Genomic DNA, 60,948 nt, shown 5'->3' with positions numbered 1-60,948 from the left:
GCTACCTCATTAGCAGATTTAGATGTAAAATGTAAATTAATATTTTAATTAAGCTAATAATACTTAAATACTGGGCAATCTGCCATGTATGCCTTGCTTTGATAAGAGCTACATCAGGCTTTCTACTGCTTACTGAACTATGTAACTGTTATGAGCACTTCACTAATATAAAACTCCTATCAACCATCTCCTTCACCTTTTGTGAAGACTAGAAAGCTGTGACATGAAGTGGATGCGTCTTACTACTGTTCTATCTTATGTTTAGCAGCAATAAGCACCTCATTTGCACAGCAAGAAAATCTACACTTTCTGTAGCTGGAGCGTTTTCTGGCTCCTCAAGCTTTGGAGACCAGCTAACAAAAGGTCTGCTGATCTGATCAGTCATGCTATGGAGATAATTTAATACAGTGATGTATGCATAGAGTATATGAATACAAAACAAATATACCTACCAAGTTTTCCCACTAAAAACTTCTATGAGTGCTCTTCAACAAGCATCTGAGATCAAACAATGTTTTTGAAAGTTTCAAGTGACTTTATTCAAATAAACTATCCTGTTGTCCACAAAAGTTAATTTCCAGTTATTTCTGAGGTATATGTGTCTTAAACTATAAGTAACATCAGACATTTTCTGAATTACCCTCACATTACAAATCTATGTACAGGCTTGCAATCCTTTTATGTTCTACATGTTGTTGGTAAATAGATTTTAATGGGACTTCGATAAGAAAATTCCTCCAAACCAACAGCACTCCACAGTTACTTACGGTCTCGTTTCACAGCTTTTTCTTTTTAATACAGCAGAAAATAAGGCAGGAGATTGGAAAGGTGCAAGGGGCAAAATCTGCAATAGTTCTACAACTGCAAAACAGCCCCAGCACAGGAAGGACATGGAGCTCTTGGAGCAGGTTGAGAGGAGAGCCACTAAGATGATCCGAGGGCTGGAGCACTTCTATGAGGAAAAGTTGAGGGAACTGGGCTTGTTTAGTTTGGAGAAGAGAAGACTCCAGGGAGACCTAACTGTGGCCTTCCAGTACATGAAGGGAGTGTATAAACAGGAGGAGGAATGGCTATTTACGAGGGTGGATGGTGATAGGACAAGAGGAATGGTTTTAAACTGAGACAGGGGAGGTTTAGTTTAGATATTAAGAGGAAGTTTTTTGCACAGAGGGTGGTAAAGCACTAAAACAGGTTGCCCAAGGAGGTTGTGGATGCCCCATCCCTGAAGGCATTCAAGGCCAGGCTGGACGTGGCTCTGGGCAGCCTGGTCTGGTGGTTGACCCTGCACATAGCAGTGGGGTTGAAACTGGATGATCACTGTGGTCCTTTTCAACCCAGGCCATTCTGTGATTCTGTGATTCATATAATCCACATGCCCTGAGACTGCTTTTTCTTCCACCCTCCAACAGCTGAGCTGCAAACCCACACCACCCTGGCAAAGTGGATCTCACCCCCCCCTAACACCCAGGGTACACTGGACTTGCCTGGCTCCCACATGCTGCAGAGCCAGCACCAGTCTCTCCCCACTGCCAAAGGCTCATCCCAGTGACCTGTGGGTTCAGCTGTGTTAGCAGCCACTGCTGATGTGATTGCATAACATAGAACTTGGGCTCTCAGTTTAAGTAGCATATGACATTCAAACTATGTATTAATATTAATGTTATAAAGTCCTCCTATGAGATAGGATGGAATTCTCAGTGGGCTGGTGTGTTCTGTTCATCCCTAGTACTACGTGCATTATTGCCTATATAATTATGAAATAATATGTGATCAACGTAATTACACTGCATTGCATTGCAACATATATGCAAGAAAATTACCGAGTTTGTCTACATGTCCTTGAATTCGACACATAATTTAACTAGGTCCTTCCCTATAGTGACTAGGTAACCTGCATAACTTTGAGCTAAAATCTTAGTGTTCCTCTGTATGCACAAATTCTGTTTGGACATACATACACTACTTAGTATCTGAGAACAGCACCACAGGTTATGAAGCAACAGCTTTCTGAGGCATTATGCTTGGAAGATATTTTCTGATGCACCATCTGTCATTGCCATCACAGCATACAACAACCCAATATAGTGGATTGCAGCTGTATATTGCAGAACAGTCATTCTCAACCTTAAGAAGTTAATGTCAACTCATAATTTTATTAAATTATTAGGAGTTTCGGGAATCAGAAAAATCGTTCTAAAAATAAAATCTATGCATGCTAATGGGAAAAAAAAATCCACATAAAGACTATTAGCTGCCAGCTTTATAGCTACAATTATTATAGCTAATTATATATCTGCAACAAGGGAGTACTTCATCTCCTACAATCATGTGGGAGTCCTCAAAATGCCCTCAGGTGAGGGAAAGCAGCAAGGAACAGATTAACTTTGTAAACCCTGAAAGTTGAGAAACTTTCAGCCAGTAGAAATAGTGATATTCACACTCCTTTCAGTAGTTGCAGTTCTTCCTTCACATTGTGCCTATCACCTGGCACCATGTCAGGAATGTTAGGGTCAGGTACAGATTTTTGTTTATTGGCAGTACTCTAAAATGAGTAGAAGATACTGATCTCCTGGAAATACAGCAGACGTGAAGGCAGTAAAAGGAGAAAGATTCAATAAGACTTAACTCTCATTTATCTCAGCTTGTAAATATAATACCAAGTACTCCTGCCCATTGGCTCCCAGAACACAAGATACCAGAAATACTGAGATACTGCAACACAGAATTACGGAAGCAGAGAGTAATTTCTCTCAGAAAATAGAACACACCAACTTGAACTGGTACTAAAGTTGCTTCCCAGGTGTGTACAGCCCATGGGTACTTGGCTGTTTTCCTACTGATAGGCTTCACTCACAGTCAATAAGTCCTAGGAGAAATGGGATAGCTGGAAAACTTAGTAGTGGTAAGGAGGACAAGTGAGCTCACTGAGGATACTGCAGTGTTCCTACAACGTGGCAGAATGTGGGACACTCAAGGCTTATCATTACCAACTTTTTAATGCTAAATTCTTACTGTGCAATAACTAAGTCATGGAAGCTAACACGGAGGGATGGATTCATGTGCTGTGTGGAAAAACACAGTGCCAAACCAAGAACAAATAATGACATAAAGCTGCAGCTTTACTTAGGTCAAAGTTAAAGGAAACGTATTCCACCATTTATGTTTTGAAAACTTCTCTTAAGCTCTGAAGTTGTAAAGTCAAGTAACCAGTATGCACTGAAAGGACTGACTAGAAGATAATAATGGAAACCTTTTGCACATACTCGTGATAATCCTGCTTTTTCCAGCATTTTTGAAATGCTATTTTAAATCTAAACTTCATGGTTAAATATAATTGATTTGGAGCTGTTCTGTAACTGACCAATCTTACACGTTGGCCTAATTACTAACCTGATTCTATAGATGTTTGAGTTCAATGTCAGATGAAACACTGTAAAAATGCAGGCTAGATTAAAAAAAAAGAAAAAGAAAAAAAGAAAATTGCAGTATAAGCTATTTCTTCATGAATGCCTGCACAGTGAACAACAGTTTGACAGCAATCATAGCCCTCCATTTGCCAATTACTGTCACCTATTTCTCCTAGCATAACTATTGGAGCAGTATTTTCCCCTTGAGATTGGTTTCCTTATCTTAAGGATTTGCAAGGCTGCATAATCATTCACACATTCTCTAGTAACAGTTACGTTTTTGTTGTTTAAACAGAACAAAAAGTCTACTTGTGCTTTTTTAAAGCATTGCAGCTGGGAAGCCCTACTGTATCATGGGCCACATCAAAAGAGGGGTGGCCATCAAGACAAGGGAAGCGATTGTCCCCCTCTCCTCTGCTCTTCTAAGGCCCCATTTGGAGTACAGAGTCCAGCTTTGGGCCCCCATCACAGGAAGGACAGAGAGTTGTTAGAACGAGTCCAGAGGAGGGCCACAAAGATGATCAGAGAGCTGGAGCACCTCGCCTACTGACAAAGGTAGAGGAAGCTGGGCATGCTCAGCCTGGAAAAGACTCCAGGTAGACCATACTGCAGCCTTTCAGTATGTAAATGGAGTTTATAAGCAAGAGGAGAACAGACTTCTTAGGTGTGAAAACAGTGGTAGGACGAGGTTTAAAGAACGAGAGACTGAGGTTAGATGTTAAGGGGAAATTCTTTATTCCAAGGGTGGTGAGGCAGTGGAACAGGCCACACAGGGGAAACTGTGGATATTCCATCCCTGGTCCAAGGCCATGTTGGATGGGATCCTGGGCAGCAAGGTCTAGAGGGTGGCAAGCCTGCCCATAGCAGGGAGTTGAAAATGAATGGACTTTAATGTCCTTTCCAACCGCCTGCTGAATTCAAAATTGCTCATTGAGGTGTTACATAGAGTTGTTCTGCATTAATTTAAGAAAGAACCAGGCTGTGTGGGCCATAACTTCCACCAGCTCTGAAGGTTTTGTCCTCTCCCCAGCTCTGCTGAAGGATGAGGCAGATAAAAGCACAGATAGATTTAGAAACAGATGCACAACAACAGACTGACTCCTGACATCTCCTTCATGCACTCCTTGCCACCTAATCCCGGACATAAGCCTTCACGCTCAGCCTTTCTGCACTGCCCAGACGGTAGCTACCCAAAGGCTTCCTAAAGCTTCCCTCTTGTCCTAGCCTCCTCAGGCGCTACAGGCAACGGAGCTGCAGCTGCTCTGAGCACCAGCAGCCAGCCAGAGCTCTCCTCACGGGGCAGCAGGTCAGCACTAGGGCCGCACAGCCCAGCAGACGTTGAGGAGCCCGCTTCACGGGGCGAGCCGTTCCCGGGCAATCGAGTACCGATGGCGAGGCCGCAGGGAGGAGAAGGGGTGCCGGCAGGGCACAGCTCCGCCCCGCTCCGCTCCCCCCGCGAGGCCGCCAATGGGCGAATCGCAGGACGCGAGGCGGGCGCCGCAGAGGAGCTCGGGGTTCGACCGGCCGCGCCTGGAGCGCGCGGGGTTTGAGGCGCCGCTCGGGCGGCCGCAGCAGCCCGCTCCGCCCATGGCCTCCGCGCTGGTAAGGGAACGGGGACCGGGGGCGGTGGAGGGCGCGGGTCTCTGCCACGGCTCTGACGGAGCTCTGCTTTCTCTCAGGAGGACCCGGTCTTGATCCGTCCCCTCAGAGGCCACGGGGCGGCGGTGACGGGTGTCTCCTTCAGCGCGAGCGCCGCGGAGCTCGGTGAGTATGCGGGGCGGGGGCGGCTCCCCCCTCCCGCCGGACTGAGCCGCGCCGGCTGCGGTTCCGGGAGCGGGTCCGGGGGCGGGGCGGCCTCCCGCGCCGGCCGGGCGGGCGGTGAGTCTCTGCCCCTTCCTTAAGCGACAACTTTTTGAGCAAACCACAGGACGGGGGAGGGGTTTGTCCCGCCATGAGAGGGGAGAAGGAGGAGGGGGAGGAGGAAGTAAGCAAGCGAGCGAGCAAGTAAGCGAGAGCGGTGCCGGGGCTGTGTGGGCGGGGGTTGCGCCGTGCCTTTCTGCTGCCCCCTCGTCTCCCCGGCCCGACCTGCCGCACTCCCGGTGTCTGTCCGAGCCCCGCACGGGGGCGTGAGGGAAGCCGGCGGCGGCTCCTCGAGCTCTGCTCCGCGAGGGGCTGCTGCGAGGGGCTGCCATGAGGATCCGGCTGGCGAGAAGGTGGACGTGGGTCCGCAGAAGCTGCGCGTTGCTGGGCTTCTTGATGGTCGCCTACTTCGCGTTGGAGCTGTCGGTTTCTTCTTTCGGTGCCTCCCTCGCCGGGGAGAGCATCTCCAAAGGGAAATGGGAGCGGCGTTTTACGGACGGAGCAGATGAGGCGGTGGATTTGGCTCGTCCGGTTTATGACAAGTCCCCGCCCGATTCTTACGCCCCGGGAGAGTGGGGCAAAGCCACTCGCCTGCAGTTGAGCCCCGAGGAGAAGAAACAGGAAGCAGAGCTTATCGATAAGTATGCAATTAATATTTATGTGAGTGATAAAATCTCTCTCCATCGGCACATTGAAGACAATCGACTGAGTGGCTGTAAAACGAAATCTTACGACTACAGAAAGCTGCCCACAACGTCTGTTGTAATCGCCTTCTACAATGAAGCCTGGTCCACGTTGCTGCGGACAGTACACAGTGTTCTTGAGACTTCTCCTTCAGTGCTTCTGAAAGAAATTATATTGGTGGATGACTTGAGTGATAAAGTGTATTTGAAAACTGACCTGGAGAAGTACATAAGCAGTTTGAAAAGAGTTCGTTTAATACGCACCAACAAACGGGAAGGATTGGTTCGCGCGCGCTTAATTGGAGCTACCTTTGCTACTGGTGATGTCCTGACGTTTCTTGACTGTCACTGCGAATGCGTCTCCGGTTGGTTAGAACCATTGCTAGAGAGGATTGCTGAGAATGAGACTGTTGTCATCTGTCCTGTTATCGACACCATCGACTGGAACACATTTGAGTATTACATGCAGTCAGCGGAGCCCATGATCGGGGGCTTCGACTGGCGACTGACATTCCAGTGGCACTCAGTGCCGAAACACGAACGGCTGAGGCGCAAATCTGAAATAGACCCAATCAGATCCCCAACTATGGCTGGGGGCTTGTTTGCTGTCAGCAAGAAGTATTTTGAGTACCTGGGTACCTATGATACGGGAATGGATGTCTGGGGAGGAGAGAACTTAGAGTTATCATTTAGAGTGTGGCAATGTGGAGGCATGCTGGAAATTCATCCGTGCTCCCATGTAGGCCATGTGTTTCCAAAGCGTGCTCCGTATGCTAGACCGAATTTCCTTCAGAACACGGCACGTGCTGCTGAGGTGTGGATGGATGAGTATAAAGAACACTTTTACAACAGAAATCCTCCAGCGAGGAAAGAAAACTATGGAGATATTTCTGAGAGAAAGCTACTAAGAGAGCGTTTGAAGTGCAAGAGTTTTGACTGGTATTTGAAAAACATCTTTTCTGAGTTGCATGTACCAGAAGATCGTCCTGGTTGGCACGGTGCTGTCCGCAGTGTAGGCATATCGTCAGAGTGTCTAGACTATGTTTTACCAGAGCATAATCCTACTGGGGCTCACCTTTCTCTCTTTGGATGTCATGGTCAGGGTGGAAATCAATTTTTTGAATACACATCAAATAAGGAGTTTAGATTTAACTCTGTAACGGAGTTATGTGCTGAAGTCCCTGAGCAAGAGGATTTCATAGGCATGAGGAGCTGCCCAAAAGATGGATCTCCTGTCCCGGAAATTATTATATGGCATTTCAAAGAAGATGGGACTATTTATCATCCTCATTCTGGGAAGTGCCTTACTGCTTTTCGTACTGCTGAGGGCCGTGCTGATGTGGAAATGAGAACTTGTAATGCTGCAGATAAAAATCAGATGTGGAAATTTGAGAAATGATTGCTAGCGGTAGTAAGAATCACATTGAGCAGAGTCTCCAAGGTTTTTACGTATGCGAGCAGATAGCAACGTTTGATTACATACCTTGGAATGTCTTCAGATGTGTCTGTCCTGTAGCGGTGTAGGAACTATCTGCTGTGGTGAACTATTATGGAAAGCAAAAGCAAATGCTGGGAGTTAGTTTTCTTAAACGGTGATTTACATTTCTAATGCCTTCTATTTTTGTAAAATTTTGACCAATTATTTTCTTATTTTGGTCTCTCTTGTTTATGGGAAAACAAATCCTCTTGAGTGGACTAAGGAGGGATTTTTCTCATTGTTTACTCTTAAGAAAATGAGTGCATTAAACTTGCACGGTAATGTTACGTGCAAGTAAAAGGTTTGTACTTACTGAAGTAAAATTGAGGTTCTTGTATTTGCAGATTCATCATAACAGACATATCTATCGCCCTAAGTTATACTACTGTAGCATGTGATTGAATTGATGTTGATGTGGAAAGCTGCACCTGAAGTCTTGGAATATTCTGCAGTTTTCTAGGGAATTTACATGCTATTAAGGGTTTTAGGGTGACCTCTACCTATAATACTGCATTGAAGAGAAGGAAGGACTTTTTAGTGTGTGGATTTGGGTACAGTTTTGCAGTCTTGCTCCTGTTCTGTAAAACTTAACCTGGTCAGGGTGAGTCTCATGTTTAGAAAAGAACATAGTAGCAGTGAAACCAAGGATGTGCTAGAGGTGCTGCAAATGGGAAGAAATAAGTGGTTAGAATTATGATTCTGCTCGAATGCTCAGAATTGCACTAGCTACTGCTGTTTCTTTGCTATGTATTTCATATTTACATCACTGTGTACGTTTTTCATTGAGTTTGGCTTCGTAGAGGCTCAAAGTTTGTGTGACTGTGCCATGTATCCATTTGTATTTTAATGAATCTTACACGTTTAAGACCGGCAGCAAAGTAGAGGGAAGAAGTACAAAGGAAAAATTGGGCTGACTTATTTTGTGTTACATATTTGGCACCAGCTGTCATGCTCTGCGCACTCAGGAGAGTTTGGAAATAATGCAGCATACACAGCTTCTTTCTCTTCACTGAAGTGTTCTGGGAGGCCTAGTCTGGAGTTGCTGGGGTGAAGAGGGCTGGAAAGGCAAAGGAGAGATCAGATGAAAAGAAGATGTCCTGTGAATCATATAACAAATCTTATTAATGTTTTCTGTGTCTTTGAGTAACACTTTGAGTAACATTGGTTCTAGAATCACGTCACTGATTAGCTTTCAGTGTGATTATAGATTGTAGATGTGACAGATATGTTTTTTTTGAATTTGAAAAAGAAATCTTGATTCTGTGTTTTTTAGCTATATACAATTAAGTTGAACTCTTATCTTAATGTTTTGGGCATTCTAACTTTGTTTGTTTCCTTACACTGAAGTGGTGCCACAGTATAGTGATCCTTCACTCTGGGCTGGTGGGAACTTGAAGTTTGAGCATTAAGAATCTGGATAAAGACACTTGAGGTACGCAGTAGATGCATGTTTGGTAAAGGCGTTGCTAAGTAGAATGGTTAAAGGGGAGCAAGTGAGACCTGAAGTAGGTGAATATATTGAAGATAATAAAGCAAGAGTTAGTAAAGATATATGGTTGAATCTAAGTGATCTTAAAGAATTGAAGGGTTTTGGTGCAAACAGGCTGAGATTGAAGGGGAGCAGAGGAAGAAAATTCAGAGTGGGGGATACATTTGAATCATGCTCAAAATGCTTGCCACTGTGTGGCATGGGTTGTTTTAAGCCTTTAACTTATTTCTGGGAGGTTAGTTCCAACTTATTTTTTTTCCTCTTTTTAGTTTGTTTTGTTTTTCTTCCCCCCCCCCCCCCCCCCCCCCCCAACACAATTTTGGGGTAAAAGGGAACTTCTTTACTATATAAGGGAGACATTCCTGAAAAATTCCATTCCACTGCAGTAAGGAATTATTTTGCAGACCTACGAGTTATGAATCATGTATCAAATTGTAAAAGGCAACCAGTCATTCCGTACTGGAGGAGCAAATCACACAAAGTAGGTGCTTTTGTGAGAAGCTTGCGGTAGGCTGTTAATATTCAGTAGGTACAACAGTAAAAAGGCCTGGGCTCTCCTACATGACTGAAGCATCAGTGGTATATGCAATGCGTGTTTCCTTAGATGAAAGGAAAGAGTGCGAATATCGACTATGCAAATTTTATGCAATTAACTTTTTTTTAGGACTTGACAAAAACTATATTTTGTATAAAGAACTACCTTCATGTTAAATCTGACATTCAAAGTGTTCCTTATCTATTTAAGCAATAAATCAAAGTGAATCTGCCTCTTAAAGTTTAAAAACTTGTTCTGTGTGTACTTGAACCTTTCTTCCTTCTCCCCACCACCTCCCATTCCGTTTTTGTGGTTATTTAAAACATAAATAGAACTTCGAGGACTGGGGGAAATAAAACCAAAAAAGGCAAAAGTAAACAACGTGGCCTAAGTAAACAATCTGGATTTCAGACATAAAGTATATGTTTTCACCCAAATGGAGGAAAAAGTTGAAATGGGGGAAGTGGGCAAGGAAAGAAGGAAAGAGAAAAGGCTTTCCATTCCCAGTTCAGCTAGTCTTGAACTGGGTTGTTGCAATTGTACAGGAATTCTCTAATCTGGCTATTTTCCAGTGTCTGCAGATTCCTGGAAAATCTGAAACTGTGGAAGATTTTCTGTTCTGTTGAACTTCAAAAATATAAGGAGCACTTGTGTATATTTTAAACTACTGACTTTTAAAGTGACTTAAGAAGCTGAATGTGAACTTAACACTGAATAAATGTGAGATTACTCTGAGGTTTCTCTTGAAAAATAAAATCCAGAATGATAATTAAATGTTGGCTAGTGTGTTGTTTTCTTTTTACATGTATTGATTTTCTCTGCCGCTTGTATAAATGCGTACGCTGTACATTGAAAATGCCATGATCTTTGTGGGAGCTATTAAAATTTCCTCATGTGGAGTCCACTATTAGAATCCCAGATGAGTTACTTTGTCAGAGGTTTAATTGCTAACTCTATCTTGAAGTAGGGAGTTTTTGGAATCACTGTTAACTGTGTTTGTACTGTGACACTACACCTTATCGCAGTGTGATTTGCAACGTTGCTGTAAGGTGTGAGATTTTCCTGTTTGTATTGTTGTTCTTCAAATATTCACACAAATATCTTTGTTCTCTATTTAACGTGTAATCCTTGCACTGGGTGATATTGTGCTGAGCCTGTTTCAGTATGCAAAGGGGAGGAAGGGCAAAGGAAAGGGTGACCAAGTGGTGCATTTAGCTGGGAAGGCCTTGCTATGCTTATCCTTTCTGATCTTTTGCACAGCTTTATCTTATAGCCACCACTGGGGTGTTCCAGGAAATGGAAGCTTAGTAGGTAGTTCCATCCTGAGGTACCTTGTGTTTAATTTTCTCTATCCATATATACATACATACATTTCATGATGGAACATGCACTGCAGTTTGAAGATTTCTTGTAGTACTGGTGTTTGTTGCACCACTCCTGATGGAGCTGAAATTGTAGTACACAAAATGTTGGACCCGTGTTGTATTATCAGAGGATATGGAATCATGTATTTTGAATGGAAGCACTAAGTGCTGCCATGGTGGTGTGACAGAAAATGGCAATCAAGCACAGCTCGTTTGGATAAGTACTCTAGTTTGTAAGGCCTTGTTTTCACATCTGCCAGGGCACACAGGTAGAGTCTGAAACTGCACATTAACAACTCCACGTTAACTCAGGATAAAGTATTACCTCTGTTGTAGTTTTTTGTTGTTGTTGTTGTTTTGTTCTTCTGTATGCAATTCCAAATGTCTAATAAGTTAAAGTAACCATCTTCACATTATTCAAATGGAGATAATTAAGTCTAGGTTTCACGTTTTATTCTATGAAAGGAAATTTTTTGTTCATTTACTTGTTACTTTATTTAGTTCACCAGTTTCTGGCAGTGCTGTTGCACATAGTCTCCAATTCAAAAAGCATTCCTTGTCAGAGATAATCTTATCTAGGTAAGTATGATGAGCATAGTTCCTGCTGACAGTTATCTGTACTGTGCTGGAGCACTTTGAGTATTTGCTTTTGTGTCTCAGAACTAACTATAAAATATATAAAGAAAGATGGGAACTACAGATACCAAAGTTAGAGTCTTGTTGGATGAGCAGTTGGGCTTAGGATAAAGTTAGGAATTCAGGGCTTCCATGTTTGAACTAAAAGCCTGAATTGAATGCGCAATAATTGTGTGGGGGCTTTTTGTCATTAAAAGTAGCTAAAGTTGACAATCAGGTGAATCCAGGGGAAATAATCAATTTAGGGTTTGTGATTTCTCCAAAACATGTACTGCAGGTATGTGAAGATGGGCTGTGTTCTCTGTGTTCTCAAGACATGTTCATGGCACAGCTCCCAAGGAATGCTGTGTGGCAAGCTGAAGAGGATCAGTGTGAGGCTGCTGCCAGCATTGGGTGGAAGACCCAAGAAGGAGAGGATAATAGGGAAGTACTTCAGGCAAATCTCAAGGCAGCACAGGGCACTGCTGTTAGCATACCAGACTGAGCAGGGAGCCTTGGTATATGAGCTGCCTGTGCCCAGGTCACCACCTGGCTTTTCAGCAGGACTGTTTCAGTGGAAATGTTTTGCTCCTGAGTCGATCAGTAATCAAACCATAATTCTGAAAAGGGATATACTATGTAGAACTGGGAGAAGGAGCTAAATTATACTGCCTTGGGTATTGATAATGGGAGTCCCTGCATGGCTTGTGATTGAATTCTGCTCATGTTGCCTTGAAGCTTTGAGCTCCATGCTCTGTGAGAACAATGGGAAAAGATTAAAAGACTGTTTCTGTAGCCCCATAAAGACTGTGCTTCTGAACTTTCCTTACCTTCTTCCTGCCGAAGAAGATAAACTGGTGTGGTCAGTAGAGAGTAGTGCTCTTTGTTTCCTTTCTTTTCAGTTGAACCCTTCTTTGCTTGACACTGGTGCATGTAGTGTAAACAGTAACGTTCCAAGCTGTCATGGCAAAGCGTTGAAAACATGGCTTACTCAAAACCTCTGTGAAGTTTTATAACTTATTTTTAAACTTCGTAACGTTCATAGAGATCCATGAGCGTTGTTTCAGATTTTTTTAGTTTGAAGCATATGAAGAGGCAGAATGTTTTCTGTTAAGTGTTTTCTGAATCAGGCATGTGTTGCACAGCCGGATTGTGTGTATGCGTCTATAGGGAAATGTTGACCTCTAGTTGGACTTGAGCTGACCTCTGGGAGATCTGCTGCTCATTCCCTGATGAAAATATTATCAGGCAGAAATTAAATAAAATAAAAGTTTGTTGTTAATAGATTAAATAGAGCAACATACTAGCAGGGATCCAGGATGAAAGGATTTTCTTCAATTATGTTTCCCTGGTTTTATTTAAAGTGGGGTTAATAGCTGAGATGAAGATCTGCCAAGTATTTCAAAGTATGTTTGATTAAAACCTCTAGTTCTAATTAATAAACTGGAAGTCTATCAGATGGATATCTACTACCGTTCTTGAATATGTTATTCAGTGCAATACTTGCCCTTCCTAGTAGCTGGAAAATGTGCCTAGAGAAATAGTGCTTCATTACAGGTCATGAATCATTTTTGTTCACGGCTCACAGCAATAACGAAACACAAAGATGAAGACAAATTGAAAGATAGAAAGTGACCAAAGAGAAAGCATGACTGAGAACCAAGGTAGTTTGTGTCCTTTTTGCCTGTCAGCATTCTTTTAATGTGAAAAATTGGAGGGGATTTTTAAGTGTCACGAACGTATTTGAAATGAACAGTAGCTGATGGTGATAGTTATAAATACCTTGATATATTTAACTGAACAGAGAAAGTAGATTAAGAGGTAGGGGGAAAATACAAGGAGATTCATTCTATGTGCACTCACTAGAGAGTTTTTAACAAGCTAAGTAATGGATTCAGCATCAATCAGTTTCCAGTCAAAATATTTATTTTCTTCATCGATATTCTGTAACTCAGACAAATAGTTGTCTTTTGCGTAGGAAAACCACAGTAGTCAGAAGAAATCCTTCAAAAAAGAACAAAAAAACCAAACCAACCAACAAACAAAAACCCACGAAGCTAATGAAAGATGTGTCTGTGTGTGGTTTCAGGCTGGTGGCAATACTGTTGGGTACTGAGATTGTCTCTGTAACATTAACGCTGATAATGTGAGAGCCTGTGTGCAGGCTGAGCCCTGGAGACACATTTCATCATGTGTGTACATACCACATCCATCAATGGGTGTGAAGGTGCCGTACTAAACATGCCTAAAGACGCATGTTCACGCCGCACAGCTCAGCATACGTGGTGTGCATGCCACACATGTGAATACACCTGTTAGCATCGTGTCTCAACTGGACTTTTACCCAATATATTCCTCAGGATGCCTGTTCACCCATTTCTCATTCCAGTGTGCTGTACCGTGTCCGTTTGTATGCATTCACATTGTGTTCCTCATCACAATTGAGCATGTGTGTCTGGTAAGAAAAGCAGAGCTTGGTTTCATTGCAAAGTATCTTAACCGTTTTTCTTGGCTTATTGAAAGCCCAGGCGTTTGTTTAGAGAACAGGAGCAAAGCAGTGTGTAAACTTGACCTTTGCATTAAATCCAGGACTCTGTTCTTTAATATTCCCTTCTATTATCACACATGACCACAAAACAAATTTTCAAGCGTTACCTCAGACTTGGGTGTGTGTGCAGAAAGCCGAGTTTATGAACTGGACTAAGTTGCACACTGAAGTAGCCTCAGAGTGGTTTTCAGCTTTCATCTTTGTAGTTACATGTTGCAGATGGTCAGATATTATCATTGCTACGGAAGTGGCATTGGTTAGTATTTTTTCTTCTCTAAATGGAGTGCTGGTTATATTGTGTTCCTGGGAGGAGAATGTGCTGCAGATCTCTGATATAGCCCCCTTTCAAAAACTGCTTTGGACCTCCTATGTTCCTTTTGTTTCATTTCTGATGCTTTAAATTAGCAGTGGAGATCTGTATGGGCCCAGTACAGGTGTGGTAACAGGAAGCCAAATGTTAGGTTACTGCCATATGTAGCAAAGTGCTAGCAGGAGGTAATGTCAAGGTCTGGTCTGTGACCCTGCAGGACCCCACATAAGCTGTGTTGGAAGGTTCTTGATCCTCTCCTTTTGCACGCTTAAGTGTATGCACAGTGTGAACTTGAGACAAGAAAAATGCATCAAAAGATGAAGAAACAATTCCTAAGGTACTGTGCCAGAATAAATTGGGGAAGCAGTGTTATAAAGCAGACAAAATCCTTTGAAGTGGAATAAAGAGAAATAGAAGAGTTAATTTGATAGAACTGTTTTCTGCCATACATTTAACACGTGTACAACTTTTTAAGATTGGTACTGATAATAGAAATTACTTTCAACAACTGTATTGCCCTTCAGACTCCTCCCTGAAATAAAATATTTGACTTTAGAGCAGAAAGATTAGGTATTTACATACACCAAAGTCAATTTCAACCTCCTTGGATAGGTCTGAGGCATATTCATGGTAAGGGGACCAAACTTCCTCTGCAGCCCAGGGGCAAAAGTTAGACGTGGGCTCAAAGGTTTGATTTAGTTTCTTTCCCTGGTCTTATGCTTCTCAAATACGGATTCACATTGCTTTGGGAAAAGAATTCTGCGTCCGGTCTGTCAGTTACTGTGCAAGTTCTGAACTCCATTGTTCTGCTCCTGGAGTGGTGTTAACTGGGCTTGAACTGCAGCGACAGAGACAATAAATAGCCTTTATATTCTTGGTAATGAGGTGGTGACTTGAAGAGAGAAACCTGCCTAAGGATGGAGAAAGGATGCTGTTTCAGCACAGGCCGTGGGGAGTCTAAAGGAGGAGCAAGGAATGTGTTTGTAGGTGTCCCAGGAAAACAAGAATGTCACTGCTCGTGTCATTAGCCATGAGATAATCTTTCTGTGAGAGAGCAAACAGCGAGAAACCAGGCTTTAAATTTATTATTCTGTCATCTCTTAAAATATTTCCTTTAGTTTTAGAACTGAAAGCAAGGAAGGACAGTATTTGAAGGCCTGTCAGCAGTCTGTGAGGTACTTATTCATTTTCCATAGTTAATTGGCAGTTCATACATTATTAATTTTAGGAAACATCAATCTTGTCTGTTCCATGTTTTTGACTCCTCCAAATTCTATTTTGGCTTACTTTTCACTTTTTTTTTTTTTTTTTTTTTTTTTCCTCTTGTTTATGCCACTCTAGGTGATATTTTTCTGAATCAAAGACAAAAACAAAAATCACTCAAGTGCCTTTAGTAAAAACTTACTGTGAAATAAAGAGACCAGAAAAGTTGGAACGGGGGTGTGGTTAAACATTGTATACTTCTGTCAGATTTACATCTACTGATACGAGTATTGGAAAAGTCTGGTTCCACGTCTTTTAGCAGAAGCCATTTGGGGAGGAAAATGCTATCTCTCAGCCAAGTCTCAAAGGAGAGTTTAAAGTCTAATATTTTATTTAAGGTTTGCCTTGCTATTATTATTATTATATGCTAATAAGCAGACTTCATTTCTTCAATTGCTGCCAGTGCTATGCTGGTGCCTGAAATAGGCTTGCTGGGAAGAGAAGACCCATCTCTCTTTTTTCTCTTTTCCCTTTTCTTCATTCTTGAGTCTCTAGAAAGTCATTTTACTTCTTCCCTTCCTCCTTCTATAGTAATGATTTTTTTTAAAATGGGAGGTATGTTAAGTTGATAGTGTAATCAACTTGTAAGATGACTGGAAAAACTGAAAGCTGTGCTGTTTTCTAATATCAGACCAAAAAAGTTTACATCACATTTTGAGCTATCCAAATCCTAGTATTGAAAATTGCATTCTTAATTAGAATTGCAGAGTTAGTTATCATCTTTAGATACACATTCTTTAGATGCACATCTCAGTTTAGGTATTTGAAGTGTTAGAAATTTTATCTTGATTTTAAGATTGTCTGTTTCTTCTGAGCTAAGTAGTAGGTGCTAAAAAAAAATAAATACATAAAAACTCCATCTCAGAGAACAAAGTTTCTGAACTTATCATTGAAAAGTTTATCTTGTTTTTAGTGACATTCTTAGTATTTGGTAACACTGTATCTGGATTCATACTCATGATATGCATGATGTTCAGCTTGTTTGCTATATATGTGGGAGAGCTAGCTGTTAAGCATTATTAGCTTTCACTTCTCCAGTCTTTTTATATCTTTGCCATAAACCGGTGGTGATGTTTCTGGCTGCCAAGCTTGTATTAAGGCCAGGCAAATGGAACTATCAATTGAAACCCAGTAAATTCTCCCTCCCCTAATGTCCTCCCAAACTAGCAAGTGGATGGTGAATCCATATCTGTAATCATTTGCTCTGAGTTTTCAAATAACAATTGGCAGACTCATAATATGTTTTAATCATTTCTTGCCAGCTACCTCTTCTTTGGATAAGTGTCTTATGATATGGAAGCTGAAGAAACAGTGCAGAGCTTACAAATTTGTAGGTCACACGGATGCTGTGACCAGCGTGAATTTCTCACCAGAGGGACAGCTACTTGCTTCATCTTCCCTGGATCGTACTGTCAGACTGTGGATTCCTTGCATGTGAGTGTCACTGGGAGGTGCTGGCTGTACATTTCTTTAACGTGTAGTGTGAATATTGGGGCCCTTTCATAGTAAATGTTTATGTTTGCTTCCTACATCCCTGCTTGAGTATTGACAGATACAGAAGAGCACAGGTAGTGTGCTGCTTTACTGATAATTCTTCCAGGGAATAGTTTGCAGTTTAGACACTGTGATGTCAGGAGTCTGCAGGAATACACTTGATAATATATTTCTGGATTAAAGGGTGTATTTCTTTTAGAACTACATGACTGTACTTCCTTTTGGAGAGACAAATGATGAAAGAAACAAAAAGCATTTCTAATGAAAATATTGTACTTGATTTGTCATCTCAGACTTATTTTCAAGCAGTTTGTAATTGTGAGCTCTCCAGGATGATCTTGGAAGGACTGGTGTTGTTTTAATTCTTAAACATTTTGTTGATTACTGTATCAAAGTATTTAATAAATCCTTTTTCAAATACTGCATGGGGGCTGGTACTGATAGTTGCAATAATATTGATCATCTTAAATACGATCGCTTTTAAGTCTGTATTCTAATATTTTTCCTGCAAGTAAGGCAAATATATATATATATATATATATACATATATAGGCAGCAATGATGTAGCCAGTGTGTATTGCTTTTTTTTTTTTGTTTGGATGAGGTGTAGTCTTCCAAGTAGATAATTTGTGTGTGTGTGTGTGTGTGTTTTTAACCCAATTTTTATTTAATGTTATTGTTGTGTTTTTTTTCAGTCACGGCGAATCGTCAGTACTGAAAGGTCATACAGCATCTGTTCGTAGTGTGAGCTTCTCACATGATGGCCACCTTCTAGTTTCAGCATCCAATGATAAATCAGTGAAAATATGGAGTGTTCAGCGTCGACGCCTTTTGTTTTCACTGTTTCAGCACACTCACTGGGTTCGCTGTGCCAAGTAAGCTTTGGTTTTACTCTCTGCAGAGGGGGTTTCGTGATGGATTCTGCGTTCAGAACTCCTTGCAAAATGTTTTTATTTCCTAAAACAGAACTAAGAGAGGAAAAATCTGTGAATGGTGTAAGCTGATCTATCACTAATAATAAGATTATAATAAACCAGTATCTCACAGGCACAAGTTTTGTCTATATCTCCAAATTAAAATCTGAATGTTTCCTCAGTATCAATATGTGCACATAGTAAATTAGTCACTGATTCTTAATCCTTTTACTCTAAAGGACATTTCGGTCTTATATACTGAGTAAGGAACATTTAAGTCATACATCATGGAGTATCCTGTCTCCTTCCACTATCCTGTATATATCTGTGCTCTGGTAACAACTTACTTTGTAGCATTCACTTATGTCTAGTTTCATTATTCATGGCAGAGTTTTCTTAACTATTCTTCAAACAGTAAAAAGGTCATGAGTCAAAATGAGTTAAATTTAAAGGACTTTAGAAGGTAAAATAAAGTCTTTGTACTGAAAGCTAAGATTAACATCCCATTTAAGGCAGAGCAGATCTTCAAAGACAAAAAAAGAAAGATCATTCTTTCATAATATGTTTCCATATTATTGGCAAATCTCCAGCTAAGAGGCCCACTTTAAACATCTTGGAGAAGAAACATAATACTTGTAAAGCCCTACAAAATTCCAAAGTATCTAATCTTGAAAGGAAAAATGGAAGCTGTCGGAAATAGTATGTCAGTGTACGTGGGTAGCGTTCTGAAGTCCTTGTGCAGTTGATTGTTATGTAGAAATAGTAAAGATTAGTGAAATTATAGACATATCAATTTTATTGTTTAAAAACCTAGTCTGCTAAACCAAGGAATGTTTTGATGACAGTTCGGAATTTGAGAGAGAACTCACAGGGGATTATATATGTAGGTTAAAATTGGATGCAAGGTTCTACTTTGTCCTCTTTTGCCTATAGTTTTGTGTAATTATCTCACAGGTATCTGAAATGCCAACCTTAGGTTGCCGTTACTGTTGTTTTCCTCCTTCCATCACTTATGGATCTTAATATTAATCTTGTATTTATTGTAGTTGCCTGTGAAATGGAAAAGCAAAAGTGTAGAGGGAGGTTTACAGTTTTATTACTTCCTGAGAAATATGAGAAATTCAAATGTTCTTTGAATGCTATACATTTTAATTCTGGGCAGACTTTTCTGGTTCCAGTGCTTTGCTGCTTATGTCTAGAATACAATGTGACTGATACTTCTCAGACTAGTAATCTATACATTTGCATGTTCCAGATTTTCACCTGATGGAAGACTAATAGCATCTTGCAGTGAGGACAAATCTGTGAAGATCTGGGATACAATAAATAAAACATGTATTGATAGTTTCATAGATTATGAAGGGTAAGTGTTTCTATAAAACAAAGTGTAAGTATATAGTTCTAATAAGATTAAATCTGTGTTTTGCTAATGTGTGCTATTGAAGATTGGTTGTAAGTTCTTCTACCACCCATATAAGCTAAAATAATTAATTTTAGCATTTTCCTAAATAATAAACTAGCTGCATCTATCCAGCTGTTTTCCCATAGTTAAGAAATAGCACAGAGAGTCGTTAGATTGTTCTTGGATTACTAAACACTTTCATGTTTATTTGGGTTAGATAATGCTATTTAATATTGGAATTCTCAGAGTTCTCTACTTGCTGTTGACAAGGACTGTATTTTGTTAGCTTCAGTAATCTGCCACATCAATGTATGGAGACGCTTATTTTACTTCCTACTTAAAAACTCTTGATTCTTCTGTACCTCAATGCCATTATGGTCAGGAATAGATTTTGTAGCATTTTCTTCTAGGATCTTTGTACGCCAGTATCAGTTGTGGATATCTGAGTCAGTGAGCTGTCCTTTTTAAAAAATATACAACAAATAACCAGATTACAGTCTCATCAACCTTAATGAGTCTATGATTTGTCAGGCACATTTTGTTTACTCGTGCTTATTTAAGTTCTTTGGAAACTCAAGTAAGGTATTTCTCACATACTCCATGTTAATACTTTATTTAAAAAAGAAAAAAACAACAAACACAAATATTTCTACCAAAACAAATAATCGGTCTATTTTAATGAATTATATTTAGGTTTCCAAATTTTGCAGATTTCAACCCAAGTGGTACATGTATAGCATCTGCAGGTTCTAATCATACTGTGAAACTGTGGGATATTCGAATGAACAAGCTGCTACAGCATTACAAAGGTAAAAGCAACATAGTCTGTTGTGTTTTCTTTCGAGTGGGACTCTGTTACAAAATGTAATTTACTTTGATTTATGTGATTTCATTCTTTATTGGAGAAAATACAGAAACAGATCATGATGGCATTTTGTAAGTAATCTTTCTGTAGCCGCATTCTGATTATCCTAAAGTCTTTTTTAGAGTGGGGAAGTAGAAAAGAGCACAGAAATTGTGTATATTTCCTTATGTAGACTTTGAATATTATCTTCTGTAAATTAGTTCACAGAGCAGAAGTTAACTGTGTGTCGTTCCATCCTTCTGGTAACTATCTCATCACTGCTTCTACTGATGGTACTCTTAAGATTCTGGACATCTTAGAAGGAAGACTTATTTACACACTTCATGGACACAAGGTATACACCTTAACCCTCTTGACATGGAGATTTTAATCAGTTCTTCATTATCCTTTTTATTTGAGTGAAAGTAACACAACATCTTGTTATAGTTGAAGATTAAATTTCAGTGGATGGCAAAGTGTTGTGTTAGTATACCTTTCTACAAGCATGTAAGGAAGCACATCACTTTTGGCTAAAACTGTGCAATTAATCCATCAGTATTGTGTGCATGCTTAACATTGAGTAATTTTAAAATATTAAATAACTATGATTTTTTTTTCTTTTTCTGTGTATTAAAATACTATGACTACAGTCGTAGCATTTTACTCTGCTATTTTGTTTTTTCCTTCAGGGACCTGTCCTTTCTGTGGCCTTTTCAAAAGGTGGTGAAAAATTTGCCTCAGGTGGAGCAGATGGTCAGGTTTGTAATACAGTCTTTTGAAATTAAATGTCTTCTCAATGTTTGTTACAGTTAATGTTAATTAGAGTAGGCTGACATTCTTGGCATTTTGTCTAAGAGTGTTTTACACTAAAGATAAATTTGGGTAGAAAAGTGGTAAATGCGTTATTTAAAAACATAAGCTTAACTATGCTAGATTGGATATTATGAGAAGGAGATACTAGGCACTTCTCTACAGGTCATTCTATTTACCCTAAGGAGATGGTTTGTAATAGAAATATTCAGTATCAAATGAGTAATTTCTTGCAAATAGTATTAATTCATACACAATTTGTTTTTCTCTTCTTTTAAAGACACTGCTTTGTTTTCAGTTGATGGTTCAGGTAGCACCCTCTAGAAATGACTTGGAAGCATTCAAAATAAATAACTTTTAAAGAAGGAAAAAAAGTGCACTGTATTTCAAAGAGCTAACAAGGACTGCTAAGATTTGCAAATACTGAAAACATGGAAATACTAACAAACTTCCAATATACATTTTTCAAGCTAATGGGTAAAAAAAAATGTACTCATTGAGCCACTGGCATAATCTTTTATTTTCTTTATTGATGTTTTCATATGAGATTTTTTTTCTGTTTCAGAAAACTGTTTTGATTCTTAGGCTATCCTGAATTGTCCTTATTTTCATAGACACTTTCTTTGAGCTTAATAAGGATTGATATATTACACTGAATGTAAGAGGGAGTGAAGTATGTGTATTGAATTAGGTCATGTAATAGAAGATTCACATGTAAAGCAGTGATGTTGGAGGAAGCCATACTATTAAGCCTAGCAACCTCAATAAGGAATTGGATGGATAGCCACAGCCAGAGCATTACACAGTAACTCTATGTCCAAGTGAAGGCTGGAGATGGGTGGTGTCCCCCAGGGGTCTGTCTTGGGATCTGTACTGTTAAATATCTTTATCAGTGATCTAGATAGTGGGACTGAGTGCACCCTCAGCAAATTTGCTGATGATACCAAACTGAATGGTGCAGTTGATGCAATAGGAGGAAGGGATGCCATCTGGAGAAACCTGGAGAGATTTGAAAACTGGATCCACATGAACTAAATGAGGTTCAACAAGGTCAAGTGCAAGGTCTTGGATCTGGGACTGCAAATATGGATGCAGACTGGGAGGAAAACTTCTTGAGATCAGTCTTGCAAAGGACTTATGGCTTCTGGTGAATGAAAAGCTCGACATGAGCCAGCAATGGAAAGCCAACTGTATCGCAGGCTGCGTCAAAAGAGCATCCAGTAGGGTGAGAGAAGTGGTTGCTACCCTCTTTTCTACCTTTGTAAGGCTCCATCCCAAGTACTGCATCCAAGTCTGCAGCCCCTGGCACAAGAAGGGTATGGAGCTGTTGGAACAGGTTCATAGGAGAGCCACAAAGATGATCAAAGGATTGGATTACTTATAAAGAAAAGCTGAGGGAGCTGGGCTTGTTCAACAAGGAGAAGAGAAGGCTCTGGGGAGGCCTCATTGTGGCCCTTCAGTACTGCACTAAGCAATCATGGAAGATGTTGAACTTGAAATGAGCTTTGTAGCAATCCATCTACTTAAGATTATGTATAGAAGTATGATTTAGTCTTCCTAGAATTTCTGCTTACAGGTTTTACCTTTCTGATGCTTACTTTTTTTTTTTTTTTTTTTTTTTTGAAAAACATTTTTAATAGTTGCCATAAATACTGTTGCTCTTACAAGCAAGTGATTTTTAAGTTAGACTGTGCAAAGTAGACCATGCTTCAATCTTTGTATTTTTCCTAATTCAGAGGGTAACTATAAGAAATCAACATTGGTCTTCTGGAAATTGCCATCTTCTGCTAAGTGTTATGAACTTCTTTTTATTAATTTTTCTCAGTATTTAAAGTATATGGCAGAAATCATGTAAATTTAATTAAATTACTTTCATTTACAATTATTTTGTTACATGAAAGAACAGTATTGTACTTTATGATTGGGTTTCCTGTTCTTACTCTGTTATGTTGGGTAGTCTATCTTCGACTGCCTTAACTCTTCATTCTGTTGACTTACCTCCACTTTTGACCATGGTGTGACTGTTGAATATTGTATGTACTTTGAATACAATTGGACCAGGTCCAGAAAACAGTACCCTGGCACAAAATGAAGTGCTTAAGATTTATGTTGATCTTGACGGTTTCTAATGTCCCTTCAGACTTTCTCAAGTCAAGAAGACTTTCTCTTCTCCAAGCCACTACAGGGGACAAAAAATTGATAGCATGTGACATTTTGATATAGCAGAAAATACTCCAGTATAAACCACTGAGGCAAAAATTTTCTTTGTTTTATGACTGTTGTGGCATTTTTAAGCATCTTCATGGTTCCTCTGTTTTGATTTGTTTTTAAATGATTTTAACAATTTTGAACCATGTATATTAGATGTGAAGTACAAGATGCTATATGGAAGTGTCCGTATTGTAGAATAGAGCAGGCTTGTTCTGATGTTATGATCTATTGGTGCTAACAACGATCAGTGAATAGATTTGAAATAGTTACTGACTGACACGGTGGCTTTTTTACAGGTATTACTATGGAAAACCAACTTTGATTCATTTGATTATAAAGAAGTTCTTAAACACCACATTAGAAGAATACAGACTGATGACCCTCCTCATCTTCTAGATATTTACCCAAGATCACCTCATCTCCATGATGAAAAGCTTCAGTCAGTTGAGGTGAGTGCAGTAAGTACTCCAATATAGGAAACTGGAAACTTACAAACACTATCTGTATAACATTTATAATTAAATTTAGTCTGTGTATACCAGAAAACTTTATGTTGCTGTGTACAATATTTTGAAAGCACCCATAGCTTACAAAGTCATATTAACATTACTAGGCTAGTTGATACAGGCAAATAATCTTATTGAATTCCTTTCATGTTTCTTGTGTAAGTCTAATTAGAAAAAAAAGTGTGTATAGGTGTTAGTCTGGTTTTCTGGTTTCTACTGAAGTACCACACTGAACTGTTGCAGAAGATACCTGAATCTTCAATGAGCAGGATGAAGTAGCATTCTAACTGACATTCAAAAACTAGATTGTCACAAGTTGTCCCTCTTTCCAAAACCTTGAGCTGTTGTGAGAAGATGTTGTTATTAATCTAATAGCTCATCAAGTTTTTCTAGTGATTTTCTATGTTTTCTAGGGTTTTCCTTGGAAATGTAAGGAAGTGACTTACTCTCTTAAAGTACTTGCTTTTCTCCATTGACCGTAGAGGTAATATTGGATGACTAGCTGAAATACAGCAGTCTAAGTTTAAAATGAGGTGAGCCCCAGTGACTGTCTCCTTTTTGAAATAAGGAGCTGTTGAGGGCATTTGAAAATAGTATGTTCAATCAGTAGCACAGTTCCTCTGCAGTATTCCAAGAGATGCACTCCACTTGGTGACAATTATAGAAAGTGTGATTTCCTTTAACATGTTAAAATCCCAGTGCTATCTATTTTTAAACATATATGGAGTTTTCATCTTCAGCATGGTAATCTATTGTTAATATAGTTTCTCATTTAAACTTCAGTGTACTTTCAATTGTAAATATTTTCACAGATGTATGAAATCCACATGTGCACTAGATGGCAGTAGAGATAAGAATATACGGCTACTGCTTGTTTGCCTTGAGAATTACGGTCTATGGAACAAACAACAGTGTTAATCAAATTCAAAGCTAAGTTTCTTCTTAGTGTGTTTGGAGAAATTATTTAACAGCTAGCTGTATCATTTTTCTAAGAAACGTTTTGCGTGAGTCATTTAGAATTTCATCCTTTAATTTTATTAATTTGCCAATTCAGTATCTTATTTAGCATCAGTGTCTTCTTATGAAAGATGATTTTTTGTGTTTCCTTTTTTGTTTGGTTTTTGTCTACTTTAAAATGAAATAGATAGAGTTAATACAAAGGCTGCTGTTGGACTACTGATACAAAGTTGGAAAAGGGAGGTTCATTTCTCTTTGCTACACCAGGCTTCATGGTGATTTGAAAGTCATCTAGTCCTGTGAATTTTGTCTGTGCTTTTTATTTCAAGCCTTTACAAACTAAACGATATTCCTTTTCCCTTAACATATTTAGCACAAGAAGCTGGGCACATTGGGCTGTAAATCTCCATAACTGGCACTGCTTGGCACAAAACACAATTTCTGGCTAGCAAAATATTTGGCTTTTGTGCCCTCTTACAACACATATGTTTACTGAATTTTTTCACATGAGAAAAGATCATCCAAGGGGGAAGGCAGCATCCTGTATGGTGCAGGTTTTTTAGCTACGTGGTGCTGAACTGTAAGGTTTTTTAATGGTGATAATCATGAAGGTAAGTGGTGGTGTGAATGTTGTAGGTATGCTAGCAGTGTGCACTCTGGAAGTCTGTTTCAGTGAAGTAAAAATCTGTGGAGTAATTTTTAAGTCTGTATGTTTCAACTTTAGTGAAGTGGTGTGAACCACTGGCAAACTAGAGCAGACAGTACGGGTGATGCAAACACGACAGCTAAAGCTTTCTATATTGTCTTTATTCGTAGCTATAAACTAGCTCTGGTACTGAAAACCTACTGGCGGCATTAACTTGGTATCCCATATAAGACTAGCTTCACTATATTTCCGCCCTGTGCTACAGTACTAACATTGATTCAACTGCCTGAAGTTGTTCACTGCTCTAAGGACTGAGTTTTGATACAGTATAGATTCTTGGGTGTCTGTGTCAATTAAAAGGAAAGCAGCATAACTTAGCAGTAGCACATGTCAAAACATGTAAAAACATTTTCAATGAGTTATGCAGTTTGGAAGTTTTGTGAAGAATTCCTGCTGTTTGGTATTTCAGCAGCAGCATTGGCCACTCTTTTTTTTTTTTTTTTAATTATTTTTTAAGTTGCATGTTTTTGAGGTAGCTGATCATGGTAAATCTATGTCAAGCTGGTATTTTTGACTTAATTTTTCTTCATTTATAATGAAACTAAACCTCCTATTGCCTAAGCTAAGAATGTTTGAGTCAGTTGTGAGAAAACAGGTGTTTATAAAATACAAATGATATCTCTAATACATGCATATCTGGATTCTCCTTCTCTACTATATGATTGCATTTTATGTTGTTGTCGATCAGCATCCTTCCTTTATTCTTAAGGCTTGTTTTTAGGTTGTTGTGAATAGTAATTCCTCACTGTAGCTTTCAGTCCTATTTCCCTTCTTGTACTGACGTAAATAATGAGGACTGTAATTAATTTTCAACAGGTCAACCCTATGTTTGATGTGGCAGATACACTAACAGTTGACCCACCTGTTGTAGAGATTAGTCCCTCTCCATCTTTTGGTACTTTGGTAAGTTGCCTTCTGAGCCAAAATGAAAGAAAAAAGGAAAGGAAAAAATAATACTATTTATCTGGTGTAGCTTTAATTAAAGGTGCTACTGAAAATGTTTTTTTTTAATTGTCTGTATGTATAAAGTACATTTTTAATAAGTTGTTGATTGTTCAGAGCTCAATATTCTAACTTCTCAACTTAAGCTTGTTTTTCCCCACAGTTCCCAAGGCTAACCAGAAGATGGTGTAATAGTGAAGCTTCCACATTATATTAGTAATTTTATTAATGTAATAAGCAGAAGTTCTAATTAAAAGCCCATGTTAATTCTGTCTTGATATTGCTGATAAAATCTCTGTCTTTTTCTCAGATAATTTTTGTAGCTGTCCTTAGCTAAGGATATAGGATATCCTTAGGATATAATAATGAGAAACCTAAAAAGTAGTTGCCCCACTGATGAGATTCCAGTAGAAATTCCAGTTTTTCTAGGGGAGAAAAAAATATAACATTTCAGGAAAGAATCATAGGATTAGTTCCTTCTAGTGTTAGCTTTTCATATGACATTGTTATAGCATGTGGGAGGAAAAGGATGAAGTGTTTTAATCCTAGTTTTGTAGGAGAAATATGCTGTCCTAGTATGAAGTCCTAGAAGATGTACTATTCTAGATGGTTTAAATGTGAATATCCCTTTTAGTTCTGAACCTGTTCATGTGGAGGTCTGATTTATCTTGAGCAATTTAAATTACCATAACAAGAATTTGTGTAACTGAGGGGTTGATACATGTGAATAGGCAACAGGTGTGGTTTCTGCTGTTTTCCTTTGTTGTAAATGCTTTATAAAAAGGCATGTTATAAGGATAGTTTATAAAATACTTCGAGGTCATTCAGTGGAAATCATGATAGAGGTTCACATCCTAAAAGAAACCTTTTCTTCAAAAATAAATAAACATATAATAATCTTGTTTGAGAGATGGTATTTAGGTCATTCCAAAAGTAAGCCTTCTATTTATTTCTTCGGAAACTACAACAGACACAAAGAGCACAATAACACTATTTGATAAAGCAAAATCTCAGCTAAAAACACTATTTTTCTACATCGTCACCAGCATTAGGCAATTCACATGGATGAGCTGATCAAAACGGTCTTCATTTCATGGTGTGACAGCTGTGCATTGCCATCCAGAATGAGGCTTGTCTTTTATTTCACTGTTGGAGCTGCTGAAACACACCACCTACTGCCTCACTGTGCTCACATCCACCGTTTGGTGTCCGTAAAAATTCAACAAGCATTGATGAGTGTCAGTGGGTGCAATTTTCTTCTGCATTGAGGAATTCAATGACACACCTTTGCTTCAGACACACTTCTGTGTCAGGATACGATTGCCCTTCTTCTGCCATAGAATCACAAGATTGGAAAGGACCTACAAGATCATCTAGTCCAACTATCCTCCCATTACTGTTGCTACCACAAGCTGCTAAACCATATCTTGTAGCTCCTCATCCAGATGCTTCTTGAACACTGCCAGGGATGGCGACTGCACCACTTCCCTGGGCAGCCATTCCAGTGCCTGACCGCTCTCTGAGAGAAGAAGTTTTTCTTTATGTCTAATCTAAACCTCCTCTGGTACAACTTGTGGTCATTTCCTCGGGTCCTGTTCGTAGCCTGGGAGAAGAGGCCAAACCCCTCCTCATCACAGCCTCCCTTCAGGAAGCTGTAGAGTGCAATGAGGTCTCCTCTGAGACTCCTCTTCTTCAGACTAAACGATTCCAGCTCCCTCAGCTGCTCCTGATAAGATTTGTGCTCCAGACCACTCACCTTATGGCAACAAAATATAATGGTATATCAGTGGGAAGGTTCAGTCTCTAGTGCTATACCACCAACGTTCACCTCTGGCACTGTGAGACAAGTTAATAAAATAGGAGGCATTACTTTTGGAACAGTCTTTGTAGCTCTATATAGTTTACGTTGCAGTAGTTGATGTATTATGTTTTCACAATACAGTACAGATCTTTGAGATAATTTCAGTCAAAAGTAATTCTCAGACTGACAGATGTCTGCTTAGTAGACTTGACAGATTGAAGATTGTGGATAAAATTTATTGATTCTCAATTCAAAATATGCCTTGTTCACTACTTCCTGTTCTTGGTACTGACCACAGAGTCCAAATGTACAGCTGCACTGTGATTCTTTGTTATGTGCCTATAAATCTGCCAGTCATTTAATCTCCTTCCTTAATTCATTTAATATGAAAGCAATTTATAATATTTTACGTCCAGAACTCATTCTAGGATTAACTTGACCCACTGCTGACAGCATTCTCTTCATTTCACCGTAGTTGGCTTTATGTTTTTTTTATTACAAAAATGTTGCTTCAAAATTCATATTCGTCTTTTTGGACAGACAGTAATTACTATGTTTTTGTTTTTCTGTTATCTTCATCTCCTATTCAGCATTGGTTCCCACCTTTCTGCATCTCAGTATTCAGTCTGCGTATTTTTTCTATCTAGTGTTGTTTCTGTACCCTTGCAATTCAGACTATAGGCTGGACAACTGCATTATCTTCCTTACACTTTGCAAAATTCTGGCAACCTTATCTGGTCCTTCCTGCTTTATGTCATTTTACCTTTTGGAGTCGTCATTCTGTTCAGCATCTGTGTGTGCCTTACCTACGTCTGTTGTTTGTGGAATAATTACTTGTTTCGTAATTGGGTGAACAGTCCAATCTCCAGGACGTTTTCATCTGAAGCTATCTTGATTTCCCTAGTATGTAGAGGCTTCACGTTTTCTTTCTAAAAATCAAAAGCAGAAGTGAGATGTTGGATTACTTCCCATCCCACCTTCACTGCCAGCTCCCTCCTAGTTACTATTTGGCATTGTGTGAATGGTACTGTGTTTGTGTATCTGTGTGTTAGAAGAAGTCATCAGCCTCTAGAAGCTCATTTTCTTCCCTGATGTGTCACCTCCAGCAGCATCATACTAAACCCCTGGGTTACTCTTTTCCTACTGATTATCAAAGATAATACAACTGTATATTATTTTCTTTGCAAACTTGTCAAGGCACATCAAATCCACTTGTGGTTTCTGGTCCTACTGAAATAACTCTTTTCTAGTCTCTTGCTCTTCAGATAACTGAAGTTCTTTTATCCAGTTATCAGATTATTTTACAGAAGACCAGCGTATACCTACTTCATTCTTTTTCAATCATTTTTGTTTAGCTTAAGCAATTCTTCATCCCTTCTGATCTATTTAGAGAGAAAAAATACAATCTGCACTTGTATATCCTTAAGGATTCTTCTTCATTGTCATTGGAGGTTTAAGTTGAATATCAGGGATAACTTCTTTACAGAAAGGGTTGTTAAGCACTGGAATAGGGTCCCCAGGAAAGTGGTTGAGTCACCGTCCTTGGATGTGTTTAAAAATCTTTTGGATGTGGTTCTCAGGGACATGATTTAGCAGAGGTTGTTAGAGTTAGGGTAATATGGTTAGGTTGCGGTTGGACCTTATGAACTTTAAGGTCTTTTCCAACCTGAGTGACTCTATGATTCTATGACAGGGTCCTAAGGAGAATTTACACAGCATTTTGGCAAGTCCCTGAGCCACTGGTGGTAGCTGTGGTAGTACAACAGGTGTACTTAACTGTTTCTATAGAAGATGAGTGACAGCCTTTTTTTTTAATCACTGTCTTAAGTATTTAAAGAAAGACTTCTCCAGAACAAATGAAAAGCCTGTGTAGGATCTGTGAAGAGTTTCCCCTAGATCCCTGAAAGATCTCCAGAGAGAATGGAAGTCTATACCAAACTGTGTAATGTTTTGTTGAAGCAGAGAAGTATACCTTTTCCTCCCTTCTGTGCAGATAGATTGGAAAGGACATCTGAAGTAATTTCATCTGATCTTCCTCTGTCATTTGACTCCTGCTTTAAAGCAAGGTCTACTTGGGTGAGGTTCTGAAGGGCCTGATCCAGTTCATTTGTGAGTATGTGTAAAGATGAAGATCACGTCACCCATCCAGGCAGTTTGCTATTGATGTTATACTGGTGAAAATATTTCACATAATATGTAGCTAGAATTTCCCATGTTCCAGTTTGTCTGTTGTCCCTAATTCTGTCACAGTGGTTCTCTCATAAATTTTTGGCTCAATCTTCTCCATTATTTATCCATTAGTTATTTTAGGTGGCAGTAATATCTCCGTATGGCCTGCCTTCTCTGAAGCTGAGCAAGCCTGGTTCTCAGTTTCTCCTTGATTTTTATGTGTTTCAGCCTCTTGACCATCTTTCTCATCTCCTTCTGGATTTGCCCAGGATGTCAGTATCTGTCAATGTACTGTCTTGTACCGAGGAATACCGAACTGGGCACAACTCTAGATAGTTAAGGTGAAGCTTTGTAGTATAGCTGTTTACTATTTACAACTACACAGATTATTAAACTCTGAGCAGCTTATCTTTTCAGTATTTGTACAAAGTCAGAAGACATAAGGATAGTTATTGTCAAACCTAGTGAAAAGTATGCTTTCACCTAAGATCCAAACTGACGCAACTTACTTTGTGAACACAGTGATGGGAACATAGTCATTGTGTCAATGTAATATCTTAAGTGTAATTGTCGGTACAGAGCTACTTTCTTTTGAACTGTAATCACAAAAATATTAAGAAATCCTGTCAATATATTGGTATTTTCAGCAAAATAGCTTTGTTTAGCTTTTTTTTTACTTTAGCTAATTTGGTGATTCAGTTACTTGTTTCCTGCATGTTACTGAAATGTATATAAAAACAAGCAAATAAGCCGTATGTGCTACGTAACTAGTTTGCATAACGCCCTGACTTTTCTAATGCTAAGTGTGTTTATATGTTGCAGTTGTTGAAAATGAGGCATGTGCTAGCCTTTCACACTGTGATAATGTTCACAGAACTGGGGTTAATGTTTTTGGGGCTACATGAGTGGGTTCTTTTTAGCCTCATTGAAGACCCTGAAAACATTACTGCTTCTCTCCCAGCCACTCTTTTCTATGTGTCAAGCTTCTTGACATTGCCTTTGTTTTTTGATCTATTGAAAAGGGAAAAATGGAGGTCTTGTTTCCCTTTTTTTTTTTTTCTTTTGGTATGTAAGTCAATACACTCATAACCTCCGGTCCCTGATAAGCTGTTGGGAACAAGCGAAAGTTGATGATGTCTCAGTAGTTTTTACTGACAGCAGCAGGAAATCACTGTAGAGGCTCTCTAGTGTTCCATCCCCTGACCTTGTTCATGTAAACAGGATTTGGAGGAAGCAAAGCAATGTACTGTAATCTGGAAGTCAGAAAGTCTGCACTGGCTGTGAGACGTTTGCTGTTCTTTCTTTTCCAGTGCTAGTTAACGCTGAAAGAAAGATATGCTTTTTATTCATTTGCAGTATGGATTGCTAAGACTGTGGATTAATTATTGGAAGGGGAAATATTGTTCCTGTTTGGTATGTTTTAATCCTGTTGCTATGTTTTAACGTAGGAAGTGATCAAATAAATTCCCTCTCTCCAAAACTTGCAAAATATTCGAATAAAAATAAGAGCATGTGTAATTTTTATTCCTTGAGGCCAGACATTATTAACTAATCTGTATTGCATTTGTAGGAGGCCTGCCGATGCAGTAAGAAGTATCTGTATTCCTTAGTATGTATTTCAGTGCTTAGGTACTTTTGACACAATTTTTAAGGACTGTATTTTGAGTACAACCAAAAAATAAACAACCCCATATAAGTTGTCAAGTATGTCAGCAGTTACAGGTGTGAAATTTGCATCTAGTTCTTCCATCCCTGTGTATGTTAAGGTTTGCAGAACTATCCTTGCTGTGGCAACTTCTTTTGCAAAGATCTTCGTGGAATATTGTATTTTCCTCGCATGCATGAACACAACTTTAGAATTATAACAAAGAGAATGACAAAAGAAAATTTATCTTAAAACCTAAAAACACTGCATGTTTTACTTACTGTACAGCTTCAGATGTATTGTGATTTACGCCCTTTCCTAGCTGTAGCCTTATATGGAAATAAACACCATCCCTCTTCAATAAGTTTAAGCGAAGGGAAGAAGAAGAAAGGAGAAAACAAGAATGTTACAGCTATTATGTAGATTAGTATACTAAACTTTAAAAGAATCTTCCAACACAAATACCAAAAGAATGAACCATTTAGTATATTGAACAGCGAAATCCTAAACTTTTAAATGTCTTCATAGATGTGCAGGCATGTTTAGAAAAAAAATGTGTATTTAATCATAAAAGAACCATGATTTAATAATACTAGCATAAAATAACAAAGATCAAGACACATCAAGGTGAACTCAGTGTTTGCAATAAAAGAAGAATAAGATCCAAGTGGCCATTGCATTTTACAGTGGTGATATTCTACCGCAGCATGTAACTGCAGGTTTCAGGGATAGAGCTGGAAATGTGTTTTGCTGCTACATAATTAGGTAATAATATGTCTTGGTGTTCCCTAATAGGATTCATTATATTCTTTGAGTGAACTGGAGCTTCAGAGAGTTGAGTTTTCACTGGAGGCAGAATTCTGAACTTGAGCACTAGAGAGTGCAAGAATATAAGATTTCTTATACAATTCTTTTTAACCTACTTTCCCAGGGAGGTGTAGCTTCTGAGTTTATGTTGTTTATTTGTCTGCCTCTGTCTCATCTCCCTAATAATTCTTGAATCAGAGTTTTTTTGAAGCTGGAAGAATAAAGAAACTAAGGTTAGTGCAGCCGCTAAATTAAAAACAGGTGGGATGTGACACTCTGAACTCGCTGATGCTGGACTAAGCAGGGACAAGCTGCCGGTGACCTGTCCTGTAAGAGTGTCACTGCACATATGGAGGGAGCTAGAGTAAGGCAGGAAGTTCAGGAGACAGACCTAACAAAAACCCCTCCTCACTGCTGTAAAAGATATAATGTAAAAGATTTAATATTTAGTTTTTTGTTTTGTTTTTTTTTTTGCAAAGCAGTTTAATTATGTTGCCATTGACCCACAGTGTATTGTTTACAAGTTCTGTTGCTGGACTTCTGGTACCATTTTGTGACATAATGGGCTTACTGCAGATGACTTTGAAAACTGGCAGTATTTTGCTTTGTCTGAGGTCTTAGTTGTGGCAACAGCGCAATGCCTCAGGAATGCTTCAGGTTGCTCCACGTCCTTATATTGTTCTTTTAGCAAATCAGCAATTTTCTGGGAACTAGAGGCCTGGAAGTTCCAGGTATTATTTCTGCTTCAACTTCCTGAGATACTGTACTTGTCTGTTCTGACCTTGTCTGCCAAAGTCATGTTTCCCCCCATATCTGCTGGGAATCCAAGCTGTATTCACAGTTCTCACAGCTGATTCTGAGGCATGTAGAAAATGCTTGACAGCTATCAGCCCCCACATCCAATAACAACTGCTTCCTTCCTCTTCCTGGGGAAGTGTAACATCCTCTGAGAAGAACTATCCCCCGAGGAATGCACGAACAGCAGCAAGCCTTTCACACAGGAAATTACTACTATTGCACTTGCAGAAAAGTGTCTCTGTCACTTGGATTGTCAGTCTATAATGAGCTTCCTGCTGACCTAGATGATGATTTACTACTGATCTGAATGCCATTTGTGAATCATTTAGCTTAATGGAAGTAAATGAAGTTAGCACAGTAGCTCTGCTACTGTAAACACCTGTTATAATTTTTTTTTTTTCATTCATTAGCACAAGTTAAGTTTTGAACTTCTTAGTATTAATGGCATTTCAGTAATTCTGAGATCCCACATTTTCTGAGACAGGGAAACAAGGGAGTGTTTGGCTTGGTTCATAGTGTGTGATTCCCTTAGAAAAGGTTACAAGGTTTTATTTTTGTTTATCTTAAGCTGAGTAATAAATTTGTGCCACAGATGAAGTGTGCCAGAAAAGGTGACACTATGCTCTTGACTTACTCTATGTTCTTAAATATTACTGGAGTCTTGAGCACAGCATGCTTTCAAATTAGTTGTACAATCTTGAATATAAAACTAAGTATTTATAATAAATGATTAATGCACGTTTGTTACCAAAGGAAGCGCTTTAATCGTGTTTAAATCTCTTCTTATTTTTCTAAATGACAGTGCTTGAATGAGTGCTACCAAATTCCATCTATCACTGAGATTACAGCAATATCTAAAAGAGGATACATTCTGCTAGTTTACTGTAAGAGTTCCTTGCTCCATTTGAGACAATGGAAACACTGAGTTGCTTAAAGTGGGACTTGCAGAGACTTTTAAAATAAAATTCAGTACCAAGAGCAGAGATGCTTTTCATACTGGTCTCATCTAGTAGATGTTTGATGCAGGAATAAATGTGAAAACCTTTTGGTTCCATCTTCCATTTAAATAGTTTTGAGGTCAGAAATTAGGTAGAACAATGCTAAAGGATGATTTCACAGTCATTTTAACTTAACAACTGTTAATTGCATCCAAGTCATTTCCCTGATCGGCTTAGCTGTCCAAACACTAATACCAGCACAAAGGAAATAGTGAGAAAAATGATTTGGAGATTAGGTAGGAGGTCAGCACTGGCTGTAAATCAGTTTAGGTTAACCAGTGTCTGTTGAGTCCATGTATCTTGTCTCAAGAAAGACCACCTGAGGTGATTGTACTGTAACACATACGGATGTGTTATGTATATGGCACATCAGAGTGCAGTCTTTCTTAATATACAGTCCATTGAGAAGATTTGAGGGAAGCAGGTAGTGGTGGCGGCTTCCTTTTGTTGAGGCAGTAGGTGACTTGGGTCCAGTTCTTCTTTTCAGCCTGCAGAGGATTCAGCCTGCTTTCTTCCGTCTGTGTGGCTGTACCTAAATAGGAGGAAATGAAGACAGAGATTGAATGGAAAAGATTACTTTTCCAAGCCATGATTTGCTCTTACAGGTATTTTCCCATTTCTTACACATTGCTTTGGAAATATAGACACAGAATTTCTGTCACGTTTTTGCCAGTGTAATGTAACAGTATAATACTACCTCTTGCTCAGTACTTTCAGGTAGCTAAAATTACATCAAGGTTACTGTAATTCTTCACTCAATAACCAATTCATATTTGATTTTAACATTTCAATCAGTTACATATTATGATACTATAATTCTTTTCCAAAACATCTACTTTCTAGTCTGTAATTTGATAGCAACTTCATCTCTGCGATCTCACCTTTGAACATGATGCTGCATTTGGATGGTTCAATGAAATCCATTTGCCAAACAACACTGACTTAGACAGCAGTTGCTAGTATATCTCTTCTACATCATCTGTTAATTTCATGTTTCTCATCTTTTTTTGCTTTTTCAAATGGTATTGATTTGCATTATGTTATGTCTTAAGTATTTGCTAGCTATGTTGTAAATCAGCTTTTCAGTATTTTCCCTGACATTATTCTCAAGCCAACTGTGACCTGTGACCACACAGTTATCCTGTTTATCCTTTCTAAATATTGATGGATTGTTAGCTTTCCCATTCTCTTGGTATTTTCCCAGGATATAAGGAAAAAAAAGAAGCAATACCATTAGCCTACCTGTCAAGTTACTTTAGAACTATTGAGTACAAACTATGTAACCCAAGCTTTAAAAATATTTGCGTATGGTGTAAGTTGTTTACCAGTTATTCTGATTATGGTTGAAAACAAGAGTATTTTACCACAAGTGCAATTACTGCATTCATGTTCTTTCTAAACAGGAGGTAAAATTACTTTATTAACCACTTAAAAAACAAAATTCTGCATTGCTCTTTAACATGTCTAGCTATTTAGAGTACTACTGCAAGGATTTATTTTGGTTCTGATATTTGTAAAGTACAACTAATCCTTGAGTGACAGAAATGATGTATGCTAGCTTCCTACATATCTATGTTTCTGATATTTTATTTGAAGCTTTTCCCTTGTTTTGCAGTAATTGTAAGTTCTATTTCTCATATATGCATTCTCTATTCTCCAATAATATGTAAACTTGTGCCAGATCCTTTCTCCCAGTGGGAATACTTATTGATTTCTCTCCTTTAGCTAGCAATCTATTCTCAGGAAACTTATCTGAAATCAGCTCTTTAAGATACCTCTATCAGCTTCCTCTGTCAGACCCCTTAAAGTCTGCAACAAGTTCAAAATGTAGAAATGAGGTGTGGGGACAGCTGGACAGAAATGAGTGGGCTAAAATGTCCTTTTTATTGCTCTTAATTCTAATTGCTGTAGGGTTTTGCTGATGCCATCAGTTATCCCAGTCTGCTGCATTTCATCATTTATAGTTTATGGTCATTTGTGTTATTCTGCTAAGTTGTAAAAAGCAACAATCCATTTTTCATATTTGTGAAGACTGTAACTCCCCAAGAGGAATTTGGCATTTAGGATTGGAATGCCAGCTATTGATCTGGGATTATAGTGCTAACTACTTTCATGAGGCACTGGCACAGGTTGCCTGGAGAGGTGGCATTTCTACTTGGTGTAGGATGATCATTGCTTTCTAATGTTGTTATTTTTCTGTTGTAAGCAGTATTGTTTCTTTTATGGAGAGCACTCCTCAGTTTCCTCTAAATGCTAGACAAATGGTTGATTAGGCTGGTTTTGAAGGATAGTAGTTCTCCCTTTGCAAACTGCATTGCTACTGAACTTAGGTGAGTATTTCATGTTAAAGGTTTGATTTATCCAAATCCAGGGAAATAAAGCATAGCTATTAAGCCTTTGTGGATTCCTTTAGTGGATCTGACTGTGCAGGAAATTGTCAACATGAGAAATAAAAATCAATTGCAAACAAAAGGAAACTAAAAAAAAATATAAAATAATAATGTTTTCTGCCTTTAAAGCTTAGGTAATACTGATAATCTAAGAGTTTAGGAAAAGTTTAGGGAAATATTATTTACTTCTAGCTGCATGTACACAAATATTAATGCACTGCTATGGTCTTTATTAGGCAATTTAAATTAATTTTTGTACTTCTTTGGAAAAAAAGCTTTTTTTTTCCTATGTTTTCTTGACAAGAAAGGAATATGGAACAAATGGTTTGATTTCTACTAGATTTCCAACATGTGGAATTGCTCACTGTTTTTCAGCACTTTCTCTGACCAGCAGCAATGATAACTAAAGCTACTGGGGAAAAGCTGACATTGTAAAACAACATAGCCAGTTTCTCAGTATGTATTTGATAGAACACTGGTAACACACAATAAGATTTATTTACATAAAACTGTAGTCTGTTGTGCCTGTGAACAGAAATGTTTAGTCTTTTATACTGTTACAGCAGTGCTAGATTTAACGTAACTATAATCCTGGTAAAAAAAATGAAAGTGATGAATCAGATCGTTCCTGTAAGGACATCAGGATTTGAATTAATTTGGCGTTGAAGTTTTTCAAAACAAATTAGCAGCTAGTTTTTATTGTATTGAACTGACCTCTTGACCTCTAAAAACTCAGCTGGCTTCAGATGGAATTTGGTGTTTTCATGGCTAAGAAAATGCTATCAGTGAAAATGCATATTTTGCTAAGGAATGTAGTTGGATAGTCTTGCTTGGCGTGCCAGATGTGAATTTGTATCCTGGTACAACCAGCAGCCATAGCTGGATTCTCCATACTACCAGTAGTGATGACAAGTGCATGGAAGAGCAAATGTTTGCTTGCCAGATTGGATCAGTTGCATTTACAACAAGTATTTCCAATTTATATGTTTGGATTCATTTAGCTTGGACATTCTTTTAAGAACTAGAGAAGATTAAGGTGTATAAGAAACAATGAAAGCCTTTGAATTAAATGTGAAATCCTGTACTGTGAGTTGTTCTGAAAGCGTTCTGAAAACTAGAAATGTTTGCTTGAACTTCTTCAAAACAGTCTACATAGTTTGTATTACTGCCTGAACACAAAGCTTCCATTAAAGTTTGCAGATAAAATATATCGGAACAACCCCATCAGATAACAACAGGCAGAAAACTGCAGTTTGACACATGGCAAGTTTCTGCTGTGCTTAATGCTGATTCATGTGCGTGCGAGAGAAGAGAGGAAACGATGAGTGCTGTCATCAGCTGAAACCGAGGGGAAGTTTTTCTGCAGTAGAAACCGATAAAACAGATTGTGATTTAGCATGCTTGCTATTAGTCTACTAGATTAGAGAACTTTATTTTTTGTGGATCATTTATTCATTCAGAAAATAATTTCAAAGCACTAGAAAATATCTGCCTCTAATTATGGCCTACCAAAGATGAATACATACATACATACATACATACATTCCTCCACGTGGTTCACTTTACCATACCCACAATGAAACATTTTAGTCTGAGGCTGGGTTTACAAAATGGAGGAAAAAACAGTGATAACGATGCTGTCATTATTTCCTCTGAGAAACTTCCCATGATTTAAAAAACAAACAAACAAACAAAAACACAGAAAGTCAGTCTCGTGAGATGGGAGACCGCACTGTCAAGTCTTTACTTGTTGGTCTATTTTGAGCTTTAATGGCCTATTTATGACTAATTGTTTGCAGTTGTTTTAATCGCAGTATCAGAAATGTTTTAGTATTAGTTGGCAAATGTGCCATGTGTTCAAAATCTAAAGCATTATTTTTAAAAAGCAGGCCATGCCAATTTTTGTGATTCATTAGGAAGCTTACCAATGTCACTTTTTCCTATAAGCCCATCTTAATTATAAGATCATTAGGGTATTCATTTGGAAGCTGTTGCGTATGTTTTCTGAATTCAAAGCTCTTAGAAGGCTGAAGCCTAATGATTTTCAATTGAGTGACATGTAGACGTGTATTATTTCGTACCTTTTTTCCTTTAAAGGATTTTTTTTCTCTATAAGTAAAGCTGCTCGGGTGCCTTGAGATATGGATGCATTTTAATCACATTCTATTCTTGTACATGATCTGTGAATGTTTCGTGGGAAAGCATTTTGGAATACACAGGGATGATCAGATCACATGTAAGGATTTTTCAGAAATGGATTAAGTACCACCCACGGAGTTTTGTCTTATTTTGCTCAACAGAAAACAAAGATGAGCAATTATGGTTTGCTGTTTATGACATCATTTATAAGCTGAATTTAATTTTCTACTGAACATCCGCTTGGTAATGCCATGGTAATAACTTCCTATTGATTAATTAAATCTGCTCCTTTTCCTTGTTTGTAACTCACATGAGTTTGCCCAAATGCGAATCTATTTTATTACTAAAGGGCTATGAATGGAAACAGTGCATACATTTTAATTTTCTTCTTAGTTTGTTCCAAAGTAACAGTTTTAAATTGTTATCTTATTCAAGTTCATTCTCTTAAAATAAGGAACAGCTCAGAAGTTTTGCAGAGTATCATGGGGTTGTTTTTTGTTTTTTTTTTTTGTGGGTTTTTTGGTATGTTTTTTTGTTTGTTTGTTTGTTTTTAATCATGAGGCATTTTTACAATATTCCTGGCAATTTATGTTATTTTTATGTACTTGAGAACTAACTGTCCCCTAGGACACTGAATTTGCAAAGCAGTATGCCATAAGCAAAGCCAGAGAGTATTCGTTGGTGTTCATAGAATCATAGAATGGCCTGGGTTGAAAAGGACCATAATGATCAACTGTCAACCCCCCAGTTGAAAGGTCATGTGGGCTGCTCCAAAAGTAACTACAGCAGATACAAAGAGCAACACTGTTTAATAGAGCAAGACTCAGCCTTAAAACACTACTTTTCAATGTAGTCACAATCGTTAGCTATGCATTTTCACCAGCAACTGCATGCAGCATTCATAAAAATCTGCACCAGCAGAGGCAACCCACTGTTTCACAGCTGCTATGACAGCATTGTTGCTATGAAAATGTTGCCCATACAATCCGCCTTTCAATGGCCTTAATGGATGGGAGTCAGAAGGCACCAAGTCTGGACTATACTGTGGGTGTGAAAGTACAGTCCAGCCAAGACTGGCAGTATGCTTTGTGGTATTCAAACTAATGTGGGGCTTTTCAAAGGATGCCTACAAATAAATAAATAAATAAACTATCAACTGGGTGTTTTTCAGTGGCACTTTCAACTTCCCTTTTACAGTTGTCTGCATTTCACAAGGCACATGATAATCAAGCACGTTTACTGCTGCCATGGAGAATATATCCTTGAGTTCTACCTCTCTTTCCTACAGTGTGTCCTATCTTACCTGTCTCTAGTTTTCTTGACATCTGTTGTAACTTAACTAGTTAACCTTATACCTAACTTGTCAAATTTAGGTAATCCTAGTTGAAATTTGGCAAGCAGGGAAGATTCACAAAGAGCAGCAAGGTTTTTATAATCTCACTATATTTTTTTCTATAGAAATTTCAATAAGAAGTCCTAGTTAGACTGATTCTTCTGATGCAGATACATGCAAAGGTGCAGTCCTTCTTTACAGTGTGACTGTTTACAAGGTAGGGATTATTTAATGTACGGCAACAATTTTTCTCTTAAATGTCTGAGTGCCAAATGAAGCCTAATCTTCTTCATGTTAATCAGCATTTGAAAATATCTCTGTTTTGTGACTTTGTAAGCACACCAAAAAGCTTCCATTAATCCCGTTTCCCCCAGACCTCAGATATAACTTGGTTAGTCAGAAATAATACAGTGAATCTAAGCTCCTTTAAGAATGTGAATTAATGGCATCTCATGTAACAAGATCTGCAGAAGGAAGATACAGACAATCTTAAGATGCAGTAATCCTACATAATGTACATCTAAAAGAAATCAAACCATTTGCATTCTTTATCTTTTTGTGCTAAAAGGTGACTCCTTCACAATGTACAGTGCTGTGGAATAATCACAAGATGTTTAATAGTAAAAATAAATCGAAATTGATGGTACTGAAGAGAGAAAGGTTAAATAACTCTTTGGCTTGCAATTAAAGCATCTGGTTAGGAGGAGGGAAATTCTGGGTTCCAATCTCTTCTTGTAAGGAGTTTTTATTCTTTTTAACCTATATCTATATAGTAATATGTGAAGTCTTTCATGGGAACAGAACTCACTTTCTCCTGTCTGAATGTTCTACCTACTAAGGCTGCTTTTGGTTGGCCAGTGGCAAAACTGGCAGCATTACTCATGAGAATACCTTTTTTTCCACTGTTTCTTGCCATTAATAGACTGCAGCCTAACTGAAGAAGCATTGCCCTATGAGCCGTGAGTTTGAATAATCTTGAGGACCACAGGGTCCACCCTTGAGGAGGGTTCCCTGTGGTTTTGTAGCATTGTATGTTAAAGTTTGAAGTATTCACATAGTCTCCCTCTACCCTTACCAACCCCATGCTCTGCACTTGTTGGATACGTTTCTGAGAGCTGAAACCTGTTGCTAGCCAAAGAAAGTGGTGGCACTTTCCTCTTTGCCATGATTTCCCTAAAGTGCAAAACCCCTTTACACCAACAAATCTCTTCTTTCAGTTGTTACCTTCCCTAGACCTATGCTTTTCTACTGACTCTCTTTGGTTTGCTCTCATGCTTTGTCAGTCAGAAGAAAAGCCCTGCCAGACAGCATACACAACTTGTCTATTGCTCAGCTCTCTCCCATTGATGTATGTACATGGCACTTAGGGAAAAAAAGATTTTGGAGAATCAGCATGCTGAGTCCAGAGAACAGAGCATATCGGGGGGTTGCAGGATGGCACTGAAAATGCAGAAATACTGTTTTGGATAACACCAGTGTCATTTATTATTACATACATTTAAAACCATAATTATCGTAGTGGTAGTATTTCATCCATCAGTCTATGATCTTACCTGATTCACTGGCTGACTCTACTCTAGAGAAACCATTCTTGACAGAGAATCATCCAACTTGCTTCTAAGTCTCCCAAGCCCTTGGTGACTCATCAACATGCCACTAATTCTGTCTGGTAATTTACAATCTACAAAATTATTTGAGAGACATAGGAGAAAATTTTTTTAATGGCTTACAATGATTTTTAGACTTTCATTGGAAAAATCTATTCAGCTTTACAACATAAATATTTTGCATATGTTCTAGGTTGTGTGTGTTTTAAATACATCAGATAAGACAAATTTCCTTTTTTTTTGCTCAGTAAATGGATACTTTCATCAGCACTCAAGATATTTCAGAGAAACTGCCAAAGTGGGACTACTTACTTTATAATGGTTGCAGATATCACAAATACAATTAGAGATAATAAAATTTGACTGTCTGTTTCTCTCAATTTTTTGCTTATTTTTATACTGTCTGGAAGTAGAAGTTCAGAGAAATTGCAAAAGGATTTAAAAAAAACAGGAAAAGTTTTTTATGAGGGGTCCTCTAAAGAATGAGTGATGATTTACCCTGCCCTGACTCAAAAGGACCTTTAAAACTTAAAGGCACAAATACAGGCAGAAGTGATTGGGAAGATCCTGCTCTTTCGCTTACCCTGAAGCAATACTTATACAGCAAAGTTATTTCTCTCGTGACATGGTGTAGATCTTTTCTGTTTTCTCTTCCTGTTTCCTGAGGAAACTGGTTCTCAAAAAAATAATGCAACTAAATAAACATCTAAAAACTATTTTGTTGTTATTCTTATGAAAGGCAGAAAACTTATACCAAAGAGAAGTTTCGTGCTATGAAGTTTATTGGAACCCTTGTGATCATCTAGTCATGTACGGAATTTTCATTCATATGACTGCTTTGAATGAATGCCTTTGTGAGCTAGTGCTATCTTTTTGAATTAAACTCAGGGCAGCAATAGTATTTGAACTTTAATTCAAGCTCTCATAGTAAAGCATTTAGTTCTTCAATCAAGTATCTGAAAATTGATCGTGTTGAAATCATTTGTAAAGACTGCTGAGATTTCTCAGTACATCATGTGTGATTATTGCCTCATCTATCATGGCTGAAATTACCTCTTAGGTCAGAAGGAGCTGAAGTGTTATAAATTGGATCTGGTACAAGAAGCAAATCTGAAGGCCATTGTGTGTACATGTGTAAAGATTTTTAAAAACATAATAACAGATCCTCTTGTATTGTTCCAATTAAATGAAGACAAGGGTAACTGAATATTTAAATGGTGTTTCTGTATTCAAGGATGATGTCAGCAATGAAGATTTGCAGTATCCCTCTGCTTCAGTCCTGGCAACAAGTTCAAAGAGGAAGTCTGAGAATGAGAGTGAATCAGCTGTGCATAATGTGGACAAGAAAATAGGCATCTCCCCATCCCTGGGTAATGCTCTGGAGAACATTGTGGAGCAGCTGGATGTTTTGACTCTAGTAAGTATGCAAGAACAGGCAGCACTCACAATGAAAAATAATAATTTTATCAATAGTGAAAAAAACAGGAACTGTGCTCATAAATCAGAACGTTAAAGTCTGTAGGGTTGTTTTCGATGGTTACATAGTCAAATGACTATTTTGTATTTTGCCTTTCAGCGAATACTGATTACATGTGTTGTGTGTCCTAAAGCGAAAGTTTCCTGCTACATAATCATGGAGATTATTATTGTATTTTTAACTGTAGAAGAAAAAAAAAGTCACTATTTTTCAATGTGGGTTCGCCAGAAGCCAGTTGTTGTGTTGACATTGTCAAATTCCAGCTTGAACAGTCATGCATTAGTAGGGGATGAACAAAGTAAATTGGCAACGTACCGTTAAATCCTTCTTCAAACTCAGTGCTCAAGATATTGGCTAAGGTAGGAATCTACGCAGTGGAATAATTCCAAGTGTCAGTGAAACAGCACAAATGTTAGTCTCTGTCAGTAACTCTGAGCTGCTTGTTTGCAAAAGCTCAATGCTTATTTTTAGCGATCCAAATTCAGACAATTTATGTCTTAAAACACGACTCTATAGTCTGGAATGTATTAACATTAATCATTAATAGGAGTGGTTAAGATTTTTTTCTTCATTCTTCTTCAATTCGTACGTTAACTGAAGAAATATGTTCTGAAAAGTTCGGAGTTGAAACATCAGTTGAAAATTATTTGTGAAGTAAGATGGGCTGGAAAGAAACTGTCTGCCTGTGTCCAGGAACCTACCCTTCTTGAGGAAGACATTCTCTTGGGGAATGCCTTCTAATATTGTCTTTTTCACGCTATATTTTTTATATCTTTCAAGTTTCTTTTAGGCTTTTGGAAGACATCATTTGGGGTCGCTATTTATGGCTGTTTCTATATTGTAATATAGAGGCAGCTTTCACATAATATTTCTGAGTAATTTTTATGTGCACATAAATATTGTGCACACAGTTTTTTTTTGTCATGGAAACAATTTGAAACCTTTAGACAGTCTTCAGAGATACAAATTCATCATTCTTAAATACAGTTGTAAACAGTGAAATAGCTCGCGCAAAGCCATTTTTGGATATTTTTTTGTTGAGTTAAAGTGATTTTTTTTAATGTTACTGTGTTGCACACTTTAGTAGTACTGTTTGAGTGATATAAAAACAAACTGAAGCTATTGCTACTGTCTTCCTCATGCAGACAGTTTCAATCCTGGAACAACGGCTGACTATGACTGAAGATAAATTGAAAGAATGCTTAGAAAATCAGCAAAAAAATTTACCTCAGGAAAGACAGGAAGAATAAAAGATGGAAATGCACTGCAGTCATTACTATGCTTTCTATTTTCACAAGGAAATAATAAATGTTGCTTCACTGGATTTGATAGTAAGTGGAAAAAAATTCCTTTTCTGCTCATCAATGTAATAAAAACTGAAGAAAGAAATGTATGACACTTTAAACATTGGTTGCAAGCAGACACTCTGCTTATACGTTTAGTAAAGCGTAGCCCAGCCAAAAGTAGTATCAGCCAAAAGTAGTATCACACTGAATGTTTTTAGTTACAGGACTCTTATTTCAGCCTAATAAGATCTTTAAATTAAGCAACAAGATGTATGTTTTTAGATAAGCAGCACTTACCGTGGAAGTGCACTATGCAGATTTTTCAACTCAGGTAGGGGCTGTGAAGGTCCAAATGCCCGTATCTGCTTAAGTGCCAGAAGTTTTCTTTGCCTCTTATGGACTGTCAGATATTTTACCAAAAGCTTGTGACAGTTCATCTTCTACATATTTTAGTGATGATCGCAAGATTTAGTGTAATAACTTTTAGTTACAAGTATGAAGTCATGCAAATGTTGAAGCAGTGATTGTGTCTGCGTGAATTGAGATGCAAGACGTGCAGTGTAGCACTTCTACTCATCCAGCAGAATTCATTTTTTGTTTCCAGTAAACAAGAATTAGCTTCATATTTCTGAGGAATACATCTGGACCAAACACACAGTGATTCAAAGTCTCTATCACAAATAGAAAAGATCCCCATTCTCTAAGGACTTCCTCAGGTGCTCACGTTTCTTGTGCTGTGAATTCTCCTCATCATTTAATGCATTATGAATTAGCCCATAATCAGTAAAGACGTTGTGTGAGTCAGTTTGCCGTGTATAATGAATTTTGGTTTTATTTGTAATAAAAATGTGATTTTTAGAAAGGCATAATTGTGGGTATTGTTCTTCAGTAGAGAACATCTCTGCTTCTTTATGTCTACCTATTACTTTTTGAAATGGCAATTGCAGAACGCCTTTTGTATATCCACAATCAGAAGTAGGTAGTCAGCCCTTTCTGCAACTTCACATTTTGTAGGTTGAAAAATAGGACACTTGAAATGGGGGGAGCATCTTAATCCAATTCTACAACTGACTGTATATAGATAAAGCCCATTTCCCAAGCTGAGCCTCATTAACATCAATAGAATTCAGCTTAAGTACAGGAGTACTGGGCAGACACTGTTGCAGTTGGAGCCAACATAATGAGCAGACAAATGTTCCTTTATAACTTTTTATTTTCTCTGATAGTACACCTTTGGATAGCCAGAAGAATCTCAGTTAGTAATTAGTAAACGCTGAACTTTGCCAACAAATGCTACTTATTTTCAGCTCAGCTTTAAATAGCGCTGTATATTGTGAAGAAACAACTTACAGGCTTTCCAGATACAACTATTTCTAGGCAACATCCTATGCACTGATTTTTTAGTGGAAGGATAGTCTTATATATTCCAATGTGTGCGGCATGACCTTTGATTATGCAATTGTTTATAATGCTATATAATGCAGAGTTATGTAAATGGTGTCTTTTAGGTCAGATGTACTTTGCTGTTTTGCATTTGGAAGTATTCTTGTGGTCTTTGCCTTTTCTTGGTTTCATTACAAGGCACAAAACCATGCAGCTTTTAAAAACGTGGGCTTATTTCTTGCTTTCTTTTAATGTACTACGTATTTTTTTATTTCTATATCAATAGGATTTTTGTTGTTGTTAAGCTTTTCAGGATTGTTCAGCAACAACATATGAAAATATTATTTTTTACTTTATATTTTAATAAAAATCTCTGCTTCTGTCTTCTCTTCTGCTCTAACTCTGCCTTCTGCCTTTGCAGTACATATACAGCGGGAGCATTTAATACTTACGTGTGTGAATCTGGTTAATTAATGTAACATTTCCAACTTAACGTATGGTATTTTCATTCCATCAGGTAGTCTGTTGATACTGAAGTGCTGAAGTACTGAGGTGCCTGACACCTGGGATATCTGTATAATTAGAGATGGTAGTTTGATAAAAGCATGGAGGTATTTTCCTCAAGCTATGAGCGCTCTCTTAAATACAACCTCTACCAGCCAACATGTTTTTTTAAAGGAACTTTGACGTGGGCTATTAGCCTTTTTTCTTGATCCATATAATTTCAAGTAAGGCCACAGGATGAAAAACTTCCTTTCAAAGTGGCTGAAGGAGCTGCTTAAACTCTCAGAAGCAAGTATTCTCAGTATTGCAAAGGTGGCTGAATACCAATTCAACAAAAATAATGGTTGCGCCTGAATGGCACGCTTCAAAGTGTGGTAGGTCCCTGATGTTTGTGAGTGAAAGAGAGAGCATGGCAGAACAAATAGCCCTGCCTGAGTCCCCTGGAAGATTTGCCAGGGGAACAGAACTGCAAGTTCGTAAAGTTTCGTAGCGTTAGGAAGTAGCTTAGCAACTCATCTGAGATAATTCTGCAGAGATTTCCAATCAAAGCCAAAACGCTTTGTGCAAATTGAAAGAAATGCTGTTGGCTGCTGCTGTGTCTTAAGTTCCATTTGTAATTCCCATCAAAGTTGAATCATTAATTTTCATGGGGTTCCTATCCCGAGCATTGTGTACAGCATGATACTGAAGCAATCAAGGAATCAAGGTATTTTTCTGAGTTTTTTACTTTGGATAGCCCTGTGTCATCTCTTTTGAAGCACACGTAGAGGTACTGGACTCTCACCATGGGGCAGACACCAAGTAGCTCATACTGCAACATGGGCCTGGAAGGCACCAATGCTATGAACGTTCAGGTTTTCAAATGCTGGGGCAAAACCGTGCTGAGACATTAGTCTGTGCCATTAATCGTCGCAACCTTATGGAGCAGCGTGACAACTCAAACACTATTCTGGGTTTTCTCTCACTCTCTCCATCTCTCTCTTTTTATTTTTTTTTAATTTATTTTTTTATTTTTTAATTTTATTTTGTCCGTATCACTACGTTCTCCATAAACCTCCACTGTTTACCTTTCGCTACTGCTGCCACGCCGTGTATAGCCCTAGTGTTTTGGAAAAGCAGTTCCTAGAGGCGAATGTATCAGAACAACTCCCCATCTCGTTTATTGCTTTTTCTGCATGTAAGATAACAACAATTCATTGTTTCATTCTCATAACCATTATCATGAGAAACTTAAAATACAGGCTTACATTCTGATTAAACTTATCTTTTAGGTGGAAAAAAAAAATGGTAGTAGACGCATTTCTCCTGGCCATTTCCTTGTGTAGATCCCTGTAGCATGACTTGTTCCGGAAATACAAATTGCCGTCTTTATTTGAATAATTAAGTGTGCTGAACTATTTTTAAGGTAAACAATTGTGGTTTTTTTTTTTCTTCCTATAAGTCTTTTCAGGGGGTTACTGAGTTATTTTAGTTGCTGTATCGCAGCACAGAAACACTGAATGAGAGTAGCTGGGATCAGAATGCATTTCCAAGGACATAGCTTTATGTAACCTGTTTACCCTGTAGGACTTGTAAAAATCAGAAATTCTGTACTCTCTGCCCTAAACAATTAATGAATATGTATGTTCACACTGGATCCAGGAACAGTATGTTTTTGTCAGAGTGCCCCCTCAGGGACTTTTGCACGCTTCGGATGCATAATACAATTGAAGCCGTTTCTTTGTGAGAAAATAGGTTAATAACTTGCCAAAAGGCAGATGTTAATTGGAAAAAGTGCAGACAAGTCCTTTTCTTTACAATGTATACGGATTGTGTTTGTTATGACTCGCATCCAAGAACAGGTGCAATTTCAATTGACTCAGCTAACAGGATGTGCTGAGTGCACTCCCCTCCAATTTTACTATAAATTCTAAATCCAGAGGAAAAAATATAGTTTCCCAACTAGTCAGTGAGTGGTAAGCTGCATCTTGTACCTGTGTTGCAAAACGTATTTACAACATATTACTGAATGTGGACTTAAGTATTTTAGTAACACAAAAATAATGCCCTTGCTCATTCACTAGCGCTGAAGAATTTTAGTGGTGGGAAGTCTTACAAGACAAAATGCGTCTTCCCTTCCAAAGTGTTTATTTCCTAAGAGATCAGTGTGCCCTTGCAGCCCAGAAGGCCAACTGTGTTCTGGGCCACATTAAAAGAGGAGTGGCCAGCAGGGAGAGAGAGGTGATTGACCCCCTCTATTTGGCTTTTGAGAGGCCCCATTTGGAGTTCTGTGTCCAGGCCTGAGGCCCCCAGCACAAGAACAGTGTGGAGCTCTTAGAGTGGGTCCAAAGCAGGACCACTAATATGACCAGGGGGCTGAAGCATCACTCCTATGAGGAAAGGTTGAGGGAACTGGGATTGTTTAGCTTGGAGAAGAGAAGGCCCTGGGGAGACCTTATTGTGTCCTTCCAGTACTTGAAGGGAGAGTTTAAACAGGAGAGGGTACAATTGTTTACATGGGTTAACAGTGATAGGACAAGAGGGGGATGGTTTTAAACTGAGACAGGGGAGGATTAGGTTAGATATTAGGAGGAAGATTTTCACACAGAGGGTGGTGATGCACCACAGGTTGCCCGAGGAGGCTGTGGATGCCCCATCCCTGGAGGTTGGAGGTATTCAAAGCAAGGTACATCAAGTGCTGTCAATGGACTTAAAGCAGAAAGAAAAATTCCTTACTTTAATGTAATTAATGCATTTCCTGCCACAAAGTTAACAACTTGAGCTCTTTACCCTGCCCCATTATCACCCTGCCTTAAAAAAAATGAATAAAACAAATGAAAAGATGCATACACAAGGAAACAATACGATGTGTAGCAGGTCAGAAACAATACAAAAACATCTGGGTGTAGCAGGTTAGAAGAGCTACTGCTTGATATTTAGTCATTCAGATCCACAGGTCTCTTGGGATTGCTTGGCTACTCACATGAATCCACTGAAGCAAGGAGTTTGGTTTGGAGCCATGTGCCCAACCCAACCTCATCCTTGAAAAGTCACTCACCTAAGGCATGCTGGCTGTGAAATGGATGGCTGCCCAGGAAGCAGCTGACTCAGCTTCACCCTGGAGTACTCTGCAGTCTCAGAATCAAAGCTTTTTTCTATGGTGAAACAACATTGGCTCGGACCTCTGCTCCAAAGCCACCCACATTAAAACTGTTCAGTTAGATTTCCAGCTAATAAGGAAAGCTGCTGGTAAAAGGGAGTGTGCATGTTTTTAGGAAGTCTTGATCCTGGTTGATTTTCATACCAGGCCAAAATCTGCTAGGCATCTTTTGAGATCCTGAATGGATTGAGACCTATGGTGTAGACCTGGCAGGACCAGCTAGCGCAGGAATCCTAGAGGAGTGTCACCATTAATGTTGATACTGGATCTGCTGTTGGTGGGATCACACAATTCTCACGTGCCTATAGCTGGACATGCACATCAGCAGACTTGATGCACTTGCAGAGACAGGAGTATGCTGAGGAGAAAAGCTGAGGCTCTCAAGGCCATCTAAATATAGGATTCTGTGACTCAGAGTAGTGGTTAGATTTGCAAGTCCCTGTACTGCTTGAGCTCCTGCAGAGCAGGATAAAACAGTGGAGCCTAACTTCTCTTCAAAGCTGCTGAAGAGAAAGCAATTGCCAGAAGACAAGAAGAAAAGATATCCATTAGGCTTCTTTTCCATCCTTTTGTGCTTTGTATTGCAATGAAGCAGCATCTCAGTATCTCTCAAATTTTTTTCCTCCTCCCAATCCCCAGAGGAAATCCCTACTCTTTTTAGAGAAAGAAAATACTAGAGAGGAGGAGAAGTAGCAGGATCTCTCTGCTGCAGGATTTCACTTGAAGCTTTATCTGGCCACAGTGACGGCTTACGGTGCTTATTGCAGCACTGATATTGAACGTCAGCTCCATCCTAAGATTAACCATCAGAAGCACAGCGTGTCGGCTGCTGCTTGTTGGGACTTCCTGAACAAGTGTCACAGGACAGAAGTCTGGGAAGCTAAAAGTGGTAAAATCCTCTCTGATTTATTTTAAGAGTCAGGTGAGCCGTGCACAAAGGGCCCTGCTGCTTCAAGCTGCCATCATGGTTCAGGGCTCCCAAAATGAAGCATTTAAGATGCAATACACTTGGGTGGCAAAAAGGACAGACTGCTCCTGGCAGAAATTCTTCCTCAGGAGAGCACTTGTCTAACATTTTCGAATCATTCTTTTTATAATTGTGTTCGCCCTGTGATACGTGTTGGGTGCACAAAACCCAGGACATATTGCCAAAACCTACAAAGAGCAACCTGAAAGGGAAAGAGGAGACAGTGTTGGTATCTGGCTGTCAGTAGGTTCTGCACTGATTACTGTGTTAATTCTGGTGCCTAAAATGTGATGCTGGTGCAAAAGCAGGGCTTAGTATGTAAGGCTTGAAAATGTCTGTACTTCACAAGACTAACTTAGCTTCTATGAGAAATTTTTTAAGTTAGATAGCATTAACTTTTCAGTTTAGAAGTGAGCGTAATCAGGCAAAACATAGTAGGTTATAATATTTAATTGTATGTAACCATACTGAGTTTCAGGCCGTACCAATGCCTCTGTACCACTTCACTGCTCTAACACTGCGAGCTTTTGTGCAGCTTCTGCAATCCATTCAGTATTGACCCGGCCTATAAATAGCCACATTATCGAGAGACTGCAAGAGCTTCATTAGAGAAGTTGTGGCAGTCGCTCAGTGCTGAACCCAAAGAGCTGAAGCAAGTAGGTGACACCGAGCCTGAAGCTTCTGCCATGTGGACAAGCCAGTGTCGCTGCAAGCCATCCTCTCTGTTATAGAATCACAGAATGGTTTGGGTTGGAAGAGACCTTAGAGATCGCCTATTCTAACCCCACTGCTGTGGGCAGGGATACCTCCCACCACAGCAAGCTGCCCAGGGCCCCATCCAACCTGGCCGCTTCCAGGGATGGGGCTTTTCTGGATAGCCTGTTCCAGTGCCTCACCAACCTCCGAGTAAAGGATTTTCTCCTAACATTTAACCCGTATCTCCCCTCTTGTAGTTTAAAACCACCCCCTAGCTGCGACTCGCCAAGCACACCATGCTGGTTGAGGTGCCAGTGTGTTTCCTCCCAGACGGCAGCGCGGCACACAGCAGCCTGTGGTCAGGTTGCCACAGCCAGCAGAGCCCGGATGCTGCCAGGGTTGGGTTCCCAGGGCCGGGGCCGTGGGACATCCTGCAGGGCGCTGGGCTGGCGGCGTGGCCACGACCGGGGAATGACTCATTGGCCCAAAGTCACACGCAAGCAGCAGTGCTGTCCTGACTAAATAGGAAGTCTCTGGCTGGAATCAGTGGGACTGCTCACACGCTTGAAGTGCTGAAAATGCCTCAGTCTTGTACGCTATATTCACATAATGGAGAGAAAGAAAGGTTGAGAAGAAACCAATGGCTGATTTTTTTATGAAGGTAGATAGAAAACAAATGTAGCCGTGAAAACGTGACCTTCTGATTCATTTAAAGGTGTACTTTACTGTTTGTTGCACAGCTTTCTGAAATAGAGCCTCTCAGGTCAGGCCCTGGAACTCAGGTAAATGAAGAGTGTGTAGGGCACAGTGCCAGGTTTGCATACAGACCTTATCTGCAGCCTTCTGGATGCTCATTCTGAGGAGCTGATAAAACGAGAGAGGTCTACACTGTCATCCTAAACTGTAAAAGAGGAAATATCACTCATTTTGTCTCTTTTTTTTCCCCCCTTTTTGAGAAAGAAAAATGCTTTCAGCCACTCAGCTATTCCAAGCTGTGTGTAAGTTGCCCGCATTTCTCTCTCACTTCTCTAAATGATCAAGTTAATCATTTCAAAGGGAGAGTTAAGCCCTTGTTGCATAACCTGAGTAATGGGGAGGGAACTGCTGTGTGTTTCTGTGCGATGGATTTGGGAGGAACAGGGAACAATACAAAGCTGGCAATCGGCACTATTTGAAAACTGCTGCTTGGCTTGGAAGACATTACGGATGCAGTAAGGTCTCCCTATTCTCACCCAGTGTCTCAATTCCATTTATGTTTGTTTAAGTTGTAGAATAACAAAGCTGAGCCTTCGGCCCTCACTGTGAAAACAAAGCCAGACCGAAATGCCCGAGGTCAGATTTTTAAGATCTGTTCCACACAGAGAGTCACTGACAAATATGTATATATATCTAATTTGGCTCATTAGCATTAGCCATCGCACACCCACTTTCGTTTTATTTATTACTGGAGGAAGAACAATGCCATAATAAACAGCGCTGAGAGATTTCCAGCAGAACAGGATTTTGTCAGAGGATGCTGATTTGTCGTAAGCAAAGTGTTTCACAGAAGCACATCTGTTTGGGTGAACTTCCGCTGCAGCCCAGGCAGGTTTCCATCACTGTCCTGCCTGACTTCCTGCCAGCCTGCCTGGCCACTTTCCAGGCTCCGCGGCTCCAGGACGGCTCGGAGACTCAACCTGGGATTCTTTCTGGTTCCTTGTTTTTTTCTGTTGTTTTTTTTCCCCCCATCCTCTCTTTTGAAATTAGAGGTAAAAGGTTTTGTAAGAAATCTAAACCAGCCTTTGGTGGTGCCTTTTTCCAGTTGTTCATAATAGTTACATGGGTTAGCCAGAATAGCTCTCCTCCCTGATGGAGGTTAAAGTGCCCTGGAAGTGAATTAGTTTTCATGCCATGTTGAGCTTCATTTCTGAGCGTTTCCTGGCGAACCCGTGGTGCCAGCATCTTGTCCTCCTCCCTATTTGCTAAACACTTAATTGCGTTACAGTCTCTCTGAAGCAGCAGGGCCTTTCAGCACTGTCTCCTTCACTTGCTTCTCCCAGCCTGGTCTCAATACAGAGGCTGCATCTACCTCTCATGTGACTTCTGGACACTTGCAGCTGCTGGTCATCGTGGTGGACAACAGGTGGTTTCCTAAGACCTTGGGCACCAGATTTACTCTAGAAATCCACCTCAGTGGCTGGCTGCTTGTGTATTAGCTCTGCTGCTGCTTCCTGCTTTACCTGCCCAATTTTTATTGGAGATAGGGATACTTCCCTGCACTTCAGCCTGCACCCCCTGGGTGGCTGTTTTGGGTTTTTCTTTACAGTGGGGTTATCCGCAAGCAGAACCCTGTGAAGAAGTGTGCCCAGGATCTTAGACTTCATAGATGAAGCAAATTCTCTTCCACCTCTGAGCTCAGGTTGCAGGCAGTCAACTTTAGCTACCTTTGTACTCCAGGCTCAATACTTCTTTCTATCAAGCTCCTGTAGTCTTTTCTCTTTTTCCCTCCAGACCATAAGTTTCATCACTGTCTGCACTCGGGTTAACTTGGCCTTGAAAAGCAGCTGACTAAGAAGAAGCATTTGGTCAAAACTGAGAAGATCTGGTGAGTTGAACTCTGGAGTTAATTTAGTTTTGGTGTTACCATGCTGCAGAATCTGTCTGTAAACAGCATTTTAGAACCCATTAGAGTATCTCATTTTCCCAGATCTCTCAGTTTTAATGATATTTTCTCAATCAGGAAACCCATTACATTAGAAATTGGATTGTCCAAAAGGCTTGTGCAGCCACCAACGTCAGCCTGTCAGAGGTGGTCAGGAGATGTAGAAAGATTGGAAAAAGAAAGTCATGTATCACAGTGCAGTTTTCAGGGTGATGTGAGCTCTGCCAGACCCCAAAATCTTTATGGAAAAGGCTCAAAGTGTTAGGGGCTTGAGTGGAAGGGGAAAAGCCAGCTGACATTGAATGTGGCCACAGATAGGAAGAAGACAAATGTGAACCCCATTCTGCTTTTGTACCATCTCTGATAATTAGGTTGAATGGTCTTCCGAATGGCACCCACAGCCTCTGCCTCCTTCTGCACAAATGCTTTGCCCCTTCCCATACTGTCTGTCCTGCTGTAGCCCGTCGCCTCTTTGCTTATCTCTTCCTCTCTCTGTGTTCACCTTCTCTTCTCTCCCATCCTTTTCCTTCAAAACAATATGTTGCAGCCACTCATAGTGCATTTGGCTGAAGTCTCACTGGGCATATCAGGAACTTTTCCAGATTGCTCATGGGTGGAGTTTCCCAAAAGCATCAGTTTGGTATTAGTGTTGTGCAAACAATGGGCCTGTCAAACAGCAGCATGAGGCAACCTCAGAATGTGGTGCCTCCCTGCAGACCCCCACTTCTGCTGTGGATCACCTCACACAGCACAGACACACAGCAAGAAGTGACCAGGAAGGAGCATAACCACAGCATAGAAGGGATGGATCTGGCTCTTGAACCTTCTTAACTCTCAGTGAGCTCACACGGCTTGGTAGCTGCCCATTCAAGAGGCTGTGAAGAAGCCATGGCTGCTGACACAGTTCAAAATGGCACTGTTTCAAAGTTGTGTGTAAATTACCCAGCTTATTTTTGCCAGCTGTCTTGGGATAATGAGATGTATAATAATGACATTGTGAACAGCCACTATGGGACAGTTTGCATCACTACATTGTCTGCAAGAGGATTTTAGGTAAGTATTGCAGTTTATACAGAACTAGTATGGCTTGACATAGAGAATTAGCTCATCTGGGAGCCTTACTCCTGGTTAGGCAAACAGTAGGCAAGAACTTCTACAATAAACTTAAACCACAGACTGGGTGGTAGCCATTGCTTCCTACATTTCTTTTTGTAAGAAGCAGTTCCCACAATTTTCTTGAACTTTAACTGCCTTAGGCTACTTTTCCATTCTTGGTACACATTTCAGGACGAATTTTTCAGGAAATCTTCAGCTTTTTTAGAGAATGGCACCCTCTGCAACTTTCCTACAGATTTTTATCATCAAAAATAGTATGAAAATCTGATGGGATTGAACCAGTGCAGAAGATGCTTGTTCAGTTCACTGAAACCCATCAGGGAGGATTGCCCAGGTCAGACAGAAAGCAGACACTGAGGCTTGTTCAGCATGGAGACAGTGGGGCAAGGACACAGAAGAGATCTGAGCACTGAAAAGTGCATGAGGATGCTATGAGATACCGAGGACTTAGAAGCAGGGCCAGGGAGATTTGTATTGCTAGAAGTCAAGTTTGGGAGTAATGGAAGAACTGATCCTGGTCCATGACAGCCTATTTCCCAGTGTAACTTGTTGCTTGGCTTAACATCTGTCAAACAGCTGGTTTGATGCTCACTCCAAATACTCGTTTTCCCTGTGATGTGAGTGAGGGTGGAGAATAACACCCTGCTACAGCTCTTGGGTGCTGTGCCTGCTCAAGAGGCAAAGCCAACGTGGTGAACCTGAAATCACAAAGAAAAGTATCTGGAACTGTACACTAAAATAGTGTTACTAAGGCAGCTCTGGAGAACTGGATTTTATCTCTGCATCTGTATCATCAACCTGGCAGCTGTACTCTGTGTAGGAAGCAGTGGGATGGAGGTGTGAAAAGGATGGTAAGGAGGGGGATGTGAAACCCAAAACCTGGAGACTTATTATAAGTTATATGCAAGTGTTTGGGATCCTTGGTTGAGATCTCAGAGATGCTACAAAGGAGAAAAAAGGATTTGAAGCGAGAGTCAAATACTGAAAAGCAGTGCTGTGATTATAGGTCCGGTCAATAGCTTTTATGTCAACAGAAGGATGAAGAGGAGTGGAAAGGACCTTTGGAAGAAAATAATTAGTTTGGCATTGGGAATGTGAAAAATAGAAATGTGAAAAGCTACAGATGAGGCATAAAGGCACATTCCCTGCTGTCTTGCCTGAGAAAAAGTTTCCACTCTCTATCTAGCTGTGGTTTTATGAACCATAGACCATGTTTATCCACTGCTCTTCCTATTTGATTTATAATGGTGAGTGCATCCTTTTGCATTTTTTTAAATCAATTTGGTGCCTGCAAATTGATTTGCCACGCGAGCATCCTCTCCTGCTCTCAGTACGCTCAGGCTCTAATGAGCAGCCCATGCTGCCTTACCCTCACATGCTCATGGCCCCACAGTCTCCTAGGCATTTTCCAGTCTCCCAAGCATCCTGCAGCACTTTACCCTTGCCTCCGTCTTCCAGCATTGCTTGGTATCACCTCAGCTGTTGTGCCTGCTGCTCTGGCCTGCTGTTCCAGCCTACCGAAGGCCACTAGTCCCACCAACCTGCAAGGTGCTTCCCCAAGTGCATTCCTCACACATGGCAAGCTCTGGGCCTGTCAAAAGCAGCGAGCTCAGCATGGTGGCAATGGAGGCCTGAGAGCATTGCTTTCCTGACAAGCCCAGCACTTTCTCTTCAACCTGTATCCAGTTTCCCAGTTTGCTTCCTGTCAGAGCCGCCTGTATGAGGTGCATTGCTTGGGGGCTCCCATTTCTGGCCCCCGCCAGCCCACCTGGGATCCACCTTGTGGTTGGGAGCAGGACGTTCAAGTGGAAGTCTGAGCAAAGGTGAAGGAAGCCTGCTCAGTGAACTGGAAACTCCCACACTGTGTTGTCAAACACGCTTGTTCACTGGTGTGTAAAAGGGAAGCTGAGGAGAAATGAATTTGAATGCCTTTTAGTTGGGATTATGGGCATATGGTGCGGTGCCATTTGTTTTCCTCTTCCTGCTCTGCAGTGGGGCTTTAAGACCTTCACACATTTGCCTTTATCTGTCATGTCAAAAGGGGAGACAGCGAGAGGCCTTTTTTTCTGCCCTTCTGTGAGGCCATGCTCACAGCCTCTCACTTCACTCTGCACTTTGCCAAAGGAGCAGTCCTGATTTTCAGCACAAGTGTAGCCAGATTGCAGAAGTGGATTAAGCAGCTCCAATTTATTTTTATTAAACTTCTCAGTGGCTCCTGGCAGGACTTTTGCTATTTTTCCAACAGCAGAAGGGGACGGATTTGAGGGGAAAGGGTGGACATGATGTCCACAGTGCCACATGCACACAATGCACTGGCAGCTGGATGGTTAGGTTTTATTGTTACAACAGTATATTTAGTGTTTTGTATGAAGCCACTTAGGGAGCTACTTCCCTTGTTGTACAGCAGTTTGTTAGATGTAAGATCTAGACATGAGCCTTTAATTATGCCTAGCATCTCCGCAAAAGCAATTTCAGTTCTCTTCCCTGCCTCATACAGCATCTTGGGATGCTCTGCAATTGAATGTGAACAAGCTATTGTTTAACACGGCTTTAAATCATCACAGAAATGTTCTGTAGCATCAACTGGGAACGCCTGCTCCCATCTGCCCTGCTCATTTCTCACAGTCACGCTGGGAATGAAGGCCAATAATCACAGAAATTTTGTTTAAAGGTTAAGCACAGAGGAGTGTATCTTCATACGCCATGTGAGTTAATTGCAGGTGAAGATGTGGCTCAGAAACACTTAAAGAGGAAAGTACAGACTGATAGCGAGCATCTTTCCCAGCTCTCATGTAAGCATCTTTTCAGTCACTTTCCAAATATGTATATTTGTTTTTCAGAGGACTTGTAGGAGACTTAAAAGCTAATGTTCTCTTCAGAAAACAAAAGTCTCTGGCACTGCTAAAGACACTGTGAATCTGCTCCTGCCCCTGACACAAGCTCTGCGGCCGACTGTGAGCAGTCACTGTGTCAGGGCATCACAGCCTGACCTTTATGCTAAGCCTGTAGTCTGAACAAAAGTCAAGTCATTCATTTTTTCTTCTGAAAATACGTTGTTAATGGTTTTAACATATAGAAAATGTATAAACCATTGGCTAAATGTAATTCAGTACCTCCTATATTTGATGCTCCTTTTGTTCCAACGTTTCTGTTTCAAATAATGCTGAAAAAGTTGTATTACGTTTACATCAAAGGAAAGCTGTGGAAGCAGAAACACGAATAACAACATAATGTGATTCTGAACAAAGAAACCTGTGCTGGAATGGGCTACGTAGAAACACATGTATGTCATTGTAGCGTATTGCTAACACATGTGGGGGTCATCTTGATATGCCCGGGAGCAGCTGAGAGCCTGGTTTGAAGATAGATAAATTTGATAGAATCTGCTTTGATTGTACAGTAACAACAACCGCTGTTTACATCTTTATAGACTGCTTACCACAACTGGTCATGTGTTGTGCTGTGCAGGTTTCCATATACAACAGTGCTCCAAAGGGAGAAGGTAAAGAGTATGTAAAGAGGAGTAAATGTGAAGGTAATAATGATGATTATAACTTTCCAAAACCAGTTTGTACACATCTTAAAAATGATTTTAAAGCAGTTCAGCAGCTTTTCTTCTGGAATCTGTGATATTGCCTGTTCTTCCAGTAAAACATGGAATGTGTCTAAGAAGCCACCGCTCTGCATGGGAGTGAGAATGCATTTGTCCAGTGTAACTGGAAGGCACTGGCTTCAAGCCCTTAGTTCAGAGTGCTTCTGCAGGAGCACTGGTAATGGTAATTCAGACCTTTTTTGGAACTGATTTAAGGTTCTATACTTGCTACACAGAAATAGGTGTACCTGATGCTTGGATTTGTTTTTTAGTACTGCTCATGTTTTGCTTTGGTTTTGCCAGATATTTGGAATCCTGCACAGACACTGTCTATGACTTTGAATGTATTCCTGCTTTTCTCTGCTGCAGCTCTGGGCCTTGTCCCACTCTCCTTTCCAACATCACCCTGTTGACTGCTGGTCTTTAGCACCAGATTTTCCAAATGCTCATCAGCCATAATATTGCAACAGGTTTTCAGCAGTGGGCAGCCACCAGCTGTGACATGTACAGCCAGGCCCAGATTCTCAAAAGAATGTGGTATACTGTCCAAAATCTGGTCCCAGTCATGAAGTGCTGCATTTTCCAGTAGGAGTGAAAGCCCTGATATCGGGATCAACCCGTTTCTGCACAGAGGAACCTTGGCTCAGATGTTTGCTGTCAAGATGAAGGGGGAAGGAAGTGCCTTTCAGACATGGGGATTCTGCTTTGTGGTGTTTGCTGCGCCGCAGGACAGCAGAACTGAGAACGCAGCTGTTACAAAATGCTAGCTGCAAACAGGAGGAATCCGTAAGTACAAAATACATTTTACATTAAGGAAGTCACATGTCTGGCCCACTGCATTTAGTGACTGATACGAAATCAGCCACTTCAGTTTGGCACATTATACCTACACAAATTAAAGCAGGTCTTTAAACTGTAAGTCTCTAAATTACCTTTAGCAGATCTACAAAAGGTCTCCAAGAAAACAAGATTTATGTTCATTATTCTGGGATCTTATGTTTCCATCTATAATACCACTGAACGGTGTTTAGAGGTGCACAAATTCAAAACAGATTTTAGAAAAAAAGCACTGGAATAGAATTACAATCAGCATTGAAATGGGAGTTTTGAAGATCATAACCACTAAATTACTTGTAGAAGTAGGTTTCTTGACCTTCTGCCACACTATAAACGTAGCTGAAGGTAAAATCAAGTGCAGTGAAATCACTGAGTGTGGGATTATGGTTATTCAGAGGTCAGCTGGCCCTTCTAATTTGCCCTCAAAAACTACACTATCTATTTTGAAAACAATGTTTAGACTAACCCCCAATATATGTTAAAAAGACAAACAAGAAAGCATCACTCACACAAAAGTCACCAAGCCAAAAACAAGCAAGCAAACCAAGACCCCACCAAGACTCTGGTGGTAAGGTCACTGCTTAGGGTACTCCCACAACCTGCAGACAGACAAAGCTGTGGGAGATCAACCATGGTGCAAGAAGACATGGCAACACTCCTGGGCCTTGTCTTGGGACAATCTCATGCTCTCCATTTGTATCTTGGTGCGTTGCTAGTAGGCTCAGGCTCCCACAGTCCTTCACAGCAAGTAAATACAGATGTATCATGCCTGAACATTTCCATAATGTTCCCCACATACACAGACAGTGCCTGAAACCCTGCCCTGCCAAGGTCAGTATTAACATTTGTCATTAACTTTGGTTCAGGCAGGATTTCCCTCCTGGACACACACCTCCTCCAGTATGTGTGTGCATGTGAGTGTATGTGTATATACAGAAGCTTTACAGTACAAGGCACTTAGAGAAAGGCATCTTCTCTCTTTAAATGTTTTTCTTTGACTTGGTATTGCATTAAATCAGACCTTCACTATCAAAGCCACAGTTTCTTGTGATTTAATGGCATTAAAGAGCCCTTCTTGCTGGGAGCTCTGCAATAACAATCAGGCGGGAGGAAGAGGAAACGAGCTGCGTAGCACACTCTGTACCTTCCAGCCACCAGCTATTGTTAGAAGCACGTTGCTCCAGACAGAGTGGCAGCAAGGCACAGAGTGGGAAGCAGGTGTAACCTGCCAGGAACACCAGTCTAGCAAATGCTGTTCTTTAATTCTGATGAGTACCCCTCCTTCT

The 60,948-nt window shown here is 39.7% G+C and overlaps 2 protein-coding genes across 4 annotated transcripts; both read left to right on the top strand.

Moving 5' to 3' along the window:
- The first annotated feature begins 4,892 nt into the window (after nt 1–4,892).
- Nucleotides 4,893–46,557, top strand: POC1B (POC1 centriolar protein B). Of its 3 annotated transcripts, none has more exons than XM_072347650.1 (12): nt 4,893–5,009; nt 5,087–5,171; nt 16,814–16,985; nt 17,741–17,920; nt 19,215–19,322; nt 20,055–20,170; nt 20,427–20,560; nt 20,895–20,963; nt 23,523–23,675; nt 26,212–26,298; nt 43,259–43,441; nt 44,651–44,824. In XM_072347650.1, the coding sequence occupies exons 1-12, from the start codon at nt 4,995–4,997 to the stop codon at nt 44,672–44,674; spliced, it is 1,326 nt and encodes a 441-aa protein (XP_072203751.1). In that variant the 5' UTR covers nt 4,893–4,994; the 3' UTR covers nt 44,675–44,824. The 3 variants fall into 3 exon arrangements, with proteins under 3 accessions (XP_072203751.1, XP_072203771.1, XP_072203760.1); XM_072347670.1 differs by having other exon boundaries at nt 4,983–5,009; nt 44,647–46,557; XM_072347659.1 differs by lacking the exons at nt 4,893–5,009; nt 5,087–5,171 and adding an exon at nt 5,346–5,411 and having other exon boundaries at nt 44,647–46,557.
- On the top strand, nt 5,466–7,467 carry GALNT4 (polypeptide N-acetylgalactosaminyltransferase 4). The gene has a single exon (XM_072347641.1). It carries the CDS (start codon nt 5,598–5,600, stop codon nt 7,347–7,349), a length of 1,752 nt encoding a protein of 583 aa, XP_072203742.1. The 5' UTR covers nt 5,466–5,597; the 3' UTR covers nt 7,350–7,467.
- Nucleotides 46,558–60,948: the final 14,391 nt, after the last annotated feature.

The sequence above is a fragment of the Excalfactoria chinensis genome, chromosome 1 (genome assembly GCF_039878825.1).
Source record: "Excalfactoria chinensis isolate bCotChi1 chromosome 1, bCotChi1.hap2, whole genome shotgun sequence".
Taxonomy (NCBI): Eukaryota; Metazoa; Chordata; class Aves; order Galliformes; family Phasianidae; genus Excalfactoria; species Excalfactoria chinensis.
This window is presented reverse-complemented; position numbering and strand designations above follow the sequence as displayed.

Bases quoted from the DNA above. Each gene is read 5' to 3' on its own strand.
- GALNT4 (XM_072347641.1), top strand. From the start codon at position 5,598: ATGAGGATCCGGCTGGCGAGAAGGTGGACGTGGGTCCGCAGAAGCTGC.
- POC1B (XM_072347670.1), top strand. The intron at 20,964-23,522 runs GTTTGTAATACA...GCTTTTTTACAG, and splicing joins CAGGTGGAGCAGATGGTCAG to GTATTACTATGGAAAACCAA. The intron at 26,299-43,258 runs GTAAGTTGCCTT...TCTGTATTCAAG, and splicing joins CTCCATCTTTTGGTACTTTG to GATGATGTCAGCAATGAAGA.